This window comes from Argiope bruennichi, chromosome 11 (assembly GCF_947563725.1).
Source record: "Argiope bruennichi chromosome 11, qqArgBrue1.1, whole genome shotgun sequence".
Lineage (NCBI taxonomy): Eukaryota > Metazoa > Arthropoda > Arachnida > Araneae > Araneidae > Argiope > Argiope bruennichi.
The window spans coordinates 38,671,174-38,732,121 of NC_079161.1; the positions used below are offsets into that span (position 1 = coordinate 38,671,174).

The following is a 60,948-nucleotide window of genomic DNA, read 5'->3' on the forward strand; positions in this document are numbered from 1 at the left end:
ACAATTATTTGTTACATTCATAAAACTATACAATTGTATATGACAAAAATTTCGCATAAATTGACTTCTTTTTCTTGATATAAATATATAAAACATGTTTTGTATACATATAAATTCACGCCATCCTATTTTGCATGATATCGGGGAAACAATGATTGAATTAGATATTAAACAAAACAGCATTTAAATCTTATATTATAAAATCTTATATTCTTTACTTTAGCAGATTATTTCCTTACATAAAGAAGGAGTATCAAACTATATAAGCAAATGGAGCTAGTGCTGTTGGGATTTCAATGAAATTTGGTATGCGACAATTTTAAAAACCCAAATGAGCCTACTTGAAATCCCTCGAAAAGTGAGTGGCGTATGGAATTATTCCATGTCTAGAAGTATTTTATCGATGTGGGAAATTAGTTTCACTTAAAGTCTTCTGCTATATCCAGAATTATTGACATTCAACGTAAATCAGTTTTGAAATACTAAAAGATAAAGATCTTTTTTTTTGTTGTGTTCTGAAATTCATAAAAATCTACTTTGGTAAAGCTTTGTAAAGGACGTAAACACTTCTTATATTGATAGAGCCATATGAGCAGTATTCAAAAATAGCCTGCAATTAACATACTTGAAAGATTAGAAATAATTTTTAACATCCCTTGATTAATAATCCCCTGCAATTAACATATTTGAAAGATTAGAAATCATTTTTAATATCCCTTGATTAATTATCCCCTGCAATTAACATACTTGAAAGATTAGAAATCATTTTAATATCCCTTCATATTTTACCAAATAAATCTAAAGCATACATTTAGCAAACAAATGCAATCAGTATTGAAAAAAACAGAGCTTACTCCTACATCGTTTTTCAGCAAAAATGAAGTTAACTTCTATGATAATTAAATACATAATTTTTTATGTTTGTTTCGTAAGAGGAAAGAATAATTCAGCTGTTCATAAAATTTGATACTTGCATACTATGGTCTTAGAAGCTCTCATGGTTTTAACAAAAATTCAGGTGGCGTTCCTGGCATAGACGTAGCGTGATCTGGGCTTTCCGGTTTCGAGTCTCGGTTCTGGCATGGTTGTTCTTCTTCTGAATTCTATCTGTGAGGTGTGTGAATGTGCCCTCCTGTAAAAAGGGGTTGTGCAAGCGAATGTGACGCATGAAGTAGCTAAGTCGTACTCTTGGCCCTAGTTGGCGCTACTGAAAAAACAAGAGACACTCACTCGGCTTAAATCGCTAACAGATAACTGTCAGCGGGCTTGTAAAGTGCCATAAGTAACAACAACAAAAATTTAATTTAGTTTTCAGCTTTATTTTTTTAACAAAAAGTAATGGTTGCATTTAAAAAATTAGAGTCTACTCAATTTCTCGAATTTATCAAATTAAATAGTAATAAAAATGTCCTTATTTTACAGTTAGTTTCTAACGTGAGTTGATCTATTAATTTATGATGATTTTACTTTAAATTTGACTATTTCGCATTTTTTGCTGTTTTTCCCCATTTGATTTTCGAGGCCACATTCAAAATATTGAACATACACCGAAATTATTATTTTCAAGAACGTTCAAAAACAGATAAAATTAATTAACGAATCTCTTAAGAAATTACAAGTGATCATTTATAAAAGAATGTTCCATTCCACATAAATATTAGCTTGCTCAAAACTTATGTCATAAAATAATTGAAACTATATATATATATATATATATATATATATTAAATTTTGAAACAAACAGATATTTTTGCTGGTTTTACCTACCACTTATTTAGCGAAAAATTAATAATTTGAATTAAATAAATAAATTATAAAATTATACACACATAATTTTGATAACTACAGAGTAGAGATTTAATAATCTGGTTTTTTTCTTCGATTCTAACAAAGGACAATTTATTGCCACATTTATAAAACTATAAATTCGTATACAACAAAAGTTGTACATAAAGTGACTTCTTTTTCTTGAAATAAATATCTAAAGCGCATTTTGCATACGTAAAAATTAACATCTCCTATTTTGTATGATATCAGGAAAAGAATGGTTAAATACGATCGTAAACAATATAGCATCTAAATCTTATATTCTGCACCGAATTTGAAGTTGATTTTATGCTTAACGAAGAAGTGAATATCCTCCTCACTATTTACAAGCATGGAAATTTGAAGAATTAATTATGAACTGGTGCAGTCGTATAATCCACAGTATTTAACAATTTTTAAAATTCATTACACATACAAAAAAAAATCACAATACGTAATAATATAAAAAAATTCACAATATATAATAATCACAACAATTCACATTATATAATTATCACAAGAAATTCATACTATAAAATAAAGCAATAATTACAATTTTGTAATGGCACCTGCCGTGATTTTCTCTATTTGTTCTTAAAGCAACGCACAACATGCTAACATGACTGTATCTCATTCTTATATATAACCAAAATTATAGATGTTTTATTGTAAAATATATATAAAGCTTAACATAGCTCAATGTGGAAGTAGCAATAAAAGTAATAAGGGATTGTGATTTCCTGGCATAATTAAGAATTCAAAACTTCTCAATATTTAAAAGTAATTTGTTGCTCACACACGGCAGAAGCAATTATCTAGATTACTTTGAATTAGGCTTCCGTAAAAGCATTTAATTAAAATTCGCATTTTTTAAATAAAAAGTTCTCTATTTATTCATCCAAATTTATCATTTATAGAAAAAGATTCAACAGCATGCCAATAAAAATATATTGCTTAAAAGAGCTATAAAATAAGTACAGTAGACTCCCGATTATCCGCGCCTACCGCACTAAGTTTTTTTTCTTCTTTTCTTCCAAGCAAAGAGAAAATTCTTCCAAAGCAAGAAGCAAACGCAAATGACTGATTTCTTCAAAAAGGTGTAGTTTTACAGTTATGCTTTTGTAATTACATTATACATTACAGTATTAAAACAGTGCATATGTATTAATTTTTCTGCGCCTCTCGTAAGTACAAAGCACTTTTCTGTTTCCATTAACAAAATGCATTTTAGGATAGTTTTGAGTGATATACTAAAATATTAAACGTTAGGTAAACATTTCCTGCTGTTTATTTTACGTTTTATTGTACATAAAACGATTTTTCAAAGTTGGAATGACTGTTTTCTCTTTTAGTATATCCGTTTTTAGCTTTTTTCGGATTATCCGCGAATTTTGTTATCCGCGGCGGCCCCGCCACCCAATTCCGCGGATAATCGGGAGTGTACTGTACATAAGTTTTGATGACTTTACATATTATTTTATATATGTTCTATAATTTTTAGAAATATATTTAAGCTCTTATTATTTTTATTATTATATAAAGTTTCTTGTTACTTTTATCAGCTATAGAAGAAATATCTTATCGTATATCGTAAATATCGTAAGAAAAGTTGCAGGTGTTATCAGACTTTTAATATTCGTAATAAATGTACACTAACATTTCATTTAGTCTATTTTACTCTTTGTTTTAATCTACTTCGAGGTACATTAATGTACATAACAAATATAAATAATTTTCAAATAATGGTTTTAATAAATTTATATTTGGCATTTTTATGAATTTAAAAGATATTATTTTCTTCGGTTCATTAAGGAAGTTTAAACAATGGTCACATACCCATTTTTCGCACATATGCCCGAAAATCAGAAAGTTTCTTTTTATCAACGCAATATAAAATGAAATAATCATTATAAATTGAAAGAAAGAAGTTAAATCTGAAGGCAGAAGCAATATAACTATATATATATTTTATAACTATATATATTTTATGTAAAGAAAAAAAATGCTTCACAGAGATTGAAGAAAAAAGCATAAATTCATATCATAAAAATTGTTTAAGTAAGAAAAGAAAAGCGTTGATTAGAAAACAAAGTTTAGCTACATATGAATAGCAGTTTGTCTCTTATATCGCTTCCACGTTTCTAATGCTTCTATGCGATATTTAATTTCCAGTAAGAGTAAAAATCTTTTTGTAATAAAAATTCAATGGAATTCAACAACAACATTTCGATTACATAAGCTATTTCAAACATATACTACTTGAAGCAAAATGCAATTTCAGTCTGAGTGAAGACAGGCTATAATGGCATGCGCAAATAAGAAAAAGCATCCTATACTCCCCTTTCCAAAGAACGAATCCATAACTTGAGTATCGTTAGAGCGTACCACATCTAAAGGAACCGAAGGGGTCCAGGATTCTATGACATCCAAAAATGAGCATCAAACAGCCTTGTCGGGACTCATTCTGTTGACTACCCTTCAATCTATAATAATGTGGAACCCTGTAGGAAGAAAGAAACACGTTAAAACAGGTCTGAAATATTCTACGGGCAGTATACGATCTACGTAATAATACGTGGAAATCGAACTTGCTTGATAAGAGGCCACACATTAAAATCCATGTGCAACGATCTTGAAGATAGCCAGGCATTACGTCGAAATACATGTGAAACCGTCAGAGGGTTAAATATAACATTCAATAAAATTTAGCTAAAGGCACCAGCTTGAACTGTGCACTTAAAACATAACCCAAATTGTTTAACAAACTGCTCATGTTCATCATAAACTGAATGGTCGTGGCATAAAAGTATAAAAAAAATATAGAATAATATGTTTTTGCTGTGTATTCTTCCCAGAAAGAACAAAAAGGGACCTGCGCAACAACTTTATGGGGATTTACTCAGCTTCAATATTCAGGAAAAACATGATGTTAGAAGTAAATGGTACCAACATAAAAACTACAAAACTCTATGCTGCGTGAAGTTAAAAAAAATTAATTGCTTCCAAATGCAAATTTTTTATCCATCAAGAGGGGACTGTATAGAAATAAAACCATGACTTTAATAAACGTATAGTTATTACTAGAATGCGGTTTTAGAAAGCTGAACTCATTTAAGCATCATGTCTTTTCAAAAAGTTTAGTGTTTCAGACTTGTCTAAATATTTTAAACTAACGAAAAATTAAATCAACCAAGCAGCGTAAAATAAATGCATCATATATTTTTAAAAAATAATGATAATATTTAGATTAAATTATGTTTAGTATTATATTTGTTATTAGTCGACCATGAGAATAAACTAGTTCGTCGGAGAAAATAGCTATAATTAATTTCAGCTGAATAGTTTAGATATAAATATGTCCGTTTTCGCCTAAAATGTCCGTTTATCCTTCCTTTATGTCCGTTATCGCGTAAAAACGAATAAAATTCTGCTGCATTTTTATTTAATACAAATTATAATTAAAACTTCAAAACATATTCCGTACAACATACAAAATTCATATTACACATAAATTTTGCGAAAAATATACCAAAACGAGCAATGCAATCCAAACTGGAAGTGGAAAGCCAATTCTTAAGCAAAACAGCGGCATGGATTCGTTCAATAATGTTTCCTCTAAGATAATCCCAGTCTTCAAAATATCGATTTAAAGTAGGTACTGCTTAAAAGAGATAAGTGCATCGGATTACGCAGTCTTAAAACAAATAGGAATTTTTCCAGAAATCAACCATTTACACTTCCTCGAATAAAAATTAAATGAAATTTAATAGGTGGCCTTTACAGTTACATTTCCAAGCACAAATGTATTGAACGAAGAGAGCATGATTTTTAAACGATTAATATTTCAATAACACAAAAGAGAATCCTTCAATTTCTGGGAGCAAAGACAAGGATGTCTTTTTTATTTCCTCGTATTTGAAAAATAAAAATATTGTAATCATCAAAATCCGCATAATCATTTTTGATGAATATGGACATTTCAGACTTACCCGAAACTAGATACACCTAATTTTCGGAATTAGCCATCTATCCGTGTGAATACGGTAAATCAAAAAGTAGTTGTAATTTGGTATAAGAAATTAGCACCAAATTTATAGATTTCAATTCAATTTGGAACAAATATATTCAGAGAGATTCTAAGTTTATTTGTTTTATGTACTAGAAATCAATCAGATAACTACAAAATGCAAAGATCTTGATAGGCGAAATTTGCCACACAGATTAAGAATATAGAATATAGTTTCCAATCAAATTTTTAACCACATTCATCAAACGGTTGACCACCTGTCCTTCCTACATTCGCATACAGGTAAATGGAACAATTAAAAAATAGCAATTAATTAAATTAATGAAATTTAGTAAGCAATGTTTTTGCTATAGTTAGTTCTATAAATATAGCCATATGCCAATTAATCCGAACTAGAATTTGGTTATATAATTGGAGTGATATCCAATTAGAATTAACAAAAGGCGTTTCTAGAGATAAATATCAATTCTCTGCCACAGTCAGAAGACGGGGACGGCATATGAGCTGACACACCCTTTTATAAAACTTCATTCATCAAACAATGAGAAAATGTCAAATTTAGTTCTCGTCAACCAGGCACTCATACACGGCGGAACTTCAATTAAAATGGTGTCTCGAACTTGGTACCCTCCATAACTGAAGCCAAATATTTATGACTAGGGACATTGCGGCCTATAAATGCTCAAAATATCATTCTCGAACACTTAAATATATCTATAAACGAAAAAAATCCCCTCAAAAAAAGCTATAATTTCTAGAACACACCAGTAGAATGCTTATTTTGTATGGAAAATGAAAAATTATCTTTTTCCTCCGTAATCTTAAAGGTCACGAAGGGCTACAAAAAATGGATGTCAAGAAAATTTAAAAATATTATTGATGAGGAACAGTTTTAAAAATGGAATCTAGATTATTATTTGAAAAAGATGTCTAGAAAAACTGTAAACGATATTCTTCAGTAAAATTTTTTGAACTAAAACTTGGCACTATTTTGATAAAAAACTTATTAAATGTAAATATATGTATATGGAACTGTTCTAGATTTTTCATGAAAACTGGCGATATTTGCGGCTCCTAAACAATACGAAAAAAAGGAATATAATTTTTTTTCACATCTGAAAATCCATATTAAAATATAATTTATTTTAACACTTAATAATATAAAACTACTAAGATAGATCAAAATCATTCATAACCAAAAATAATTTAGTCATTGTTTTATTATTTAAAGTTAAATTAAAAGTGCATATGACATTTTTAATACAAGCTATAGTAAGTTATATTCGTTCCACCATGATTAAAAGTGGAATTATATACGTTACTTAAAATGTATACGTTACGAGAAATGAAAATAAACTTCGCAATCAGAAATATTAAATTTAAATCTTTTTTTTTCTTAACAGTTTAAATACACAGGAAAGTAATGCCCTATTTCCCGTTTCAACAGAAATTTCGCATCCATAAAGAGTCCTTCCTCTCTAAGACGAATCTATGATCTGCAAAGTCAGTAAATAAGAATACTACCCCTCTAGCAGGCAGAAAAAAAATCAACGAATACTTATTTTTGCAACGGCGTGCTCAAGATTATCATATTCCCTTACCTGCATTTTATGACTTCTGTCATTTAAAACAGTCATAAAATCCTCAAAAGATACAAAGAGAAACTTTTGCTAATTGGACTCTAGAAAAAACAAAGGTGAGCTGGCAATATTTCCACCTGCGCGTTGTCACGATCTCTTTAGTATAAAAGGAGATAGAATACCAGATTGAAGTACATTCGGTTGGACAACTCAGTTATTCAGCCATGAATTGGTTAACTAGTCTTGCTCTTGCAGTTCTACTGCTCTCAGTTCAGTACGATGCGGCGCAAAGCGTTTCATCTGCTACGTCGAGAAGCCCTTGGGCCGATCCAGCCAAAGCAGGATCAATCATGAACTGTCTAACCAACAAAATCGCCAGCTCAAATGTCTTGCCTCAACAAGAAAAAGAAGACTTGGAATCCATTATGGACACACTGATGTCTGCAATAAAAGGGGCGAGTGCCAAAGGTAAAAGCTCTGCAGCGCAGTTGAAGGCGATTAATATGGCAGTTGCTTCTTCCCTAGCAGAAATAGTCGTTGCCGAAGACGTAGGCAACCAGGCCAGCATCGCAGTAAAGACGCAGGCCCTAACAGGTGCACTGGGACAATGTTTCCAAGCAGTCATGGGCACGGTGGATAGGAAATTCATCAACGAAATAAATGACTTAATAAGAATGTTTGCAAGTAAATCAAACAGCGATACCAACGAAATACCAGATCAAGGTGCTTCATATGGAGCCGGTTCATCAGCATCCTCAACGTTTCAAAAAACAGACCAGAACTACCAAGCCTCAACTAGAAATTCGGGATCTCAATTTTCACAAGCTGCGAGATCTCAATACAGCAGGGGAGGTGAGTCTTCCTACAACAGGGAAAAGCAGTTTGCTTCAAATACAGGACAAACCACTTTCGGACAAACTTCTACAGGAGGACAAATTTCTTCCAGTCAAGCAGGTGGTTCGTCCAACACTTACTCTCAGAGAGCAAGTTCAGCTACCAGCGGTGCTGATACTAGCTACACAGGATCAAGAGGTTACACAGGAGCACAGTCCGGATCCGTTTCAAGGCAATCCTCTTTCGGTCAAACGGAATCTTCAGGCTCCAGTGGATCTACAGGCTACACAGGAGCACAGTCAGGATCCGTTTCAAGGCAATCCTCTTTCGGTCAAGCGTCAGGCTTTAGCGGATCAGCTGGCGAACAAGGCGGTTTCAGTCGAACAGCGGGAGCGTCATCCGGCCTTGTCAACAGAGTAGCCAACGCACTTGCCAATTCGTCAACAATGAGAGCTGTTCTCAGAAGAGGTGTATCCCAACAGATTGCCTCCAACGTGGCACAGAGAGCCGCTGAATCGTTGGCCCGCACTATCGGCGTCGACGGAAATAACCTCTCCAGATTAGCGTCACAAGCCATCTATCAAGTGCCCGCGGGTTCTGACACTTCTGCTTACGCTCGAGCATTCTCTAGTGCGTTGTTCAATGCTGGAGTCCTCAATGAAAGCAACTTTGACACTTTGGGATCCCGAGTCCTGTCAGCAGTTTTGCAAGGAGTATCACGTGCGGGAGAAGGCCTTGGCATCAATGTAGACACCAGCAGTGTAGAAAATGACATTAGTTCCAGCACTCGCTTCCTCTCTTCCAGCTCTTCGTCCAACAGTTACTCTCAGAGAGCAGCTTCTACTACCAGCGGTGCTGAAACCAGCTACACAGGAGCACAGTCCGGATCCGTTTCAAGGCAATCCTCTTTCGGTCAAACGGAATCTTCAGGCTCCAGTGGATCTACAGGCTACACAGGAGCACAGTCAGGATCCGTTTCAAGGCAATCCTCTTTCGGTCAAGCGTCAGGCTTTAGCGGATCAGCTGGCGAACAAGGCGGTTTCAGTCGAACAGCGGGAGCGTCATCCGGCCTTGTCAACAGAGTAGCCAACGCACTTGCCAATTCGTCAACAATGAGAGCTGTTCTCAGAAGAGGTGTATCCCAACAGATTGCCTCCAACGTGGCACAGAGAGCCGCTGAATCGTTGACCCGCACTATCGGCGTCGACGGAAATAACCTCTCCAGATTAGCGTCACAAGCCATCTATCAAGTGCCCGCGGGTTCTGACACTTCTGCTTACGCTCGAGCATTCTCTAGTGCGTTGTTCAATGCTGGAGTCCTCAATGAAAGCAACTTTGACACTTTGGGATCACGAGTCCTGTCAGCAGTTTTGCAAGGAGTATCACGTGCGGGAGAAGGCCTTGGCATCAATGTAGACACCAGCAGTGTAGAAAATGACATTAGTTCCAGCACTCGCTTCCTCTCTTCCAGCTCTTCGTCCAACAGTTACTCTCAGAGAGCAGCTTCTACTACCAGCGGTGCTGAAACCAGCTACACAGGAGCACAGTCCGGATCCGTTTCAAGGCAATCCTCTTTCGGTCAAACGGAATCTTCAGGCTCCAGTGGATCTACAGGCTACACAGGAGCACAGTCAGGATCCGTTTCAAGGCAATCCTCTTTCGGTCAAGCGTCAGGCTTTAGCGGATCAGCTGGCGAACAAGGCGGTTTCAGTCGAACAGCGGGAGCGTCATCCGGCCTTGTCAACAGAGTAGCCAACGCACTTGCCAATTCGTCAACAATGAGAGCTGTTCTCAGAAGAGGTGTATCCCAACAGATTGCCTCCAACGTGGCACAGAGAGCCGCTGAATCGTTGACCCGCACTATCGGCGTCGACGGAAATAACCTCTCCAGATTAGCGTCACAAGCCATCTATCAAGTGCCCGCGGGTTCTGACACTTCTGCTTACGCTCGAGCATTCTCTAGTGCGTTGTTCAATGCTGGAGTCCTCAATGAAAGCAACTTTGACACTTTGGGATCACGAGTCCTGTCAGCAGTTTTGCAAGGAGTATCACGTGCGGGAGAAGGCCTTGGCATCAATGTAGACACCAGCAGTGTAGAAAATGACATTAGTTCCAGCACTCGCTTCCTCTCTTCCAGCTCTTCGTCCAACAGTTACTCTCAGAGAGCAGCTTCTACTACCAGCGGTGCTGAAACCAGCTACACAGGAGCACAGTCCGGATCCGTTTCAAGGCAATCCTCTTTCGGTCAAACGGAATCTTCAGGCTCCAGTGGATCTACAGGCTACACAGGAGCACAGTCAGGATCCGTTTCAAGGCAATCCTCTTTCGGTCAAGCGTCAGGCTTTAGCGGATCAGCTGGCGAACAAGGCGGTTTCAGTCGAACAGCGGGAGCGTCATCCGGCCTTGTCAACAGAGTAGCCAACGCACTTGCCAATTCGTCAACAATGAGAGCTGTTCTCAGAAGAGGTGTATCCCAACAGATTGCCTCCAACGTGGCACAGAGAGCCGCTGAATCGTTGACCCGCACTATCGGCGTCGACGGAAATAACCTCTCCAGATTAGCGTCACAAGCCATCTATCAAGTGCCCGCGGGTTCTGACACTTCTGCTTACGCTCGAGCATTCTCTAGTGCGTTGTTCAATGCTGGAGTCCTCAATGAAAGCAACTTTGACACTTTGGGATCCCGAGTCCTGTCAGCAGTTTTGCAAGGAGTATCACGTGCGGGAGAAGGCCTTGGCATCAATGTAGACACCAGCAGTGTAGAAAATGACATTAGTTCCAGCACTCGCTTCCTCTCTTCCAGCTCTTCGTCCAACAGTTACTCTCAGAGAGCAGCTTCTACTACCAGCGGTGCTGAAACCAGCTACACAGGAGCACAGTCCGGATCAGTTTCAAGGCAATCCTCTTTCGGTCAAACGGAATCTTCAGGCTCCAGTGGATCTACAGGCTACACAGGAGCACAGTCAGGATCCGTTTCAAGGCAATCCTCTTTCGGTCAAGCGTCAGGCTTTAGCGGATCAGCTGGCGAACAAGGCGGTTTCAGTCGAACAGCGGGAGCGTCATCCGGCCTTGTCAACAGAGTAGCCAACGCACTTGCCAATTCGTCAACAATGAGAGCTGTTCTCAGAAGAGGTGTATCCCAACAGATTGCCTCCAACGTGGCACAGAGAGCCGCTGAATCGTTGGCCCGCACTATCGGCGTCGACGGAAATAACCTCTCCAGATTAGCGTCACAAGCCATCTATCAAGTGCCCGCGGGTTCTGACACTTCTGCTTACGCTCGAGCATTCTCTAGTGCGTTGTTCAATGCTGGAGTCCTCAATGACAGCAACTTTGACACTTTGGGATCCCGAGTCCTGTCAGCAGTTTTGCAAGGAGTATCACGTGCGGGAGAAGGCCTTGGCATCAATGTAGACACCAGCAGTGTAGAAAATGACATTAGTTCCAGCACTCGCTTCCTCTCTTCCAGCTCTTCGTCCAACAGTTACTCTCAGAGAGCAGCTTCTACTACCAGCGGTGCTGAAACCAGCTACACAGGAGCACAGTCCGGATCCGTTTCAAGGCAATCCTCTTTCGGTCAAACGGAATCTTCAGGCTCCAGTGGATCTACACGCTACACAGGAGCACAGTCAGGATCCGTTTCAAGGCAATCCTCTTTCGGTCAAGCGTCAGGCTTTAGCGGATCAGCTGGCGAACAAGGCGGTTTCAGTCGAACAGCGGGAGCGTCATCCGGCCTTGTCAACAGAGTAGCCAACGCACTTGCCAATTCGTCAACAATGAGAGCTGTTCTCAGAAGAGGTGTATCCCAACAGATTGCCTCCAACGTGGCACAGAGAGCCGCTGAATCGTTGACCCGCACTATCGGCGTCGACGGAAATAACCTCTCCAGATTAGCGTCACAAGCCATCTATCAAGTGCCCGCGGGTTCTGACACTTCTGCTTACGCTCGAGCATTCTCTAGTGCGTTGTTCAATGCTGGAGTCCTCAATGAAAGCAACTTTGACACTTTGGGATCCCGAGTCCTGTCAGCAGTTTTGCAAGGAGTATCACGTGCGGGAGAAGGCCTTGGCATCAATGTAGACACCAGCAGTGTAGAAAATGACATTAGTTCCAGCACTCGCTTCCTCTCTTCCAGCTCTTCGTCCAACAGTTACTCTCAGAGAGCAGCTTCTACTACCAGCGGTGCTGAAACCAGCTACACAGGAGCACAGTCCGGATCAGTTTCAAGGCAATCCTCTTTCGGTCAAACGGAATCTTCAGGCTCCAGTGGATCTACAGGCTACACAGGAGCACAGTCAGGATCCGTTTTAAGGCAATCCTCTTTCGGTCAAGCGTCAGGCTTTAGCGGATCAGCTGGCGAACAAGGCGGTTTCAGTCGAACAGCGGGAGCGTCATCCGGCCTTGTCAACAGAGTAGCCAACGCACTTGCCAATTCGTCAACAATGAGAGCTGTTCTCAGAAGAGGTGTATCCCAACAGATTGCCTCCAACGTGGCACAGAGAGCCGCTGAATCGTTGGCCCGCACTATCGGCGTCGACGGAAATAACCTCTCCAGATTAGCGTCACAAGCCATCTATCAAGTGCCCGCGGGTTCTGACACTTCTGCTTACGCTCGAGCATTCTCTAGTGCGTTGTTCAATGCTGGAGTCCTCAATGACAGCAACTTTGACACTTTGGGATCCCGAGTCCTGTCAGCAGTTTTGCAAGGAGTATCACGTGCGGGAGAAGGCCTTGGCATCAATGTAGACACCAGCAGTGTAGAAAATGACATTAGTTCCAGCACTCGCTTCCTCTCTTCCAGCTCTTCGTCCAACAGTTACTCTCAGAGAGCAGCTTCTACTACCAGCGGTGCTGAAACCAGCTACACAGGAGCACAGTCCGGATCCGTTTCAAGGCAATCCTCTTTCGGTCAAACGGAATCTTCAGGCTCCAGTGGATCTACACGCTACACAGGAGCACAGTCAGGATCCGTTTCAAGGCAATCCTCTTTCGGTCAAGCGTCAGGCTTTAGCGGATCAGCTGGCGAACAAGGCGGTTTCAGTCGAACAGCGGGAGCGTCATCCGGCCTTGTAAACAGAGTAGCCAACGCACTTGCCAATTCGTCAACAATGAGAGCTGTTCTTAGAAGAGGTGTATCCCAACAGATTGCCTCCAACGTGGCACAGAGAGCCGCTGAATCGTTGGCCCGCACTATCGGCGTCGAAGGAAATAACCTCTCCAGATTAGCGTCACAAGCCATCTATCAAGTGCCCGCGGGTTCTGACACTTCTGCTTACGCTCGAGCATTCTCTAGTGCGTTGTTCAATGCTGGAGTCCTCAATGACAGCAACTTTGACACTTTGGGATCCCGAGTCCTGTCAGCAGTTTTGCAAGGAGTATCACGTGCGGGAGAAGGCCTTGGCATCAATGTAGACACCAGCAGTGTAGAAAATGACATTAGTTCCAGCACTCGCTTCCTCTCTTCCAGCTCTTCGTCCAACAGTTACTCTCAGAGTGCAGCTTCTACTACCAGCGGTGCTGAAACCAGCTACACAGGAGCACAGTCCGGATCCGTTTCAAGGCAATCCTCTTTCGGTCAAACGGAATCTTCAGGCTCCAGTGGATCTACAGGCTACACAGGAGCACAGTCAGGATCCGTTTCAAGGCAATCTTTTTTCGGTCAAGCGTCAGGCTTTAGCGGATCAGCTGGCGAACAAGGCGGTTTCAGTCGAACAGCGGGAGCGTCATCCGGCCTTGTCAACAGAGTAGCCAACGCACTTTCCAATTCGTCAACAATGAGAGCTGTTCTCAGAAGAGGTGTATCCCAGCAGATTGCCTCCAACGTGGCACAGAGAGCCGCTGAATCGTTGGCCCGCACTATCGGCGTCGACGGAAATAACCTCTCCAGATTAGCGTCACAAGCCATCTATCAAGTGCCCGCGGGTTCTGACACTTCTGCTTACGCTCGAGCATTCTCTAGTGCGTTGTTCAATGCTGGAGTCCTCAATGACAGCAACTTTGACACTTTGGGATCCCGAGTCCTGTCAGCAGTTTTGCAAGGAGTATCACGTGCGGGAGAAGGCCTTGGCATCAATGTAGACACCAGCAGTGTAGAAAATGACATTAGTTCCAGCACTCGCTTCCTCTCTTCCAGCTCTTCGTCCAACAGTTACTCTCAGAGAGCAGCTTCTACTACCAGCGGTGCTGAAACCAGCTACACAGGAGCAAAGTCCGGATCCGTTTCAAGGCAATCCTCTTTCGGTCAAACGGAATCTTCAGGCTCCAGTGGATCTACAGGCTACACAGGAGCACAGTCAGGATCCGTTTCAAGGCAATCCTCTTTCGGTCAAGCGTCAGGCTTTAGCGGATCAGCTGGGGAACAAGGCGGTTTCAGTCGAACAGCGGGAGCGTCATCCGGCCTTGTAAACAGAGTAGCCAACGCACTTGCCAATTCGTCAACAATGAGAGCTGTTCTAAGAAGAGGTGTATCCCAGCAGATTGCCTCCAACGTGGCACAGAGAGCCGCTGAATCGTTGGCCCGCACTATCGGCGTCGACGGAAATAACCTCTCCAGATTAGCGTCACAAGCCATCTATCAAGTGCCCGCGGGTTCTGACACTTCTGCTTACGCTCGAGCATTCTCTAGTGCGTTGTTCAATGCTGGAGTCCTCAATGACAGCAACTTTGACACTTTGGGATCCCGAGTCCTGTCAGCAGTTTTGCAAGGAGTATCACGTGCGGGAGAAGGCCTTGGCATCAATGTAGACACCAGCAGTGTAGAAAATGACATTAGTTCCAGCACTCGCTTCCTCTCTTCCAGCTCTTCGTCCAACAGTTACTCTCAGAGAGCAGCTTCTACTACCAGCGGTGCTGAAACCAGCTACACAGGAGCACAGTCCGGATCCGTTTCAAGGCAATCCTCTTTCGGTCAAACGGAATCTTCAGGCTCCAGTGGATCTACAGGCTACACAGGAGCACAGTCAGGATCCGTTTCAAGGCAATCCTCTTTCGGTCAAGCGTCAGGCTTTAGCGGATCAGCTGGCGAACAAGGCGGTTTCAGTCGAACAGCGGGAGCGTCATCCGGCCTTGTCAACAGAGTAGCCAACGCACTTGCCAATTCGTCAACAATGAGAGCTGTTCTCAGAAGAGGTGTATCCCAACAGATTGCCTCCAACGTGGCACAGAGAGCCGCTGAATCGTTGGCCCGCACTATCGGCGTCGACGGAAATAACCTCTCCAGATTAGCGTCACAAGCCATCTATCAAGTGCCCGCGGGTTCTGACACTTCTGCTTACGCTCGAGCATTCTCTAGTGCGTTGTTCAATGCTGGAGTCCTCAATGACAGCAACTTTGACACTTTGGGATCCCGAGTCCTGTCAGCAGTTTTGCAAGGAGTATCACGTGCGGGAGAAGGCCTTGGCATCAATGTAGACACCAGCAGTGTAGAAAATGACATTAGTTCCAGCACTCGCTTCCTCTCTTCCATCTCTTCGTCCAACAGTTACTCTCAGAGTGCAGCTTCTACTACCAGCGGTGCTGAAACCAGCTACACAGGAGCACAGTCCGGATCCGTTTCAAGGCAATCCTCTTTCGGTCAAACGGAATCTTCAGGCTCCAGTGGATCTACAGGCTACACAGGAGCACAGTCAGGATCCGTTTCAAGGCAATCCTCTTTCGGTCAAGCGTCAGGCTTTAGCGGATCAGCTGGCGAACAAGGCGGTTTCAGTCGAACAGCGGGAGCGTCATCCGGCCTTGTCAACAGAGTAGCCAACGCACTTGCCAATTCGTCAACAATGAGAGCTGTTCTCAGAAGAGGTGTATCCCAACAGATTGCCTCCAACGTGGCACAGAGAGCCGCTGAATCGTTGGCCCGCACTATCGGCGTCGACGGAAATAACCTCTCCAGATTAGCGTCACAAGCCATCTATCAAGTGCCAGCGGGTTCTGACACTTCTGCTTACGCTCGAGCATTCTCTAGTGCGTTGTTCAATGCTGGAGTCCTCAATGAAAGCAACTTTGACACTTTGGGATCCCGAGTCCTGTCAGCAGTTTTGCAAGGAGTATCACGTGCGGGAGAAGGCCTTGGCATCAATGTAGACACCAGCAGTGTAGAAAATGACATTAGTTCCAGCACTCGCTTCCTCTCTTCCAGCTCTTCGTCCAACAGTTACTCTCAGAGAGCAGCTTCTACTACCAGCGGTGCTGAAACCAGCTACACAGGAGCACAGTCCGGATCCGTTTCAAGGCAATCCTCTTTCGGTCAATCGTCAGGCTTTAGAGGATCAGCTCAAGAACAAGATGGTTTTAGTCGAACAACTGCAGCGTCATCCGGATCCGTGTCAGGACAAAGAAGTGTCGGTCAAACGTCTGCGTTTTCCGCATCTACTGAAAGCCAAGGTGTTTTTGGTCAATCTAGTGGGTCGGCATCTCGACTTGCTTTTGGAGCTGGACAATCGGCTGGAGCAGCCCTCACAGGTGCTCTTAATTCACCAATTGGATTAAGATCTGGTTCTGCTGCTTCTAGAATGAATCAACTAACATCATCTCTAACGAATTCAATTGGCCCCAATGGAGTTGATGCCAATGCTCTTGCCCGTAGTCTTCAATCAAGTTTCTCAAATCTTAGAAGCTCCGGCATGTCTTCAAGTGATGCTAAAATTGAAGTTTTATTAGAAAGCATTGTTGGTCTGCTTCAACTTTTGAGCAACACGCAGATTCGAGGAGTGAATCCTGCAACGGCGTCTTCTGTAGCCAATTCTGCTGCCAGGTCGTTTGAATTAGTTTTAGCTTAACATTTATTGATATTGTACCTTGAGTAAAATGTTATATTTTGGAATTAAAGATGTAATTGAATTTTCATATTAAAATCATTAAAAGCATTTTGAAAAAGAAACGTTTCGGATTTTTTTATTGAAAATAATTTTATTATGCGAAATTGTATAAGTTTTGAAAGCCATTTTTTTTTTTTTTAATATCGTTTTGTTAAAATTTTATTTTGGTAGGCTTTTACAGAAAGTGCAAAAATGGAGAGATGAATTTAATTAATATATTACTTCTTTTAAGTATCTTGGTTTACTTTATTTCAAATAAAAACTTTCATTCATTCATTTAAATTTATTATAAAAATTATTTAAAAACAGAAATAAATCCGAACATACAAAAAAAGTGTCTGGGCTTTAAACATTTTTTTAAAAAATACTCTTTTTTAATTCACTGCTATAAAAAATGTTTAACTCTATTTCGTAATTTAACATTGTTTGTAACTTTTACATGTCTTTAAATTTGAAATAACATATTAAAAAAATTGACGATTATAATTTCTGTCATTCAAAAAATTATTGAAGAAAGGCAAATCAATGAAAATTTTACTTTCTATGGGTGGCCGGTATTAGAGGAGGCTGTCGTGTTCAGTAAGTACCCTATTAGGTAAAGAATATCTATAACGATTGTGGATTTTTCACTGCCCATTCCCCTCGGCCCGAAGCCGGAAGGAAGTGGAGATGAATTGAAGGCTATTTATGAAAGAAAGTTTTGGCTGAAGTGCTCTATGTAAGGATGTGTAATATACAGGGTGTTTATAAAGTCCCGGACCCATTTTGATGTTTAATAACTCATAAAATAATAAAGATAGATTAAAATTAATAACATGAATGGTTAAATAGACTCAAAAAGTTTCATGACCCTTGTCAATGAACTTCCACGTGTGCCCCTTTCGTCGCACGGAGAATATCAAGTCGATAGTCAGATTCACGCCAGGTAGCGACAAGCATGTCGGCATCCACAGAGCCATTTGCGCACATTATGGCGATTAACAATGCCAGAAACATGAAAGGATGCTTCATCGGAGAACATTATGCTCTTCAGAAAATCAGCAGCATCTTCTGTCCTCCTTAGCATATCTGTTGCAAAGGCCATCCTCCTAGGCCTATCGTTCGGTTCCAAAACTTGAACAATTTGAACTTTGTATGCATGCTGTCTTAATTTTTTCTTAATAACCTTGTACACCGTCGAAATTGGCATATCCAATTCTGTTGCCGCTGATCTCACAGATATTCTAGGATTGTGTAAAAATGTCTCTCTGACACGCTCAACATCAAAATCACTTGTGCAAGGACGTCTGGAACGTTTCTTATCTTCGATACTTCCAATTTCTAGAAAATTCTTTTTCCACCGCAAGATGCTGTTTTTGGATGGAGGATCTTTTTGGTAAATTCTTCTGAAATTTCTCTGTGCTTGCACTATCGATTTCATTTCTATGAACCACCATAAAATCTATGCTTTCTCTTGTGGTGTACGCGTTCTCCTTAATAGCCACTCGAATAAAACATCGCATACAAAAGTACTACATAGAACAAACACATCAAAAGTAAACATAACATTGCAATAGTTGCCAAAAACAAAAGAGAGAAAAATGCAATTAATAAGCAGACAATATTTAGAAAAGTACAGATATTTAGACTGGAAAATGAAATTATCTGAAAATAACCACACGTGCAGACGATATTTACAAAAGTAAAAATATTCAAACCTGAAAAGGAAAATATATGAGTTATTCCATCAATAAATGCCATAAGTTTGTTTACATCTTTATTATTTTACGAGTTATTAAACATCAAAATGGGTCCGGGGCTTTATAAACACCCTGTATAATGATATAGGCAAGTCCCTTATTTCCCATATAAATATCAAATTTTCTACTTAAATATCCATAAGTTTTCTTTTCATTTTCTTTCCCCTTCATAGAGTGAAATAAGTTATAAAAAAAAATCTTTGCTCTTAGTACGAATGTCATACTGAGAGTTCTCAGCTGTGAATTGCAATTTTTTTTTTCATTTTATAGAATTTGAATCATTTTTTGTGTTATCAGAGTATTCTTAGTACTTTAACACTCGTTATTACTTCAATATGAGTAAAAGATTGTATGAACTCACTCAAGAAGAAATAAAAACAATTTTACTTGCTTCTGATGAAAGCAACAGAGAACTATCGAATGAAGATTATTTTTGGCCCAATAAATGATACATTATCCGATTTTTCGTTCTATTCTTAACAAAGAAATCAAATGTTCTACTTAACTTTAAATTAGTAAGAAATTATTTTCTTGTAATGTAGAAATTTTTGTATCGCACAAATTTAAATCTTCATTTTAATTTATAAACAGCTTTCCAAGGTCAAATACATATTATATTTATTTATATATTCATTTAATTCTTAACTACGTCTAAATTGTTTCTGAAACTCTTAATATTTGGTAATGAAATTATTAAAACATATTTTGCCACAAAATTTTTAAAATCCCTCTTTCTTTATATTGGATGAAAATAAAGTGATTAAATATCGATAAAAGTGTTAAAAAGGTATTCATTATTTATATAATTTTTAAAAACATTCCTCTTTCAGAATGAAATTCATAAAACATCTCGACTATTTCTGAATCCTTTTGATAGAAAAATATATATAGTAATATATGGCGCATTTTGTACGATGAAAAAAACATTATTTTAATATTGTAAAAGATTAATAAAATACGATAAAAAGTAAGGATAGTTTTTATGCCGATATATTTTCAATGAACTAAAAAAAAAGATTGATGCACTTGAATTAAAAAACTTTTAGTCTGAAAGAATATTAAAGCCTGTTTTTGAACAACGAAAGGTTATTTAAAAATAAAAGCGATGACATATTTATTTCTTTGTATGACAGGGAGTTACCGACCCTCTGTTTGGTCAAGTCCATGTGTTTCATCAATATGCCGAGAAAAATCAGGTTGTCGAAGGGAATGGGGTTCGAAAAGAGCTCCGATGTCAAAGAGTGAGCATGTCTTCTTTCACCAAAATCATTTGAATATCTTTGAAACCATTAAGAAATTTGTATTATAGTTTAAAATAAATATTACTGAAGAGTACTAGATTTTAGCATACGCATCAAATAAATTTTCCTGTAAGTGTTGGAGGAAAATAATCAATAAGAAAAAATTTATGAGTATTAACCCATAAGCAATTATTTTCAAAAACTGTTTCAACTCACCTTTATTCTCTTAACAACTATCAAATATTTTTTTACATGAACGAATTAGAACCCCTTTTAGAACAAAAAAAAATTAATTTAAAGGTACTTAATTCGTAAAATATGCTTTGCCTTTACAAATACTAAACCAAACTAGAGAAGAAGAAAAAAAAATTTAATAGAAAGCAATTCGGAAGAGAGATGAAAAACAAAAGTTTAAATCCATCCACTTTTCCTCTCAATGGCTAAACTTACGCAATATGGGGCTTTCACTTTGTTGCACAGTATATAAACACGAATACGCATAATAATCATTTTCCAGCGAGAGGTTTCATGCATGTAGTTCGTTCGATTTCGTATATGAAGCATATCTGTTGAAGTACACATGACTAACGAAACAAACAATCTTCTCCTTGACAGAGCTAGTAAAAATATTATATGTATCTGAAATTCATGCGATATACTCAACAACCGAATTTTACGCAAGAATTTGCAAAAGCGTTTATTTAATTTGCTTTAACATATATATGTAATAAAGTTCATTTTGGAAATGCGTCCTTCAAGATTTCTTTACAATGTATCAGGCGATTTTCATGGCACCAGGGTCAAATTTGACCATTCTGAGGCAATCTTATGCTTGGAGTAACAAGAGAACGGTTTAATTTAAAAAGACAGCTAATATAAAGTTCAAAATATTAAAAACTATCACTTGTTTATCAACAAGGACATATATAAAATTCATGAAATGTAAATAAAATTAAAAGAATTCCTTGATTTTAAGAAAGAAGAAAGATTACGATGGTTATTTTCCTCTACTTAATCACAAATTTTTTAATATGTCGAAGAGAAAAAAATTGTAATCGATGGTGATTAAAAATAAGATACTGACACAATATGTGAATGATAGCAAAATTAGTATAATACTAACTTCTAACAATTCGAATTATAACACTAATGTCTTAGAGTTATAAAAGTTTGTGGAAAAGTTTAGTTTTGGGTTTAAAATTAGAAGGAATGATTGCCACAAAATTTTCTTGCATACTCTTCGACAAAGATCTCCAAATGCTATAAAGATCTCAAAAATGCAAACACTTAAATATATCAAATGCGGTGTGTAATTTTGTGACTGCAAGAGTAGTTTTGTGTCAAACTTTTGTTTCAATCGATTCAGCAACGTGCATCTAATACAAAAATTACTACAGAAGGATACTTTAAAAACACCACAGAAGGACACTATTAACCGCATGAAAGGGGCTAATCGCCAAATAACTCGACAATGATGGGACGGCAGATTCAGCAAAAAAATCGAGAGCCAAAATGTTAATATTTCGTAATTATTGTACGCCAGTGCCATATAAGACGTTCTCTGGCAAGACAAGTTTATTCCCGTGTAGGGCTTTTGAAGGATTAAAATCAATTATATGGATTTATTTGTAATATATTATACTGTTAAAAATATTAAAATTTGTAATATTTTTCTTTGGAGTAATTAACATTTGCAGTATATTTCTATTCGTTCAGAGCTACAACTAATGGAAAAATTACATACATGCAAATAAAAGCATATAATAAAATTTACAAGAAGTAGCATCACCTACTACTATAATAAAACAAATTTTTTCAGTCCGAGTCAGCAAAACAGTTGGATAGTTGAAAAAAATTACTCGAGAGACACATAATATGTTATTAGGTATTATTGAACCATGTACAAAAATATCTTATCGCATTTTTTTTTTTAAATTTTCGATATATTTTTTGAGCATAATTATTATTTTATGATTTAAAAGTGATGGCATCTTCCATCTTAAATGTTGCAAAATAACGAAAGATGCACCTTTAAATCTGCATGAATTATGCTATGTTAATCATTTATAAAATGTCTTTATTAAAACTTTATTTCCCAGATTCTCGATTGTTCTCGTTATTTGATGCATTTGTGAAATTTAATGAAATTTCAGACGTATTTTTTAAATCCGCTTGGAACATTTGCAATCAATTTAAATGAAATACTCAACGTCAAAAACATTCAAAAGTAGTTATAATGGATAAATGATAATCTTAAGATATTATATATAGTTTTATTTTATTCCTCCCAAACATTGATTAGCTAAGTATTATCATTTACATTTTAAATATAAGTTTATGACATATACAGTCATATTTTTTAAATTGCAAAGGATAATCAAGATAATGATGCAAATTCTAATTTTTCTCCTTTCTAAAAAACACATTATATATTGCAAAATTTGATAGCATTATCAAAGAAATTACTGATAAAAGTTTCAGTTGCAATTACGTCTACTATATTTTTAATATGATGAATTAATTATGCAAATTACGTGTGTTATAAAAGAAAATGCGCATCATTGCGCTTTCTTCTTGGAAATAACAATGAACTGAAATCTTTTATTATTATCATTATAGTTTGTAGTTATAAAATTCAATGAAAGATAGTTGTTTTTCTTGATAATAAATCGCAATATTTGCCCAATGATCATTTATTAATCGTGTTATGTCGACGTACCATTTTAATACAAGTCAATATTTCAAAAGACAAAAGAACTCTGCATTATGCATGACAATGAATATTTTAGGAGCATTTGCTTTATGAATTTCAGGAAAAAAAAATTTGAAAATTTTAAATACTTACGAGGAAAGTTTTCTTTGTTTTCGTGGATTATTTTCTTACATATAGAAGAAGTACTAAACTTATTTAATTCGGTATTTGCTTATTTAGCAACTGGAGCTAGTGCTGTTAGGATTCCAATGAAATTGGAATGCATGAATTTTACAAATATATGCCAGCCTATTTGAAATCTCTCAAAAATTGGTGTAAAGAATTATACCATGTTAAGAAGTATTTATCGATGTTAGAAATTAATTTCACATAAAGAAATACGTTTACTGCTATATTCAGAATTACTGACATTCACCTTGAATATGTTTTGAAACTGTAAAAGAAAAAAAGATTTTTGTTTTCTGAAATTCATAAAAATCTATTTTAACAATGCTTTGTAAAGGACTTAAACATTTTTTGTATTGATAGATACATCATACGTCGTATTTTAAAAAAGCCAGTAATTAAAACACTTTAAAAATTAGAAATAAATTTTATTTTGTCACGGCTTTAGAGAAAAATTTATAATTTGCATTATAAATAATGAATTCCGAAACCATATATATGTTACGGCCAAAGCCCGAAATCGGCCAGTTCGCAATCTGGCCAACGTTGCTGTAAACTTAACGGCCAATGTCCGATCTTTTCTTGATTTCGGACTTTGGCCGGCCAATTCGCGAAATGGCTTGGGACGATCGGCCAAAGTAGTAAGAAAGGAATCAAGAGCAGATTTTTTTACACCCTGTTAAAAATGAAGTATTTAAAAATGAGTACTTCTGTGTACTGTTTTTTTTTAAGTACAATTGTTTCAGAAACGAGTTTAAATATAAGTGATACCTCTGAGTTAAAAATAAGCTTGTAATATATAAAAATATGATCTCGGGTTATTCTATTCTCATGTTAAAGCCATAATAGAAATTATTCAGTGCACGTATATACTGTAACAACGTGATAGCGTGAAGATTAGATTTGCGCCCTTCAAAATGAACGAATTATATCTTGAGCAAAGGCGTAGCGTATCGTGTATGAATACAAAGGCAAATTGAGTATTCAGTTTTCAATTACTTTAAAGGCGATCCTAAGTCATTTTCTGCTCCATGGACGTAATGTTAAAGATCCCAGATCACATTGTCTCACGAAATATCGCTTCAAAAAATATGAAATTTTTTTCAAAGGCAAATAGCAAAAATAAAGGCTAATTAAAAGAAATATGAAGGACAAATAGTTTTGTTATTAATATCATTTAAAGAAATTTATTTGTTGTCGCCATCTGTCGAGTTTCACCTACAACATGTCCTTATTTATATTTTATACATGAATGTCATTATATTTATTTATCACTTGTTGCCCTTGGCGACCAGCCGGTTCACTAGTATTAATGATCGCTAAAACTTTCAATTAATGTAACTTATTCCCTTAGTAGCTTTTTTTCTGCAAAATATTTTTGAACTTCATATTTTGGTAGTTATATGATTCAGTCGTACGTTTATGTAGACATTAAACAGTTATGTTTCATCGTACTATTTTCTCTAATGTTCTGTCAGTATCCATAAAATTTCTACTTTAAATTGAAGTGGAAATGTTAAACTGCAATCAATATAAAAGCTTTTTAAGCTTTTGCCGAGCTATCAATATAAAAGCTCGGCAGTGAAATTATATGTGCACTGCAGAATAATTTATATAATATCTTGAAGAATTATTCAACAAAAATTTCTCTGATTCCTAGTAAAATTAATTTTTTACTTTCAAAAGGACGATGCAAATGAAAATATATTATTTTATTTCAGTCAATAAATAAACTTATGAAAAAATTACGATTTTTAAATTTTACACACTCCTTTGGTCCTAAGGAATCATATTCTGCGAAATACTCTTGCCACCAACTTTTAAATAAATAAATAAACGTCCTTATCTTCTGCGATGAATCTGAACGATTTATGAAGTTTTTATGCATCAGTTTTAGAGCAATCAACACTTTTATAATCACAGGCCAATCACTGTTGAGAAACCCTGCAGAGGATTAGCGTATCTTCATTGAGACAGTCGGTGAAGTAACCTAAAATCGCCAGTTTGTATAGAAGAGCGATATTGAAATTTCATAAATCAGTCAGCTTTAGTGATTGATTTAGTTGGTTGGAGTTCAACAATTTTTATTAAAAATATTGGTGTCACAAGAATATTTTGTTAAATATGATTCAAAGGGTAGAGAACCTATGTAAAAATTTAAAATTCCTGATTCCTCGGAGAATTTATTGACTAAAGTTATATTAAATATAATCATTTAGTTAATTTAGACCATTTTATTAGCAAATGTATGCCCCAAATTAGCTGATGGTCGCTGATTAGAATAATTATCCTAAGTATATTAAACTACGTTGGCCTTAAATTAAATTGTTTTATTGAATTAATAATATACGTATTGTCAAAGCTCATAGAAAACATTTCCTCCTTTTACTTTTCAGAAAATATCTTATTTCATTTTTTTTTTTCATTTTATACAGACACCTGCCGAAAATAACAATTTTGTTTATTAAATTTGCAATAATAGTTGATTTATTTTTTAATTTAAATTTCTATCAATGTGATGGCAACACGTTGATAAGATCTATTTTTTTTTATTTGACGTGCTCGTGCAGATTAAATTTTAGCATAATTTAATCTAAGCATAATTTATAAATTAAATTTTAAGCTTCAATTAAAAAAAAGCTTTAATTTGATGCAAAAATCGATTTTGTGCTGTAATATTTTCTGGTTATAGTGACAAAACGCCGAAATTATGCTTAATTTTTAATTAGAATTCTAATTAAAAATTTTAAAAAATCGTTCCACGGTGCACATTCCCGACCTCCAAGGTTAGATATGCCAAATTTGATAACTGTATATCAAACGGTTTGGACTGTAGAGCGCCCGCCCCCCCCCCCACACACATTGATCTTTATTTATAAGTATAGATTAATAGATTATCACATCGGGCTTTGGCCAAACATTCCCGGCCACTTCGCGAAATGGCCAGCCAAAGTAGAAAATACAATATTAATTGCAAGTATTTCGGACTTTGGCCAATTCGCGAACTGGCCGTACTTCGGGCTTTGGCCGTTACATATACATAAGTTTGTTCAATATAGAGAAAAGATATAAAGATTTTTTTGGTTTTATCAAAAGATAAATAATTGTTACATTTATAAATCTATAAATTTGTATATGGCAAATGTTTCACATAAATTGACTGCTTTTTCTTGATATAAATATATAAAATATGTGTTTTGTATACATATACGCCTATTTTACATGATATCGGTAAAACAATGCTTGAATTAGATATTAAACAAAACAGCATTTAAATCTTCTATACTTATATAAAGCTCAGTGTGTGTGTGTGTGTGTGTGTGTGTGTGTGTGTGTGTGTGTGTGTGTGTGTGTGTGTGTGTGTGTGTGTTGGCGCTCTACAGGCCAGACCGTTTGTCCTAGAGCTACCAAATTTGGTACAAGTATACTTGGAGGTCGGGAATGTGCACCTGGAGTCTATTTTTTTTTAATTTTTAATTAGAATTTTAATTATTAATTAAAAACTAACTTTCAACCCGGAAAAAACTTTTCATTTTCCACATCGCCAAATGAGTAACGCTTCAAATGCCTTCCCCCCACACTAATGAGGCTAGGCTTAACATTTTGCGGCCGATTATTTTAAACGATTCTGTTTATTTTCTTAATGTTTGATGCATTTAAAATTAAACATTGCTAATTAATCGATCTTTCAGATTCATTCTGAAGTGCTTTTAAATTAAAATAAAACAGATTAAAGGAAATTAAAAATTTCTAATCTGCATAGCATTACCCCAACTGGCGTAGAAAAATTCACGCATGCGCATTGTGTTCTGATTGTTGACAACTATTATCAACGGCTGCGGACTTGATTTAAATTATTTTTAGGTGAGTTATACGCTTTTGTAACTAAATTGTATTTATGTTAGTTATGTATTTTTTTGTAAATGCTTACAGTTTTGTTTTTTAAGTAGTTTTTTTTAACCCGTTTTCAATCGATAATTTTAAAAGATTCGTTTTATTTTCTTAGTGTTTGATGCATTTAAAATTAAACATTGTTAATTAATTGATCTGCTCATGATGAATCTAAGAAAATTTTGTTGACAAATTTTAGAGATATTACTTAAATTAAGAAAGATATTCTTAATGCCCATAAAGTTTAACCGCTCAGTGACTGTTTTCAGTAATCATATTATAAAAAAATGCTTTGTTTCAGTAAAAAATATTATTATATTAATTGCAGATTAATCCTTTCCACTTTAATTTAAGGCATAAATTTTATGGGAGGTAACAGAAAATTAGAGAGATACATATTACATTATGGATAAAGGCCTTTATAATATTATGAGTGAATTATATGACTATTGAAATTTGAAGTTTTAAAATATTTTTATGAAGAAGCTATTAAAGTCGGAATTGCATAAAATATTTAATTATTAAAATTTTAACGAACATTGAGATTGGCGAACCGGCTGGTCGCCAAAGACGGCTAGTATATTATTAACCGAATTTGAAATTTATTTTATGCTTAACAAGAAAGTGAGTACACGCCCTTATTATTTATAAATATAAAAATTTGTAGACTTAATTATGAACCGGTTGCACCCGAATAATTCACACCTGGTTGCACCTGAATTGAAAAATCTCAAAAATTTATTACACACAAAAAAAAAAATGCTATCATTTTAAATACATGATAATATAAAAAAAAATCACAGTATGTAATAAACACAACAATACTCATTAAATAATTGTCACAAAAAATTGATAATATGAAATAATCGGAATTTTGTAATTGCACTTTTGATATTCACTGCAACATGCCAACATAACCGTATCTCATTCATATATACATAAACCAAAGAATATTATTGATATTTTGTTGCAAGATATATTTAAGCTTAACTTGTATCAAAATGTGGACGTAACGTAAGTAATAAAAGATTACAATTTCCAGCAATAGTTACGAATCCAACTATGCCAGGAATCTACAAAGCCAACAATCCAACTTTTCAGGATTTAAAAGTATTTCTTGCTCAAACAATTGCCGAGATTATTTCGACTTCCATAAGAGCATTAAATTAAAATTCGCATTTAATTAGAAAAAGATTCATAATAAGGTATTTATTTTATCCATTCTAATTTTATCATTTATATAAGAAGGTTCAACAGCATGCCAATAAAAATATATTACTTAAAAGAGTTAATACATAATTTTTGACGCTCTTATTTATATTTTTCAGAATTATTTTTAAGTTCTGTATTTTTATCAAAGAAATTTATTATTTTTGTCAATTACTGAAGAAATATCTTAAATTAGTTAAGTTACAAGTGTTATCAGACTCTTAATTTAAAAAATAGTCATATTAAAAAAATAAACAAACACACATCCATATTTTGCATGTATGCTCAAAAGTAAGAAAGTTGATTTTCATCAACGCAATATTAAAGGAAAAAATCACTATAAACTAAAATATGCATTTAAGACTGTTATTTTAATGCATGTGTCAGTTTATTTTGGTGAAGAAAAGAACTGTTGCGTCGATTAAAAATAGTACAGATTAGTACCATAAAAATACTTGAACTAAGAAACGAAATTAAAAACATATGTTTAACTACATACTAATAGCAGTTTCGCTCTTGTATCCCTTCCGAGTTTCTGATGTTTCAGTGCGATGTGTAATAAAAAGCGAGTGTAAAATTCTATTCTGAATATAAACTCAAAAGAATTCAACAACAACAATTCGACTAAACAAGCTATTCAAAGAAAAATGCTATTTCAGTCTGAGTGAAGACAAGCTATAATGGCATACGCAAATAAGAAAAACATCCTATACTCCCCTTTTCAAAGAACGAATACTCAATTTGAGTATCATCACAATGTACCACGCCTAAACGAATCTTCGAGGCCCAGGATTCTTTAACAGGTACAAATGGCCGTAAAACCGCCTTGTCGGAATTCATTCTGTTGAGTACCACTCAATCTATAAAAATGTGAAACCGTGCAGGGAGAAAGAAGTATTTTAAAATACGTCTGAAACATTCCACGGGCATTATACGATCAACTTAATAATACGCGTAATCTGAACTTGCTTCGTTAGTGAACAAACATTAAAATCTATGCATAACTATCCAGGCGACAGCCAGGCATTACATCGAAATACATATGAAACTGTTAGATGGTTAAATATACCCTTCAGGAAAAATTAACATTAAAAGCACCTGAATATACTGTGCAATAAAAAAAAATAAGCCGGCTTGTTTGACAAACTGCCAATCTAAATCATACATTTTTTGATCGTGGAAGAAAAATATAAAAAAATTATAGAATGTTACGTTTTCATGTTTATACTATCCATAAAGAACAACAAGTGACTTGCACAACAACTTTAATGGGGATTTACTCAGCTTAAAGTTTCGAGAAAAATCTGATGCCATAAGTAAATAATACCACCATAAAAACTATTAAAATCTGCCTGCATAAAGTAAGAAAAAAATTTAATTGCTTTCATACCTAAATTTTTTCAGCCACCAAGAAGGGACTGTATAGAAATAAAAGCAGGACTTAAATGAACGTATATTTATTATTATTGCGGTTTTAGAAAGATGAACTCATTTAAGCATGATGTCTTTTCAAAAACTTTAGTGTTTCAGACTTGTCTACATATTTTAAACTAACGAAAATTTAAATCAATCAAGCAGCGTAAAATAAATACATCATGTATTTAAAAAAAATAATGATAATATTTAGATTTCATTATGCTTAATATTATATTTGTTATTAGTCAAAAATGAGATTAAACTAGTTCGTCGGAGATAATAGCTATAATTAATTTCAGCTGAATAGTTTAGATATAACTATGTCCGTTTTCGCCTAAAATGTCCTTTTATCCTTCCTTTATGTCCGTTATCGTGTAAAAAAGAATAAAATTCTGCTGCATTTTTATTTAATACAAATTACAATCAAAACTTCAAAAAATATTCTGCCCCAAGTTAAACATTTCCCACACACAAAATTCATATTATCTATACATATCAATTTTGCAAAAAATACACCAAAACGAGCAATGCAATCCAAACTGGAAGTGGAAAGCCTATTCTTAAGCAAAACAGCGGCATGGATTCGTTCCATAATGTTTCCTCTAAGATAATCCCAGTCTTCAAGATATCGAATGAAAGTAGGTACTGCTTAAAAGAGATAAGTCAAAATATTCAAGTAATTTTATTGAATTACGCAGTCTTAAAACAAAAATAAACTTTTTCAGAAATAAACCATTTACACTTTCTCGTATAAAAATTAAACCCAGAGGAAATATTAAAATAATGAAGAAAAAATAAGAAAATTGGATATCGCCATTAAAATGAATCAACAGGTCGTGAACTTCTCCGAGTTCCGAAAAGCCATTTTACGAAAATATGTGTGCCTAGAAATACTATAACTCAAAAATCGGAGAGAGCTAGATGGATGAAATTTAGACGTGAGCTTTACAACAAAATTATATATCTAAGACAAATTTTCGATCAAACCCATCAAAGGAAAAGAGATAACAGAAAAATGTAATGAAGTAAATGAATGAAATTTGTCATTTATTGTTTTTCCTAGGATTTAATACATTTTCAGATAGCACCTTAAAAGGTTTCATTGCTTTTTTTTTTAATTTGCTTATTAGTGAATATAAGAAAAAGATAATGGAAAGACTTGAAAAAATAAAGAAAGAAAATAAAGAATGAAAACTTCACTCCAAAATTATAGAGTTGTGAGAAATTTTGGATAAAATTCCTTAGAGTACACTATATCTATATCTGTCTATCATTGTAGAGAGAAAAAGATGATTTAAAAATACAAAGAAATTCATAAATAAAATTCGATTACAGTTAGTGTCAGATTCAGGACAGAAAAAAATTGAGAGCAATAATCTAGTTTCTCTAGACTCTCATATAAAGCTGAGCACAATAAATGTGGAAAATTATGAAAAGACACAAGAGAGCCAATGAAAGCGCACTTCCACTGGGCACTCAGATATAATCGATAAGCTGAATGACCAGTTTACTTTTTCAATGCAACAGATGGACTCCACCACTAAAGCAATGCTATTAATTTTTACTTACGCCAATAAAAAATATAAAATGAGGAAATACAGTTAGGCAAAAAAGAAACATTTTACTAACTATATATATCTGCGAACCCTATACCTCTAAAACGCTTTCAGAAAGACAAATGAAATTTAATAGGTGGCCTTTACAATTATAATTGCAAACGCAAATGTATTGAGAGAGCAGGATTTAAAACGATTTATATTGCAATAACACAATAATCCATAACACAAAAGAGAAACCTTCAATTTCTGGGAGCAAAGACAAGGACGTCGTTTTTATTTCCTCATATTCGAAAAATGAAAATATTGTAATCATCAAAATCCCCATATTCGTTATTTTGATGAATATGGTCATTTCAGATTACCCGAAACTAGATACACCTAATTTTCGGAATTAGCCATCTATCCGTGCGAATACGATTACTCAAAAACGTATGTAATTTGGTATAAGAAATTAGCACCAAATTTATAGATTTCTATACAAATTTAGAACAAATATATTCAGAGAAAGTCTTTAAAAGTTTCATGCACTATAAATCAATCAGATAACTACAAAATGCAAAGATCTTGATAGGCGAAATTTGGCACACACATTAAGCATTTAGAATATAGTTGCCTATCAAGTTTTGGACCACATCCATCAAGCGGTTGACCACGTGTCCTTCCAACATTCGCATAGAGGTAAATGCAAAAATTAAAAATTGTAATTAATTAAATTAATGAAATCTAGTATGCTATGTTGTTGCTATAGTTACAGTTCTACAAATATAGCTATATACGAATTAATCCTAACTAGAATTTGCTTATGTAACTAGAGTGATATCCCGTTTAGAAACAACAAAAGGCGTTTCTAGATATAGACATCAATTTTCCGCCTCAGTCAGAAGACGGGGACGGCATATGACTGACAAATCTTTTTTATAAAAATTCATTCACCAAACTATGCGAATACGTCAAATTTACTTACCATCAACCAGGCCCTCATACACGGTGCATCTTCAATTAAAATGGTGAATCGAACTTGGTACCCTCCATCCCTAAAGCCAAATATTTATAACAAGACCATTGCGGCCTATTAATCCTCAAAAGATCATTCTCGAACATTTAAATATATCTATAAACGAAAGAAAAAAAATGTAAAATCTAGTACACACCAGTTGAATGCTTATTTTGTATGGAAAATGAAAAAATTATATTTTTCCTCCGTAATCTTAAAAGTAACGTAGGGCTAAAACAATGAATGCCAAAAAATTTAAAAATGTTATCAGTAAAAATGCAAAAATGTTAGATCATGAGGAACAATTTAAAATTGGAATCTAGATCATTATTTGAAAAAGTTTTCTAGAAAAATTGTAAACGAAATTCTTCAGTAAAATGTTTTGTACTAAAAATTGGCAGAATTTTGATCAAAAAGATTTAAACATAAATATATGTATGTATATGGAACTGTTCTATATTTTTCGTGAAAACTGGTGACATTTGCGACTCCTAAACCATACGAAAAAAGGAATATAATTTTTTTTCACATCTGAAAATCCATATCAAAAAATAATTCATTTTAAAACGTAATAATATAAAACTACTAAGATAGATCAAAATCATTCATAACCAAAAATAATTTAGTCACTGTTTTATTATTTAAAGTTAAATTAAAAGTGCATATGACATTTTTAATACAAGCTATAGTAAATTATATTCGTTCCACCATCATTAAAAGTGGAATTATATACGTTACTTAAAATGTATACGTTACACGAAATGAAAATAAACTTCGCAATCAGAAATATTAAATTTAAATCTTTTTTTTTCTTAACAGTTTAAATACACAGGAAAGTAATGCCCTATTTCCCTTTTCAACAGACATTTCGCATCCATAAAGAGTCCTCCCTCTCTATGACGAATCTTTGATCTGCAAAGTCAGTAAATAAGAATACTACCCCTTTAGCAGGCAGAAAAAAAATCAACGAATACTTATTTTTGCAACGGCGTGCTCAAGATTATCATATTCCCTTACCTGCATTTTATGACTTCTGTCATTTAAAACAGTCATAAAATCCTCAAAAGATACAAAGAGAAACTTTTGCTAATTGGACTCTAGAAAAAACAAAGGTGAGCTGGCAATATTTCCACCTGCGCGTTGTCACGATCTCTTTAGTATAAAAGGAGATAGAATACCAGATTGAAGTACATTCGGTTGGACAACTCAGTTATTCAGCCATGAATTGGTTAACTAGTCTTGCTCTTGCAGTTCTACTGCTCTCAGTTCAGTACGATGCGGCGCAAAGCGTTTCATCTGCTACGTCGAGAAGCCCTTGGGCCGATCCAGCCAAAGCAGGATCAATCATGAACTGTCTGACCAACAAAATCGCCAGCTCAAATGTCTTGCCTCAACAAGAAAAAGAAGACTTGGAATCCATTATGGACACACTGATGTCTGCAATAAAAGGGGCGAGTGCCAAAGGTAAAAGCTCTGCAGCGCAGTTGAAGGCGATTAATATGGCAGTTGCTTCTTCCCTAGCAGAAATAGTCGTTGCCGAAGACGTAGGCAACCAGGCCAGCATCGCAGTAAAGACGCAGGCCCTAACAGGTGCACTGGGACAATGTTTCCAAGCAGTCATGGGCACGGTGGATAGAAAATTCATCAACGAAATAAATGACTTGATAAGAATGTTTGCAAGTAAATCAAACAGCGATACCAACGAAATACCAGATCAAGGTGCTTCATATGGAGCCAGTTCATCAGCATCCTCAACGTTTCAAAAAACAGACCAGAACTACCAAGCCTCATCTAGAAATTCGGGATCTCAATTTTCACAAGCTGCGGGATCTCAATACAGCAGGGGAGGTGAGTCTTCCTACAACAGGGAAAAGCAGTTTGCTTCAAATACAGGACAAACCACTTTCGGACAAACTTCTACAGGAGGACAAATTTCTTCCAGTCAAGCAGGTGGTTCGTCCAACAGTTACTATCAGAGAGCAGCTTCTACTACCAGCGGTGCTGAAACCAGCTACACAGGAGCACAGTCCGGATCCGTTTCAAGGCAATCCTCTTTCGGTCAAACGGAATCTTCAGGCTACAGTGGATCTACAGGCTACACAGGAGCACAGTCAGGATCCGTTTCGAGGCAATCCTCTTTCGGTCAAGCGTCAGGCTTTAGCGGATCGGCTGGCGAACAAGGCGGTTTCAGTCGAACAGCGGGAGTGTCATCCGGCCTTGTCAACAGAGTAGCCAACGCACTTGCCAATTCGTCAACAATGAGAGCTGTTCTCAGAAGAGGTGTATCCCAACAGATTGCCTCCAACGTGGCACAGAGAGCCGCTGAATCATTGGCCCGCACTATCGGCGTCGACGGAAATAACCTCTCCAGATTAGCGTCACAAGCCATCTATCAAGTGCCCGCGGGTTCTGACACTTCTGCTTACGCTCGAGCATTCTCTAGTGCGTTGTTCAATGCTGGAGTCCTCAACGAAAGCAACTTTGACACTTTGGGATCCCGAGTCTTGTCAGCAGTTTTGCAAGGAGTATCACGTGCGGGAGAAGGCCTTGGCATCAATGTAGACACCAGCAGTATAGAAAATGACATTAGTTCCAGCACTCTCTTCCTCTCTTCCAGCTCTTCGTCCAACAGTTACTCCCAGAGAGCAGCTTCTACTACCAGCGGTGCTGAAACCAGCTACACAGGAGCACAGTCCGGATCCGTTTCAAGGCAATCCTCTTTCGGTCAAACGGAATCTTCAGGCTCCAGTGGATCTACAGGCTACACAGGAGCACAGTCAGGATCCGTTTCAAGACAATCCTCTTTCGGTCAAACGGAATCTTCAGGCTCCAGTGGATCTACAGGCTACACAGGAGCACAGTCAGGATCCGTTTCAATGCAATCCTCTTTCGGTCAAGCGTCAGGCTTTAGCGGATCAGCTGGCGAACAAGGCGGTTTCAGTCGAACAGCGGGAGCGACATCCGGCCTTGTCAACAGAGTAGCCAACGCACTTGCCAATTCGTCAACAATGAGAGCTGTTCTCAGAAGAGGTGTATCCCAACAGATTGCCTCCAACGTGGCACAGAGAGCCGCTGAATCGTTGGCCCGAAATATCGGCGTAGACGGAAATAACCTCTCCAGATTAGCGTCACAAGCCATCTATCAAGTGCCCGCGGGTTCTGACACTTCTGCTTACGCTCGAGCATTCTCTAGTGCGTTGTTCAATGCTGGAGTCCTCAATGAAAGCAACTTTGACACTTTGGGATCCCGAGTCCTGTCAGCAGTTTTGCAAGGAGTATCACGTGCGGGAGAAGGCCTTGGCATCAATGTAGACACCAGCAGTGTAGAAAATGACATTAGTTCCAGCACTCGCTTCCTCTCTTCCAGCTCTTCGTCCAACAGTTACTCTCAGAGAGCAGCTTCTACTACCAGCGGTGCTGAAACCAGCTACACAGGAGCACAGTCCGGATCCGTTTCAAGGCAATCCTCTTTCGGTCAAACGGAATCTTCAGGCTCCAGTGGATCTACAGGCTACACAGGAGCACAGTCAGGATCCGTTTCAAGGCAATCCTCTTTCGGTCAAACGGAATCTTCAGGCTCCAGTGGATCTACAGGCTACACAGGAGCACAGTCAGGATCCGTTTCAAGGCAATCCTCTTTCGGTCAAGCGTCAGGCTTTAGCGGATCAGCTGGCGAACAAGGCGGTTTCAGTCGAACAGCGGGAGCGACATCCGGCCTTGTCAACAGAGTAGCCAACGCACTTGCCAATTCGTCAACAATGAGAGCTGTTCTCAGAAGAGGTGTATCCCAACAGATTGCCTCCAACGTGGCACAGAGAGCCGCTGAATCGTTGGCCCGCACTATCGGCGTCGACGGAAATAACCTCTCCAGATTAGCGTCACAAGCCATCTATCAAGTGCCCGCGGGTTCTGACACTTCTGCTTACGCTCGAGCATTCTCTAGTGCGTTGTTCAATGCTGGAGTCCTCAATGAAAGCAACTTTGACACTTTGGGATCCCGAGTCCTGTCAGCAGTTTTGCAAGGAGTATCACGTGCGGGAGAAGGCCTTGGCATCAATGTAGACACCAGCACTGTAGAAAATGACATTAGTTCTAGCACTCGCTTCCTCTCTTCCAGCTCTTCGTCCAACAGTTACTCTCAGAGAGCAGCTTCTACTACCAGCGGTGCTGAAACCAGCTACACAGGAGCACAGTCCGGATCCGTTTCAAGGCAATCCTCTTTCGGTCAAACGGAATCTTCAGGCTCCAGTGGATCTACAGGCTACACAGGAGCACAGTCAGGATCCGTTTCAAGGCAATCCTCTTTCGGTCAAACGGAATCTTCAGGCTCCAGTGGATCTACAGGCTACACAGGAGCACAGTCAGGATCCGTTTCAAGGCAATCCTCTTTCGGTCAAGCGTCAGGCTTTAGCGGATCAGCTGGCGAACAAGGTGGTTTCAGTCGAACAGCGGGAGCGTCATCCGGCCTTGTCAACAGAGTAGCCAACGCACTTGCCAATTCGTCAACAATGAGAGCTGTTCTCAGAAGAGGTGTATCCCAACAGATTGCCTCCAACGTGGCACAGAGAGCCGCTGAATCGTTGGCCCGCACTATCGGCGTCGACGGAAATAACCTCTCCAGATTAGCGTCACAAGCCATCTATCAAGTGCCCGCGGGTTCTGACACTTCTGCTTACGCTCGAGCATTCTCTAGTGCGTTGTTCAATGCTGGAGTCCTCAATGAAAGCAACTTTGACACTTTGGGATCCCGAGTCCTGTCAGCAGTTTTGCAAGGAGTATCACGTGCGGGAGAAGGCCTTGGCATCAATGTAGACACCAGCACTGTAGAAAATGACATTAGTTCTAGCACTCGCTTCCTCTCTTCCAGCTCTTCGTCCAACAGTTACTCTCAGAGAGCAGCTTCTACTACCAGCGGTGCTGAAACCAGCTACACAGGAGCACAGTCCGGATCCGTTTCAAGGCAATCCTCTTTCGGTCAAACGGAATCTTCAGGCTCCAGTGGATCTACAGGCTACACAGGAGCACAGTCAGGATCCGTTTCAAGGCAATCCTCTTTCGGTCAAACGGAATCTTCAGGCTCCAGTGGATCTACAGGCTACACAGGAGCACAGTCAGGATCCGTTTCAAGGCAATCCTCTTTCGGTCAAGCGTCAGGCTTTAGCGGATCAGCTGGCGAACAAGGCGGTTTCAGTCGAACAGCGGGAGCAACATCCGGCCTTGTCAACAGAGTAGCCAACGCACTTGCCAATTCGTCAACAATGAGAGCTGTTCTCAGAAGAGGTGTATCCCAACAGATTGCCTCCAACGTGGCACAGAGAGCCGCTGAATCGTTGGCCCGAAATATCGGCGTAGACGGAAATATCCTCTCCAGATTAGCGTCACAAGCCATCTATCAAGTGCCCGCGGGTTCTGACACTTCTGCTTACGCTCGAGCATTCTCTAGTGCGTTGTTCAATGCTGGAGTCCTCAATGAAAGCAACTTTGACACTTTGGGATCCCGAGTCCTGTCAGCAGTTTTGCAAGGAGTATCACGTGCGGGAGAAGGCCTTGGCATCAATGTAGACACCAGCAGTGTAGAAAATGACATTAGTTCCAGCACTCGCTTCCTCTCTTCCAGCTCTTCGTCCAACAGTTACTCTCAGAGAGCAGCTTCTACTACCAGCGGTGCTGAAACCAGCTACACAGGAGCACAGTCCGGATCCGTTTCAAGGCAATCCTCTTTCGGTCAAACGGAATCTTCAGGCTCCAGTGGATCTACAGGCTACACAGGAGCACAGTCAGGATCCGTTTCAAGGCAATCCTCTTTCGGTCAAACGGAATCTTCAGGCTCCAGTGGATCTACAGGCTACACAGGAGCACAGTCAGGATCCGTTTCAAGGCAATCCTCTTTCGGTCAAGCGTCAGGCTTTAGCGGATCAGCTGGCGAACAAGGCGGTTTCAGTCGAACAGCGGGAGCGACATCCGGCCTTGTCAACAGAGTAGCCAACGCACTTGCCAATTCGTCAACAATGAGAGCTGTTCTCAGAAGAGGTGTATCCCAACAGATTGCCTCCAACGTGGCACAGAGAGCCGCTGAATCGTTGGCCCGCACTATCGGCGTCGACGGAAATAACCTCTCCAGATTAGCGTCACAAGCCATCTATCAAGTGCCCGCGGGTTCTGACACTTCTGCTTACGCTCGAGCATTCTCTAGTGCGTTGTTCAATGCTGGAGTCCTCAATGAAAGCAACTTTGACACTTTGGGATCCCGAGTCCTGTCAGCAGTTTTGCAAGGAGTATCACGTGCGGGAGAAGGCCTTGGCATCAATGTAGACACCAGTAGTGTAGAAAATGACATTAGTTCCAGCACTCTCTTCCTCTCTTCCAGCTCTTCGTCCAACAGTTACTCCCAGAGAGCAGCTTCTACTACCAGCGGTGCTGAAACCAGCTACACAGGAGCACAGTCCGGATCCGTTTCAAGGCAATCCTCTTTCGGTCAAACGGAATCTTCAGGCTCCAGTGGATCTACAGGCTACACAGGAGCACAGTCAGGATCCGTTTCAAGGCAATCCTCTTTCGGTCAAACGGAATCTTCAGGCTCCAATGGATCTACAGGCTACACAGGAGTACAGTCAGGATCCGTTTCAAGGCAATTCTCTTCCGGTCAAGCGTCAGGCTTTAGCGGATCAGCTGGCGAACAAGGCGGTTTCAGTCGAACAGCGGGAGCGTCATCCGGCCTTGTCAACAGAGTAGCCAACGCACTTGCCAATTCGTCAACAATGAGAGCTGTTCTCAGAAGAGGTGTATCCCAACAGATTGCCTCCAACGTGGCACAGAGAGCCGCTGAATCGTTGGCCCGCACTATCGGCGTCGACGGAAATAACCTCTCCAGATTAGCGTCACAAGCCATCTATCAAGTGCCCGCGGGTTCTGACACTTCTGCTTACGCTCGAGCATTCTCTAGTGCGTTGTTCAATGCTGGAGTCCTCAATGAAAGCAACTTTGACACTTTGGGATCCCGAGTCCTGTCAGCAGTTTTGCAAGGAGTATCAAGTGCGGGAGAAGGCCTTGGCATCAATGTAGACACCAGCAGTGTAGAAAATGACATTAGTTCCAGCACTCGCTTCCTCTCTTCCAGCTCTTCGTCCAACAGTTACTCTCAGAGAGCAGCTTCTACTACCAGCGGTGCTGAAACCAGCTACACAGGAGCACAGTCCGGATCCGTTTCAAGGCAATCCTCTTTCGGTCAAACGGAATCTTCAGGCTCCAGTGGATCTACAGGCTACACAGGAGCACAGTCAGGATCCGTTTCAAGGCAATCCTCTTTCGGTCAAGCGTCAGGCTTTAGCGGATCAGCTGGCGAACAAGGTGGTTTCAGTCGAACAGCGGGAGCGTCATCCGGCCTTGTCAACAGAGTAGCCAACGCACTTGCCAATTCGTCAACAATGAGAGCTGTTCTCAGAAGAGGTGTATCCCAACAGATTGCCTCCAACGTGGCACAGAGAGCCGCTGAATCGTTGGCCCGCACTATCGGCGTCGACGGAAATAACCTCTCCAGATTAGCGTCACAAGCCATCTATCAAGTGCCCGCGGGTTCCGACACTTCTGCTTACGCTCGAGCATTCTCTAGTGCGTTGTTCAAAGCTGGAGTCCTCAATGAAAGCAACTTTGACACTTTGGGATCCCGAGTCCTGTCAGCAGTTTTGCAAGGAGTATCACGTGCAGGAGAAGGCCTTGGCATCAATGTAGACACCAGCAGTGTAGAAAATGACATTAGTTCCAGCACTCGCTTCCTCTCTTCCAGCTCTTCGTCCAACAGATACTCTCAGAGAGCAGCTTCTACTACCAGCGGTGCTGAAACCAGCTACACAGGAGCACAGTCCGGATCCGTTTCAACGCAATCCTCTTTCGGTCAAACGGAATCTTCAGGCTCCAGTGGATCTACAGGCTACACAGGAGCACAGTCAGGATCCGTTTCAAGGCAATCCTCTTTCGGTCAAGCGTCAGGCTTTAGCGGATCAGCTGGCGAACAAGGCGGTTTCAGTCGAACAGCGGGAGCGTCATCCGGCCTTGTCAACAGAGTAGCCAACGCACTTGCCAATTCGTCAACAATGAGAGCTGTTCTCAGAAGAGGTGTATCCCAACAGATTGCCTCCAACGTGGCACAGAGAGCCGCTGAATCGTTGGCCCGCACTATCGGCGTCGACGGAAATAACCTCTCCAGATTAGCGTCACAAGCCATCTATCAAGTGCCCGCGGGTTCTGACACTTCTGCTTACGCTCGAGCATTCTCTAGTGCGTTGTTCAATGCTGGAGTCCTCAATGAAAGCAACTTTGACACTTTGGGATCCCGAGTCCTGTCAGCAGTTTTGCAAGGAGTATCACGTGCGGGAGAAGGCCTTGGCATCAATGTAGACACCAGCAGTGTAGAAAATGACATTAGTTCCAGCACTCGCTTCCTCTCTTCCAGCTCTTCGTCCAACAGTTACTCTCAGAGAGCAGCTTCTACTACCAGCGGTGCTGAAACCAGCTACACAGGAGCACAGTCCGGATCCGTTTCAAGGCAATCCTCTTTCGGTCAAACGGAATCTTCAGGCTCCAGTGGATCTACAGGCTACACAGGAGCACAGTCAGGATCCGTTTCAAGGCAATCCTCTTTCGGTCAAACGGAATCTTCAGGCTCTAGTGGATCTACAGGCTACACAGGAGCACAGTCAGGATCCGTTTCAAGGCAATCCTCTTTCGGTCAAGCGTCAGGCTTTAGCGGATCAGCTGGCGAACAAGGCGGTTTCAGTCGAACAGCGGGAGCGTCATCCGGCCTTGTCAACAGAGTAGCCAACGCACTTGCCAATTCGTCAACAATGAGAGCTGTTCTCAGAAGAGGTGTATCCCAACAGATTGCCTCCAACGTGGCACAGAGAGCCGCTGAATCGTTGGCCCGCACTATCGGCGTCGACGGAAATAACCTCTCCAGATTAGCGTCACAAGCCATCTATCAAGTGCCCGCGGGTTCTGACACTTCTGCTTACGCTCGAGCATTCTCTAGTGCGTTGTTCAATGCTGGAGTCCTCAATGAAAGCAACTTTGACACTTTGGGATCCCGAGTCCTGTCAGCAATTTTGCAAGGAGTATCACGTGCGGGAGAAGGCCTTGGCATCAATGTAGACACCAGCAGTGTAGAAAATGACATTAGTTCCAGCACTCGCTTCCTCTCTTCCAGCTCTTCGTCCAACAGTTACTCTCAGAGAGCAGCTTCTACTACCAGCGGTGCTGAAACCAGCTACACAGGAGCACAGTCCGGATCTGTTTCAAGGCAATCCTCTTTCGGTCAAACGGAATCTTCAGGCTCCAGTAGATCTACAGGCTACACAGGAGCACAGTCCGGATCCGTTTCAAGGCAATCCTCTTTCGGTCAAACGGAATCTTCAGGCTCCAGTGGATCTACAGGCTACACAGGAGCACAGTCCGGATCCGTTTCAAGGCAATCCTCTTTCGGTCAATCGTCAGGCTTTAGAGGATCAGCTCAAGAACAAGATGGTTTTAGTCGAACAACTGCAGCGTCATCCGGATCCGTGTCAGGACAAAGAAGTGTCGGTCAAACGTCTGGGTTTTCCGCATCTACTGAAAGCCAAGGTGTTTTCGGTCAATCTAGTGGATCGGCATCTCGACTTGCTTTTGGAGCTGGACAATCGGCTGGAGCAGCTCTCACAGGTGCTCTTAATTCACCAATTGGATTAAGATCTGGGTCTGCTGCTTCTAGAATTAATCAACTAACATCATCTCTAACGAATTCAATTGGCCCCAATGGAGTTGATACCAATGCTCTTGCCCGTAGTCTTCAATCAAGTTTCTCAAATCTTAGAAGCTCCGGCATGTCTTCAAGTGATGCTAAAATTGAAGTTTTATTAGAAAGCATTGTTGGTCTGCTTCAACTTTTGAGCAACACGCAGATTCGAGGAGTGAACCCTGCAACGGCGTCTTCTGTAGCCAATTCTGCTGCCAGGTCGTTTGAATTAGTTTTAGCTTAAAATTTATTGATATTTTACTTGGTGTAAAAAGTTGCATTTTGGAATAAAAGATGTAATTGAATTTTCATATTAAAATCATTAAAAGCATTTTGAAAAAGAAACGTTTCGGAGGTTTTTTTTTATTGACAATAATTTCATTATGCAAAATTTCATTAGTTTTAATAGCCAACTTGAGAAATCTACATATTTTAAATATTGATTAGTTTGAAAAGAAAACTAATTTAGTAGGCTTTTATACATAGATCAAAAATGGAGACATTTATTTAACTATGTTATTTTTTTAATTATCAATGTTAAATTTATTTCAAGTAAAAACTTTGCATTCCTTCATTCCAACTTATTATAAAAATTATTTAAAAACAGAAATAAATCCGAAATTACGAAAAAAGTGTTTGCACATTAAAGATTTTTTAGAAAAATACTTTTTTTAATTAATGCCTATCACAAGTGTTTAACTCTATTTCATTATTTAAAATTATTTCTAACTATTACACGTTTTTAAATTTGAAATAACATATTAAAAAATTGACGATTATAATTTCTGTCATTCAAAAAATTATTGAATAAAGGCAAATCAATGAAAATTTTACTTTCTATGGGTGGCCAGTATTAGGGGAGGCTGTTGTGTTCAGTAAGTACCCTATTAGGTGAAGAATATCTATGACGATTGCGGCTTTCTCACTGCCCATTCCCCTCGGCCTTAAGCCGGAAGGAATCGGGGATGAATTCTATAAACAGAGTTTTTGCGCATGTTTTCAAAGGCTTTTAATTTCTATTTTCATGTATTATTAGCTCAAAATAACAAGGATTTGAAAGCTATTTATAAAAGAAAGTTTCGGCTGAAGTGCTATGTTAACGATTTGTAATATATAATGATATAGGCAAGTCTCTTATTTCCCCGATAAATATCAAATGTTCTATTTAATATTTCATAAGTTTTCTTTTCTTTTTTCATTCTCCTTCATAGAGTGAGATGAACTATAAAAAATCTTTGTCATTTGTACCAATGTCATTATGAAAGTTTTTCTTCAGCTGTGAATTGCTATTTATTTTTTCATTGTACTTTGAATCAGTTTTTCTCTTATGATAGTAATTTTTGTACTTCATCACTCGTTATTTCTTCAATATGATTAAAAGAAAGCATGAACTCACTGAAGAAGAAATAAAAACAATTTTACTTGCTTCTAATGAAAGCGATAGAGAAGTGTCGAGCGAAGATGATTGTTGGCCCAAAAATGATACATTATCCGATTTTTCGTTCTATTCACAAAAAAATAAGGAGATAAAATGGATGAGGATCAGATGGACGAGAGAGATGAAAAACCAACAAATAATGTTTTGAGCTATTTTAATCCTTCTTGGACAGAACTCACTTTGAACCATATACACATTTTATCTGTAGATGAAGCTATGATGAAATAGAAAGATATATTGGGCATATTGCCATATATGCCTAAAAAACCGGTTAAAAATGCATTAAAATCTGGGCTTTCTGTATATCTTTCTTTGGACAGGTTTTCTATTTCGAGAATTAGTTTGGAAAAGAAGATAAATTGTCTAGAAGTAAAAATGCTATAGTGTAGTAAACTGTATAACTAAAAATCTTACTAATGGGCACCTTATATACATTGCAGATACGATACGAGAGTTGCGCTAGTGAAGGTGGAATCCACGCAACTAGAACAGGGAATACAATTCCTTCTTCCAAGTCTAAATAAAGTGAAACATGCGAAAAATGGCTTTTCGAATTGTTTCTAATTTATCGAAGGACCAGACGTAACATGAACTGTTTTGAAAGGCAAATAAGAAATTTTCCATCCTTCTAATGATGTGAAGAACGAAATTACATCCGATAAACTTAGAACAGCTGGAAATGTGAGCTCTATAAGCTACCAAAAAAATGTCTCAGAATACTGCGAACAAATGGGTGGAGCAGACTTACCGAACCAATACAAAACCTATTATGGTATTTTAAGGAAATCAAGAAAGACGTAGTTATTTATGTTAAGGTATTTAATAAATAACACGGTAAATAATGCATATATCATTTATTCGAAGACGAATTCTTCATCAGAAAACAAACCTAAACCTCTTGTATATTTCAGGATGTCATTAATAGAGGAATTATTGAAAGAAAAAAAAAAGTAGCTCCAACAGGCTGCCGAAATGTTCATATGTTCTTTCATATATTAAATTTGACGCATGTTTACTTTAGAGGTCAAGAATGTGCACACTGGAGCGAGTTTTTATTTATTTATTTATTTATTTATTTTGAATTAGAATTTTAATAAATTAAAAATTAAGCAAAATTTCGACGTTTTTCCGCGATAACTTCAGGAAATATTATTGCACAAAAATAATTTTTTTACATCAAGTTAAAGTTCAAAAAATTATCCTTTTAATGACACCAATGTTTTATCCTACTATAAATTAGGTTCCTTTTTTTAAATGAATTTTTAAAAAAAATATGTTGACCATATTTTTCGATAGCCTTTTTCGCACAAAATAAAATTTAACCTACACAAGCATAGTGCATGGGAAAAAATTAGCTTTATTCATCGAGTTGTCATCACATTAACAAAAGCTTAAATTAAAAAATAAGTTAAATATTACAGCAAACCTAGAAAAATGTAATTTTCAACACGTGTTAGTATAAAATGAAATAATAACAAATAAAATATTTTCTAACAAATGAAAGAAAGAAATTATTTTCTATGACCTTTAACAATATGTACATTATTAATTAAATAAATCAGCTCTATTTAAAGCAAATATGGTTTAATATATATCTTTTCAATTCAGGACCCAATGACTAAACCTTTGATAATCGAAAAGGAACCTTTGCAAACCTTTAATAATGGAAATACACGTGTTAAAATTGTCTAAATGAGTTAAATATTTATATTTTAGGTAACTGGAATCAAGAAATACTGTAATAAATTATGAATGGTTATAGAGATTTTATAAAGATTTTCTACTCTATGAATCATATTTAACAAAATATTTAGGGTTTATACAAAAATCGACTTTTTGAAAAACCGGTTTTCGAATTCCATATTTCCAAAAAAACCGGTTTCAGCCGGTTGTCAGAAAAAATAGAATATGGAAAAATATTTTCTCTAAGTTATATAAAATAACAAAAAAAGAAATAAATATCAAATTCAATGAAATTAAAGATTACATATACATAATATTTATACAAAATAACGAAACCGAATTTTGAATAATATTTGTATTGTTTTCACTAATTTTAATTTCTCCTAAGAAAATAGGATTTTAAAAAACATAAAATGTCGACTGCCGGTGACTAAATTTTAAAGCTAAATCTAATTTTGGACACAATATTGTCTGAAATTGAAAATACTCGTTCATTAATTACTGAGCTCGGTTTTATAGTTTTCATGCCATCAAATAACAAATTTAAGATTTTTGTTCTTTTATTCGTTGCCTCAAATAATGAAAATTCAGTTTTCAGTGTCTTTGAATTTGCAAGTTTTTCTTCATGGTCTTCAAGAAACTTATGAATTGATTTTTCATGGCTTCTTTTAAAAAAGCATTACTCTGACGAATAGTTTCTAAGATTTGCTCTTCATCAGAATCGGTTTCCACATAAGAATTTGGAAATAATCTAGACAATATCTTTCCAGATAACTTAATAATTTCGGTTTTTGAAACTAAAGAAAGTACACTAAATTTCTCCGCTGAACTAGAAGTGTGCGAATACAGCAAAAGAGTCGCTAATTCTACTTTCTTGAATTCGTTCTTCTAAAGCATATAATAATTTAAAACTTATTTCAGTGTTCAATTTTCTTAGTTCATTTAACAGAAATTCAAATATACCTACACTTGATAATAAATTCGAATCTCATCGCTTTAAGCCCCCAACTGCTAGATAAATCAGCTCCAACTAATGTTTGTTAGTTGTTGTTGTTTTTTTGAAAAATTGGAATATCCAGGCGTTCCGGAAAACAGGTTTTCTTACTTTAAAAACCAGTTTTCGAATGTGACAAATTTACTTAAAAAAACGGTTTTTTAAAACCGGGTTTGAAAAACCGTCAAACCCTAAAAATATTCTTCAGACACCAGAATTTAAAATAAAATGACTTGCACTTCAATCAACTAAATCAGTCACTAAAATTGACTGATTTATGAAAATTTAATTGCTATTCAATATAAATGGGCCATTTTAGACCATCTCAAAGATGATACTCCAATCAACACCAAGGGCTTCCCACAACTGAATGGTCTAAGAATATGAAAATATTAATTGTTCTAAACTGTTCTATTCAAACCTTCATAAATCGATCAGATTTAATAACAGAAAACAAAAATGTTCATTAATTTATTTAAAAGTTGAAGTGTCATTTCGCAGAATATGATTCCTTAGGACCGAAGGACTTTATAAGTTAGACTTCATAATTCTTACAATATATTTATAGACTGAAACGAAATAAAATATTGTTACTTTTGATACTAAACTAAAGAAACTAAAAACTGAATTTTATAATGAATCTGAGAAATTTTTGTTGAATAATTCTCGAAATATCGTATAAATCATGAAAATTATTCTGTAGTTCACATAAGACTCAAATGCTGATCGACTCTGTTTTCAGTGCTAATATTACTTTTTTAAATGCTTGGTTTCAGTAAAAAAATATATTTTTATATTAATTGCTGCTTAATCATTTCCACTTTAATTTAAAGCTAAAATTTTAAGAGAGCTGACAGAAAATTAGAATGTTATACAGTACATTACAACTCAAGGCTTTTATAACATTATGAGTGAAGTATATAGCTATCAAAATTTGAAGCATAAAATTTTGATGGAGAAGCTATTAAAAGACAAGTTATATAAAATACTTAATTGGAAATTTTAACGAGCATTAAGTGCGGCGAACCGGCTGTCTGTCAAAGGTGACTTGTAAAATATAAATTATAAAGAGTTGAATTATTAAAATTAGGTTATAACAAGGTAACCCGATGTAACTGGATTTTTTATCCGATTATACTTCGCTCACTTCTTCTAAAAATAGTAACGCTTTTCTTATCTTTTTTAATTTTAGCTCGCTTTGTAAAAAAAAAAAAAAAAAAAAAATGCTATTCACTTAATGTATTCTTTCATAAGAACGGTTCTTAATCATTTCCTCCTAAATAATTTCTACTTATCGTTGTGGAATGGATAACGCAGCTTTTGCGTGTAGTTACATTATTTTAAAAACAATGAATAATAAATAGCAGAATTCGTGGAATTCTATTAAAGTTTCAAAATCAGATTTAAATTTAAAATAAAATTCGTGGAATTCTATTAAACTTGGACTAATCATTCATCTAAAGGTGTTTCAAAAATAGTCAAAGACATGCTTTTGAAACGCCCTGTGCATAAAAAGACAATCATAAACTGGCTACTCCAACCCGCCGGACGACACACGAAAAAGAATATCCAGACCGCCGCAACAGCAACACAGGCGGGAATTGTGATTGAGTCCTAAGGGCCATCACCGGTCACGGTACAACCCTTCCCTGAAGAAATACTTCCCATCATCAATAGAAAGAGCGAGACCCCACCTTTTCCACAGAAAGGCGGATTGTGGGGAAAAGGTGGGGGGTATTTTAGGTCTCTATGCCTAACATTGAAAAAAAAATCGTAACGTCGTGATTTTTGGTACCTAGTATATGGATTATTGGTTCAGCTATCACATATGTTAAAATTAGCATTTTGTAATCTTTTACTTTTAATTTACTTTAAAACATATTTTTTTTAAAAACTCATTTACGTTGTGAAATAATTTTCAGAAGTTCTATTCAAATTATTCTGAAGTTTTAATGCACAAAATACATTTAAACTTTAAAATGAATATTAAAAAAATTGTGGGAGTTTAAAAATATAATTCAAAATAAGTAGCAGGCAGGAATGCAATAAATTCAGATTCTGATAAAATATCCGTATCGGAATCATTTAAAATCATGATTTCTAATTCTTTAGACCAAGAGTCATCACTCTCATCTGTGCCACTAATGGCTTTATTCATAATACAAGACTTTCTTGCGCCGATGAATAACATTTTCTAAACATAAATCGAATTCAAGGCATTCCGAAATAAAAAAAAAAAGGAAGTGCGCGTAGTATATCCAAATGCTACGAACGTTAAATGCAACAGAATTGAAGGTAATAACAACTCCAACAGACCCTGCATAGTAGCAAAAATAAAATTAAGAAAAATAGTCATAAATAAAATTCGGAGTGAGACCAGAAACGCAAGAATGTTTCGTGTAAAGTTAAAGAACCCAGCTCTGTTCTTTACATTACGGTTACCCACCCCCTCCCGCAGCAGCTGATGAATAAAATACCAAAATGAGGCAGATTATGAGCTAATTGAAGGCCAGGACACTGAAACTACGTTCATTTCAAAAGTAAAGGACACAGGAAGCCATCTAGTGGCCTTTAAAAATCGTCCCAGCTTAAAATGCACATATGCATCACTCATCACCTGAGCTTAACTTCTAACGATGCACAAGTGATACGCCCGGCTGTGAGAAACGTTCGCATGTAAGGCATATATGATACGCCCGTCCAGAAAGTGTTATTAGTCTCAAAGTTCTTCAAATAACAAATCGGGATTTAGTTCACCGATATGGCAAAAGACTAATCATCTCTATGATTATGTCGTAAAGGTACCATGTTTTCACATAACACTTGGTAATAAATTCATTTTTACATTTGACTACAGTACACTGCCGATTATCCGCGGAATTGGGTGGCGCGGCCGCCGCGGATAACAAAAATCGCGGATAATCCGAAAAAAGCTAAAAACGGGTATAGCAAAAGAGAAAACAGTCATTCCAACTTTGAAGAATCGTTTTATGTACAATAAAACGTAAAATAAACAGCGGGAAATGTTTAACTAACGCTTAATATTTTAGTATATCACTCAAAACTAACCTAAAATGCATTTTGTTCATGAAAACAGAAAAGTGCTTTGTACTTACGAGAGACGTCAAGGATACACAGAAAAATTAATACATATGTACTGTTTTAATACTGTAATGTGTTATGTAATTACAAAAGCATAGCTGTAAAACTACACCTTTTTGAGAAAATCAGTCATTTGTGTTTGCTTCTTGCTTTGGAAGCATTTTCTCTTTGCTTATAAGCAAAAAAAAAAAAAAAAAAAACTTAGTGCGGCAGGCGCGGATAATCGGGAGTCTACTGTATTTTATGGCCCATCAGAGCTTAGGAAGTGGGGAGGGAGGAGCCTCGAATATGGTCAGAAGCTTCATCAATGAAATAGAAATATTTTCTTTGTTACATAAAATGTGGGTTTACACTCGGCCAGCAGGCAACGCATACATAGAAAGGCTGAAAAATGCTGTTTGGTCTATGGCAAGTATTTGATCTGACAGGACAACATGCCGCTCACTCTATTGTATTTTTTTTTTTTTTTTTTTTTGCGAGCGCGTAAAAAAAAAAATGATTATTTATCGTAGATTAATTCTATCTTATAAATTTTTTTTCCTATTTTTTTCCTATAGTTTTCCACGTTTAGGTATGTTGTCCTTTTTTTATTTTACCATATTTCTTTGTGTAAATTTCCATCATTACAATACGATTTAAAAAGAAAAATTCAGGGATACCAAAACGGCTATTTATAGCCAAGCACGGAAGGCTGACTCTATCTTATGAAATTGTGACACACATAAATCAGTCCTTTTCAGTGTATGCGTTTTCTTACTGGCCGTCTTATAACTTGCCGAGCATAAAAACACCTAAACATTAAGTAATCTGTCTGAATTTAAAAACCTCAGTGATATCAAAAAAATTTCTGTCATAAGGGATATCATATTTAACATGGTTTTTTTTAATAAAGAATTGTTGTTAATAGAAAAAAAAACTACTGAACATTTTCGAAAACAAAGGGTAATGGAATTTTATCAGACAAAGTGTTGTAAGTCAATAAATAATAAACTAAAGTTTTTTAATGTTTTTATTTCTCTGGAGAAATTTTCAACAGTTTTTTTTTTTTTTAAATAGAAAAAGAATTTTCAAATTCAAATTTTTATTTCGATGTGAATTAATATTTGATAAGGAATCTTTAATGGAAAAGTCAAACATTTTTCGAAGAAATGTAATTTTTAACTGGTGTCTAAACAAAGAGAAAATTTTTAAATATTTAAGCCATCTAAAAATCAGAAACTTTTGCGTGATATCTTTTTTCGTAGTTCTCTGCTGTATTTTTTGTTGTCATGTATTATAACAAAATTTAAAATTGCAAAAATTATGAACAGAAAATTGCGTGCTACTGAACAAGTCATTTTGTCCATTAAGAACAATTGTTTTACATTGGATCAATTCTAGAAAACGCATTTATTTCAAAATGTAAAACGCGCGCGCGTGTGTGTGTGTGTGTGTGTGTGTGTGTGTGTGTGTGTGTGTGTGTGTGTGTGTGTGTGTGTGTGTGTGTGTGTGTGTGTGTGTGTGTGTGTGCGTGTGTATGCGTGCGTGTGTGTGTGTGTTGGCGCTCTACAGGTCAGATGGCGCTCCACAGGCCAGACTATTCGACCTACAGCTACCAAATTTGGCTAATGTATACCTTGGAGGCCGGAAATGTGCCCCTAGGAGCGATTTTTTTTTTAATTTTTAGTAAGAATTTTAATTGATTAAAAATTAAGAGAAATTTTGGCGTTTTCCCGCTATAACTTCCGAAAATATTTCAACACAAAACTGATTTTTACATCATATTAAAGTTCAAAAAATAATCTTTTCAATGATATTAATGTTTTAACCAACAAATTAAATTTCTATTTTTAATGAATTATTATAATATCATTATTTATAATGAATTACTATAATTTAATTTTTAATAAATCACAAAATAAAAATAAAATTTAAGCTGTACAAGCACGTTGCACGTTAATAGGCAAAAAATTAATTTTTATCATTTGGCATCATATTGACAAAAGCTAAAATAAAAAATCAGTTAACTATCATTCCTAATTAAACACATAAAAAAGTAATTTTCAGCACGTGTCTCTTTGGAATGAAATATATAGTTTGAAAAGTAAATTCGAGGTAACATTTTGCATGATCTTTTACTATACCTATATTACCTACTAATTCAATTAAACAATTTTATTTAAAGCAAGCATGGTTTTATATGTACACGAAATCTACTCTAGTCGATGCCCAACATCAAATATGTAAACCTTTAGTAATAGACACACATCTGCTAACAAATTATTTAAATGAAATAAATAATTATATGTTATGTAAATTGAGTCAATAAATGCTGATGAATTACGAATTTTAAATTTTTACATATATCCTCTACCCTGTGAAACATATTTAACAGAATATTCTTAATATTTTAAATAAAAAGATAATCATTAAAGCTGACCTATTTATGAAAATTTCAATATCACTATTGTATAAAAACGAGTGATTTTAGATCACTTCATCAATTGTTCAAAGAAGCCAATTATCTCCCAGTTTCTCAAGTGTGATTGGCCTAGATTACGAAAATGTTGATTGTTCCAATATTGTAGAATTCAAAACTTAATAAATCGGTCAAATTTGAAAGCAGAATATACAAACTTTTATTTGTTTATTTAAAAACTGAAGTGTCAAGAACATTTTGCAGAATACGATTCCTTAGAACCAAGAGACTGTCTAAAATTTAAACATCATAATTTTTTGAAATATATTTATTAACCGAAAAAAAAATATTATTATTGACAATATTTATATCCTTTTAAAAGCAAAACTAAAAACTGAATTTTTTTCATTGAATCCGTGAAATTTTTGTTGAATAAATAATTTTTTGAGATATTATAAATTATGAAAATTATTTTGTAGCGTATAAGACTTCAATGCCGAACGGCTCCACTTTCAATTCTCATTTTTTAAAGATATGATTGTATTCACTAAAACGCGTCCTTATATTAATTGCAGTTTCATCATTTCCACTTTAATTTAAAATTGAATTTTACGGGCGCTAATTGAAAATCATAGATATGCGTAGCATAATTAACAGAACGGCTTAAAGCCTAAATAATAATATAAGTTAATAATATGACTATCAAAATTTGAAGCTTCAAAAATATTTTGCTGAGAGACTTATTATGAGAACAAGTTACATAAAATATTGATTGAATAATTAAGCAAGCTTTAATACTGGCGAACTGGCTAGTCGCCAAAAGCGGCTAGAAATAAAATATTTTCAAAAGGTAAAGCGCACACTTAAATCATAATATTTAACACAATGTTGTCAATAAGTCATTAATAACTTCAGAAAAATTAATTAAATAAAAGATCAAAATATTTTGGTCCAAGTTCATCTAATTTCGTAATTTCAAAAAAGGAAACAAAATAAAATGAAGATTATTTGAAATTTTTATTATTATTTGAAATGTGACAATATATATAAAATCAGCCTGGCTATTAACTGAATATATCAAATAATATTTCAGATTTATAAAACTTATTTGCATCTAATAATTGATTTGATTTGAAATTCCATATTATTAAAATATTTCGTTTAAACCAAAAAAACTTTTTTATTAAGTTCTATCTCATTATTCGGTGACAGTTTTTTTTTTCTTCTTTTTTTGTAAATTTAAACTAGAATATTAATGACGCAATTGGTCGATAAATATTCAGGATATCAAAATTGAAAGAAAAATTAATTTCATAAATGCATAGAAGACTCAAGTCAAATTTTGCAATAGATTAAAATCTTTACAAACCAAAATATTTACTAGCTTTATAGATTATAAAGATAAATATATACAAAAATATTCAACAGTTTTTTAACTGGCTCTTATCTAATCACGGCTATTAACTCAAACTTAAAAGAATTTAACTGCACATCTACTTAGCTGTTAAAGAGTTCTTACATTAAACCAACATTAAACAATAAACATAACAAATATAATAAAATACATAATTTGCTGTTTTCTATCTTCTCGATTTACTAAAACAATTCTATAAATCAACTGTTCCATTATTTCTAAATTTTTTTATTTCATTTTACATTTTTTACATAATGATTATAAAAATGCCACATAAATAAAATTATTCATATAACTTCATTGAGGAAATACTTAAATGCTAATGAAATGATTCATAAATTCATAAAATAAAAATTTTATTTCATCTGAGAAACACAAAATATCTCTGTCCATTTTAATCTTAATCACACGGCTAATAATTAAAACGTTAGGAATAGTTAGATATTCTCAATTAACAAAATTATCTAAATAACAAATAATTTTGCTGATGTGTGTTTTCAATTAGCAAAATTATCTAGCCGTAAATAATTTTTCTGATGCGTGTGCATTCATGTTACATGTATCAATAAAGGTACGGATAAAAACTTATGTTCGAGTTAATATAATTATCTAATTATCATTTAATAAAAAGGAAAATCAGTTCTTTGATTGAAATATTAGCGTAATGTCATAAAGAATGGAATTATTCTTATAATTACTATTGAAAAAGAATTCTATTATATATTAAAGAAAGTAATATTTTGCTTTCAATTTTTCTAATGTATATTTGATCATAACGCTGCTTTTCATTCTTATCTGTTTATCTTTATTTAATAAACAAAATATTTAAACCAAGAAATTTCAAAAAAACAGATAAAATACAAGAATTTTAAGAAAGTATAAATACAAGAACAAGAAAATAAAATACAAGAATTTAGAATTTTCAAGAAAGAAGTTGGGTAGATAAAATACAAGAAATGTCCAAATCTTGAAATCGATATCTGAACATTTTTTGCAATATGCTAATTATGTAATCACATACTGTGCACCTACGGTACTCAGTTAACCAAAGCTGGTTACACCAAATCTATTAGAACAGTTATCATGTAATATTTTTTTTTCTGAAAAAGACAATGAATTAGTTAGTTACTTTTACTTTCTAATGCTCCAAATATGAATTGCAATCATTAAAAAAAAATCGCCTTCAAATGAATTTCTACATAGAGCTGTTTCCGCTAAAAAAATATGCTCCTTTATGTTTACTAGAAATAAAACTGCAAGCGAAAACTCATTCTTAAATAAAATCCACTAAGTGAAAGTTATTCGTACAAAATGTAAATTAATAATATGCAAAGAACTATATCGTAAGAATTTTATTATTCAACAGAATAAGACGACCATGTTGAATGAAAGAAATAATAATGTTTGGGATGGATAATATATTTCAAACTGAAATCTAAAAGCAGTTTATTTTTTAATATACTCTATTTACTTATATGTAAAGAAGATAATTCATTTAAATAATTCACAGAAATAAAATATAATTCAGGATGTTTCATTAAAAGCCCAATCAATACAAAACATACATTTCAAACATGATAATTGGACAAAAACAGGTTTTGGCTTTCTTATTTAAGATATGCAATCTATTTATGTAAATTCTTTATAACAAGTCACAAAGAAGCGAAAGAAAGAAAAAAAAATGCTACTTACAGACGGCAAAATATGATGAAGATTACTTTAATTGCATCCAAGAAAACTTATTTATTTCTTCTTTTTTTCTTCTCTTGAAAATATATCCATTCGTATAGATTTCCAGAACAATACTAGAATCAAAGTCGAACGAATTAGATTCATCCATTAAAAAGCTCTTATCAACTAAACATATTTTATATTTGATAAGCTATTAAATAAACTGATCGTACAGAGCTAGCTTTTCGCTGCTGAAGTTATATCTAAAAACCGATTCAAATGAAATAAAACAAAAAAAGTTGCTGAGTAATGGAAAACGAATAGTAATCATTGCTGCAGAGTAAAAAGGAAACATTAACATGCAAGTGAAATATGTACTCCAGTAATGAAGCAAAGAATAAAAAGACGAAAACGAAATATATTGTAGTTCTTCAGAATAATATTTTCGCGCGCTTTTCGTTACTACGGTAACGGGATATACTATTTTGTAAAAGGGGTGATAGAAAATCGATGGAATTAGATGCACTGAAAAGTCTTACCTTGATATTTTTAATGCATTCACTATTTAATTAAAAGCGCTGAGCTTTAACTTTTATGAAATGTTATGCTCTAACGTAAAATGTCTAAATGGAAATATCAGTTTTAATTCGTCGACATTAATAATAGTTTAATCGGTTATATTTATCACTTCATTATCAGTTTTATATTTAACTAGAACTGTTGATTAGAAGCATATTCGTTTGCGAAATATTTATATACTGAATAATTCTTGCTTTGATTACTGCTAAGTTGTATACAAATAAATTTCTGTGCATTAGGTGACCAGATTTTCCATATTAACTAGGACAGTGACGAATTTTGTTATAGTCCAGGATTTAAAATCATGTCCCAATTTTATTAAGGTTTCGCCAAAAAGCCCTGGAATACTCGGAATTTAAGTACATATTTCTTAATTTTTAAGGAAATATAAACTACATATAATTAGAAAAAATGCAAGTTATGATTGATTTACCTACAAAACTTTACGTAAAATAGGTAAAGCAAAAATCATTTTTCTGTCTTATTTCTACTATTAAATATGTATGTGTTAGTGATTTTCAGCCCAAATTATTTGATTTAGTGTAACAAAATTCGGTACATATATATTTTGGAAGGTAGAAATGTATATTTCAAAATGATTTTTTTTTAAATTTTTAATTAAAATTTTATTTCATTAAAAATTAGTGGACATTTAAAGTTTTTTCACCATAACTTTCGAAAATATTACAATACCAAAATTATTTTCAAATCGTCTTAAAATTTAAAAAATTATTTTTTCATGATATCAATTTTGAAGCATTATAATATCTTTCATTTTTTAATTAAATGTTAAAAATATATGTTAACCGTATTCAATAACAGTATATTTCACTATTTGAGTGAAATCGATTTCATTATTGATATTAATATTCAACCCTTTATCATTATTGATTACCAAGTTATGATAATGATCTAAGCTGATCGTAAAGTTGCTTTGGCGGCAAAATATGGAAAATTAATTCAATATTTAGGTACTGGAGATAAAACAAAGAATGTTCTTATTGTGGTGCTTTGTGTGTTGAATCGGAATTTGGCTGATCGGAAAATGTACGTTGCCATCGTGGAAAAATTAAGCGTCCATTTCATTTTATTTATTTTAAATTATTAAGCATTGAACTAATGTCAAACCGAAGTTTAAAAACATGCTCACGGGAATTAACGGGTTTGGCGAGCAGGGAACGAAAAACCCTTTTTTGTAATATTAACCTTTATTAGTTAAATCAGGTTCACTATAATCTGTGTAATGGGTTTTGCGAGGGTTACATGGCTAGAGCGGACACGTGAGAGGAGCTGGGTGGGCAGAGCGGACATTTTTGCACCTATTGTGTTGTTTCCCTAATCAGTCACATGCCATCTATTGTGTAGTTTAGAGCTTTGCACCTGCTGTAGAGAAAAAAAAAAAGAATCTTTAGTTGTAGATGATTACTCACACCGTTTACACCGAAAAAAAAATTAGGAATGAGTTGGGTATGTGTAAAAGAAAAGACACATCGTTGTAAAGGAAATGTTAAGACAAATGTTCAATACGAAGTACTGAAGAAAACTGAACATTCCTGCGTGCCCAACGTTGCTGAGATCGAAATTAAAAGAGACTTGCAGAAAGAGTCCGAGAAGAAACATCAGTTCCCGTTCCCCAGATATTTCAAGAACTTTCAGAATTATATCAGAAAGGTTATGATTTCATTACTAAAATACCGACATACTCCAATGCTAAGACGGAGGGAGAAAGTAGAGGAGAAAGGCTTTGGGAGCTACCCAAAATGCCAACGATATTCAGTTTGCAAACGATACACTTATGTTTTGTGATGGAGAAAACTTTCTTCGTTTAGAACTTTCAAAATGACCAAGATAACAGGATTTTAGTATTTGGAGGAGAAGAATCTCAGTACCTTTTGGAAAATGAAGCCTTTTTTTTAGATGGAACATTTAAAAGTTGTCCGGAGCAATTTGCTAAAATATATACAATACATGTCGATTTAAGGAGTACAGCAACTGAGACCAACGTTTATCCAGCATTTTTGCATTTCTGCCTGATAAGAGACAAGCGACTTACATTGCAATATTTCAGGAAGTGAAACGTTGGTGTCCTGCTTGGAGCATTGTATGGGAAAAAGCTTTTAGCATCGACAAACTTACCACATTCATTGATTATTTTGTCGAGCAGTGGATGGACAATCCATATATGCCCATTAAAGTATGGAATGTATATGGACAGCGTCATAGGACAAATAATTCTGTTGAAAGGTGGAATTCCAAATTAAATGCAATCACTAGCAGAAACCAGCCTAATGTCCACTTATTAATTAAAATACTAAAAGAAGAAACACAAAAAGTGTCTTTTAATTTGAAATCCAGAGAGTTACAGTACTGTGCAAATTAATTGAGACAAACAGAAAAATTTTCAAAAATGCTGTTTAATTGGTACAGGTTAACTTACATACACGGTATAGCAATCTAATACAAAATATGTCCTCCTATATCTTGAATGAGATCCTGTACAAAGTTTGGCATGAATTCCACTAAATTAGAACATAAATCTTTGATCTCGTCATCACGAAACCAAACATTTATAGCATTCTCAATCATTGTTTTCTTTGTTGAGCAGTCCATTTTACTCATACATCTCTTTGCAATACTCCATAAATTTTTGATGGGATTTACATAATGAGAGTTACCAGTCCAATCCAAAACCGTTATTTTCAGTTTTTGAAAAAAAAAATCGTTGTTAGCTTAAAAGTATGGCATGGAGCAAGATCTTGTTGAAAGATACTAACATCACCAGCGAACATTTGCATTATAGGCACAATTTTACTTTCTATTATAGAAATGTATTGTTTAGAGTTCATCATCCCTTGAACTGGTATTAAGCTGCAAGGTCCTCCAGAAGTAAAATAACTCCCAAACATGTTTCTGAGGGGGCTTAACTGTTTGAATACGATGTTGTTCCCTGATGGGTTCTCCACCACTTCGCTTGACAAATCTTGGTCGAAACCCTTGAACAAGAAAATGCATTTCGTCGCTGAATACAACCTTCTTCCAATCTTGTGCAGTCCAGGATTGATATTTCCTGGCCCAATCCAAACGTTTTTTTTTTCTTCATTGCAGGTGTTAATAACTGTTTTTAGATTGGTTTTCTTGAAAATCTCCCAACTTCAATAACCCTTCGTCGAACTGGCGATGAATCCAAGCTCACATCAGTAGCTAATAATTCTCTCTGAAGATCTCTACTTGTTTTGTAAGGATGCATTGTACTGTTTCGTATAAGAAATTTGTCTGTTAGAGGTTTGGTCTTGTATATGCGTCCACATTTACTCATTCGTTTTGAAGACAATGTCCCAAAATTCTTTTGCCGATTAATAATCCTTGAAAAACTGGATTTTCCATCTCCAACTGCAGCAGCAATATTCCTCACAGTCATAGACTAAGGATAACAAATCTAGTCCTTTTATTGGGAGTGATATCCATTTTTTAAGTACACGTCAGAAGGAGACAATTCACTCAAGCGACCACTTCTTATAGCAGCTGAAGGGAAAAATTTTCGACATGTCATGATCACGTGGTCAACCCGGTTTAGACTAGTCAAGGGCAGTCGCTTGTTGTAAGAAAATGCAATTGAAACCGGTTTGAGGCAGAAAATACCCGAGAAAGGAACAATTTTCTTATAAAATATGTTTGTCCCAATTAATTCGCACAGTACTGTAGGCGACCCTGGAATAAAAAGTAAAAAACCATATGTAAAATTGGATGAAAGAATTAAAAACATCCTAAAAGAATTCGAAACATCAAACAATTTAGAAAGATGTCTGAAATCTTTAAGTTCTGTAACTAGGTTGGACTAAATTCAATGGTAAATGATATTTATGCCTTTATAATAAAGGTTAGTTAGTATTTATTTATTTGTATTTATTTTTCTTTTATTTACTTGTATCTGTTTTATATATTTTACTTCTAGTATTTATTTTTATTTACATTAATGAAACTAATTAATTTTATGGCAATTGCACCTGTTCTAATATTTATTTGACTCTAAAATACAGTTTTCCACAAAATCCCTGAAATTCGTTTATACTCTTTATTATACTGTTACTATTAATTTTTAAATATTTCTCTGAAAGTTTTTATTTTTATTACATTTTGCTATGTTTCAAAATGCATTCGCACTATAATATAAATAATTAAATTTGATTGGCAAAAATGCATTTATCCTTGTAATTCGATAATCGAGTGCAAAAACAGAAAATTTCGGTAAAAAAAAAAAAAAAAAAACGTTATCCCAAGTGAAAGAGATTTGCCACCTAAAATACTGTTTTAAATTATATCTGTGATTTTTAAAAGTATTTATTTACTTATTTATCTGCACCTTTTATCTGTTCTAAGATGGGGAAGACGAGGTTGATGAGATGTGTCCGCTCTAACCACGATGAGTTTCCGAGTGTCCGCTCTGACCACGAAATCTTATGTGTCCACTATAGCCACGTCTGCTGTAGCCACGCCACCTTTGCGAGAAACAATGCCCACATCAACAGCAAGCAATTAGTTCAGATTTAGATAAATAATTTGTACTTACTGTAATTTAAATCACATTCATACTTGACAAAAATGATAAATAATCTTAATTAACATTATATTTTATCAGACAGACATTCTTCCTAGTGCCATTTCGAATTTAAGGGTGAATAGCATCAACTTCATTTGCCGCAAAGCATCCAGACCATTTTCATTTTATTTATGCATCTGAATTTAATTCAAACAATAAGAATGCTGTTTTATTATTCTTTGTTTTTCCGTATTTTCCAATTTATTTCGGCATTTATCGGTTTTAAGGCACCCAAAAAATGCCAAGAAAAATTATAAAGAACGCCAAAGAACAAAAATGTATTCAAGTGCATAAACATGTATATAGAATAAATATATGCACAAATATAAATAAAAGCAAGTGCAAATCACATGCTATATAGTTTGACGATTGAAATCGCCAAATTGGCGAAATTTTTTCTTGGCGCTTTTTGGTCGATGTTGCAATCGACAAGTACCTCCATTGCTTTTTTTTAATCGATTACTGCTTTCAGCGTAACAAAAAGGAAATAAATTTAGTAACTAAATTAACCTCGGTTGATATATCGAAATTTATACATTAAATTTGAATAAATTGTAATGGGTGAATCAGATGCAATTTTAAATTAATATATGAAATTCATGTTTATAAATATTGAGGTAAACGTTATTAGTATATACTAACAACGTTTTATTTCATCTACAATAAAAGCACATGTATATGATGTTTTGTTCTGTAATCTACCTTTTTATAATCAATATTAGAAACTAGGAACCGCAATTACAAAACAATACTTCATGCATTATTTGCAAAGGAAAATTTAAGATGCATACTCAAAAATAATATGATAAAAATTCTAAATATCATATGTTTTCAAGGAATTTAAAAAAGTGTAAATCAATGCCAAAAACTAAAACATAATTTTAAAAATCCTTTTAATATTATGATAATAATAATATAATAATAAAGCTCAAATGATAAATAACTTTTTGTTAGAAATAGTTTCTTTACTTTGTTAGTTTCAAAGATAACCTAAATTTAGAAATATACGAAATTGAAGGATATAGTAATCCAGTTCATAAGTTCATATATTTTTGTATTATACACATGAATATATGTTTAATACAGGCTTTTGTCAAACGAGAGCCAGCCATTACTAATATAAATTTCGAATTCATTAACACTGGGTAGGATTAAGATAAGTTGTTCCAGGAACCTATAAAATGCGTTATTATAAAGAAAATATTTGTCGAGAATTCGTATTCCTTTGTTCATCGAACGAAATATTCGAAAATAATTCAGTAAATCAAAATTACAATAATTGAAAATATAAAAAAATAGAATTAAAAAAATGATTAAAAACTTTT

At 35.6% G+C, this 60,948-nt stretch overlaps 2 protein-coding genes across 2 annotated transcripts; both read left to right on the forward strand.

The window, feature by feature from the left end:
• The first annotated feature begins 7,617 nt into the window (after nucleotides 1-7,617).
• Nucleotides 7,618-17,119, forward strand: LOC129957078 (filaggrin-2-like). Its single transcript, XM_056069216.1, has one exon. The coding sequence runs from the start codon at nucleotides 7,638-7,640 to the stop codon at nucleotides 17,016-17,018; it is 9,381 nt and encodes a 3,126-aa protein (XP_055925191.1). The 5' UTR covers nucleotides 7,618-7,637; the 3' UTR covers nucleotides 17,019-17,119.
• A 16,063-nt stretch (nucleotides 17,120-33,182) lies between these two features.
• Nucleotides 33,183-42,092, forward strand: LOC129957079 (filaggrin-2-like). Its single transcript, XM_056069217.1, has 6 exons — nucleotides 33,183-35,426; nucleotides 35,568-36,176; nucleotides 36,318-36,926; nucleotides 37,068-37,676; nucleotides 37,818-40,508; nucleotides 40,650-42,092. The coding sequence occupies exons 1-6, from the start codon at nucleotides 33,205-33,207 to the stop codon at nucleotides 41,989-41,991; spliced, it is 8,082 nt and encodes a 2,693-aa protein (XP_055925192.1). The 5' UTR covers nucleotides 33,183-33,204; the 3' UTR covers nucleotides 41,992-42,092.
• The last annotated feature ends 18,856 nt before the right edge of the window (nucleotides 42,093-60,948 follow it).

Excerpts from the sequence above, each read along its gene's own strand:
- LOC129957078 (XM_056069216.1), top strand. The coding sequence starts at position 7,638 with ATGAATTGGTTAACTAGTCTTGCTCTTGCAGTTCTACTGCTCTCAGTT.
- LOC129957079 (XM_056069217.1), top strand. The coding sequence starts at position 33,205 with ATGAATTGGTTAACTAGTCTTGCTCTTGCAGTTCTACTGCTCTCAGTT. Across the intron at positions 35,427-35,567 it reads ACCAGCTACACAGGAGCACA|TGGATCTACAGGCTACACAG; the intron begins GTCCGGATCCGT and ends TTCAGGCTCCAG. Across the intron at positions 36,927-37,067 it reads ACCAGCTACACAGGAGCACA|TGGATCTACAGGCTACACAG; the intron begins GTCCGGATCCGT and ends TTCAGGCTCCAG.